At 53.5% G+C, this 53516-nt stretch overlaps 1 protein-coding gene across 1 annotated transcript; it reads left to right on the forward strand.

Annotated features, from left to right (window-relative positions):
* The first annotated feature begins 2258 nt into the window (after positions 1–2258).
* SH3BP5 (SH3 domain binding protein 5) lies at positions 2259–31632 on the forward strand. The gene is made up of 9 exons (XM_078881714.1): positions 2259–2864; positions 5487–5549; positions 8740–8868; positions 10672–10836; positions 19517–19647; positions 22153–22195; positions 23381–23603; positions 24282–24611; positions 26749–31632. Exons 1-9 carry the CDS (start codon positions 2679–2681, stop codon positions 27378–27380), a joined length of 1902 nt encoding a protein of 633 aa, XP_078737840.1. The 5' UTR covers positions 2259–2678; the 3' UTR covers positions 27381–31632.
* Positions 31633–53516: the final 21884 nt, after the last annotated feature.

A 53516-nucleotide genomic window follows, 5' to 3' on the forward strand; every position in this document is an offset into this window, starting at 1 on the left:
GCTGAGCGATGCCCGGGTGCGATCAAGGGATGGCTCCCTATTGGTCAACCACGTTATGTATGCCGATGATTTGGTAATAGCTGCTCATTCAGAAGAGGAGTTGGAGACGCTGCTGCTGAGACCGGAGCTTGCCACTAAGAGGTGGGGCCTTACCATCAGCCCCACCAAAACTAAGCACCTGCCTGGGTATTTTGTACTATCGGACACTCCACCCCCACAACTCCCAATCGGTGATGGGGCAGTAGTGGAGAGAGTGGAGAGTTTCCCATACCTGGGCAGTGTGCTCATGACCGGCTCCAGTTTAACAGCAGAGGTCTCACTCCGAATCAGTCGAGCAGCAATATCTTTTCATCGGTTGTGTAACGCTGTGTGGAACCTACCTGGTCTGTCGCTCCGCACGAAGCTTCAGGTCTTCTCGGCCCCAGTCATTCCCCCCCTTCTCTACGCTTGTGAAACGTGGACCCCCCTAATGGAGCATATTCGCCGGTTGGAAACATTTAGGCTGGCCTGCCTACGATCCATCCTGGGTTTAACCAGGCTAGATTGTGTGAGGAGCTCACAAATCCTTGAAAGATCTGGGCAAAGTCCCATCGGTGAGCTCCTCCGGCAGGCAAGGCTGCGTTGGCTGGGTCATGTAGCCCGCATGCCCAGCCACCGCATGCCTAAACAGCTTTTATTCGGCCGGATCGAGGGGGCTAAACGGGCGCGGCACGGGCTAGAGAAGAGATGGAGTGATGTGGTACAGGAGGACGTGGAGCTGAGTGGACTTGCCGATGACTGGTACCAGCGGTGTCAAGATCGGCCTCTGTGGAGGAGGCTCGTGAAGGACGCTACTGGGCAGTTGGAGGCAGTCACCCTCCAACAACAACGGAGGGCGGAGGAGCGACGCTCACAACAGCGAGCGGAGCGCCAGGTGGCTAAAGCACAGCAAGTTGGCACAGTAAGGGGCACAGGTGGTGCATCAGCCAGTCATCTCGGTCATCTCGGTCAGTCGACCCGTGGCACCTGGGTCTGCCCCGTGACCTCCTGCCAGCGGGCGTTCGACACTTCACGTGGCCTCAAGGTGCACATGGCCTGGCACAAGCGTCGTGGTGACGTCACCGCCACTTAGTGGCGAATGGCGGTTGTTGTGTTACTGTGTGTGTTACTGTGTGTGTGTTACTGTATGTTACTGTGTTACTGTATGTTACTGTGTTACTGTGTGTGTGTTACTTTGTGTGCGGTCCTGGGGAGCGGTAGTGTAGCGGTGAGCGCGCCGCGCTACGAACCCGGCGACGCGAGTTCAATTCCCACTCACGGCCAACGTCAGTGGCGATTATCTAGGTCAGTCCTGGGTCTCCCCTAGGTCGACTCAGACTCAAATGCGTACCTGGTGCCGTGTGTAAAAACATCGCCACTGGGGACACAAAGGCGGCCGGGCGTGGTTCTGGCCACCCCACCCCCTCGTGTACCGTTCCGGCCTTCGTAGGTACTCGCCAACAGCACTTGCCACAACAGCACTTGCCCCAACGCAGGCTACACGGGGGATCTTAGTCTTTGTGTGTGGACGTGATGGAGGCGGAGTTCGTTCGCTCGCTTTGTCTGAAAATTTCGCAGCCTCAGCGTTCGTGACCCCCCTTCTCCCCCTCCCCTACTGTCATCATCCCCACCACCCCTTCTCTCCCCCCCCCTCTTCTCTCACCATCTCACCCCTTTCACCCCCCCCCCCTCTTCTCTCACCATCCCCACCCCCTTCTCTCACCACCCCCCCCCCCTCTTCTCTCACCATCCCCCCCCTCTTCTCTCACCATCCCCCCCCTTCTCTCACCATCCCCCCCCCTCTTCTCTCACCCCCCCCCCCCTTATCTCACCCCCCCCTTCTTCTCTCACCATCCCCCCCCCCCTCTTCTTTCGCCATCCCCCCTCCTTCTCTCACAATCCCCACTCCCTTCTCTCACCCCCCCCCCTCTTCTCTCACCATCCCCCACCCTCTTCTCTCACCCCTCCCTCTTCTCTCACCATCCCCCCCCTCCCTTCTCTCACCCCCCCCCCCCCCCCCCTTATCTCACCATTTCCCCCTTCTCTCACCATCCCCCCCCCTCTTCTTTCACCATCCCCCCCCTTCTCTCACCATCCCCACTCCCTTCTCTCACCATCCCCACTCCCTTCTCTCACCATCCCCACCCTCTTCTCTCCCCCCCCCTCTTCTCTCACCATCCCCCCCCCTCTTCTCTCTCCATCCCCACCCCCCCTAGTGGCGACTTGGAACGAACCGATCAGAGTGGCGGTCGGCCCCACGACGATTGGCAACAGCGGGGTGGTAAGGTGGTAGTCGTAGTTGTGGTGTTGGTGGGTGGTGTAGTTGGTAGTGGTGTTGGTGGTGGGCCATCGTGAACAGCGTACGGGCTTGGGCTGTTGAGTGCGCGACGCGGACTGCCGCTGTCGCGACTGGGTCAGTCCCGGAGGGGGGGGAGACGGCGACCACTGCCGTGATGCGACCGACAATTCATTGCCTTCGCCGAGCCGTGCCGGGCAGCTGTTTACTCTGACAGCAGCTGCTGGGGCCATCCATCTATCGCGTAGTGAGTGGACGATCAGTCCGCCCTGTTGTTGGACGAGACGAGGAGGAGGAGAGAGAGAGGGAGGAGAGAGGGAGGAGACGGCGAGGTGCTGCCGTTGCTGCTGCCGCTGCTGCTGCCATGGCGGGCGTGGGAGACACTGCGGGCAGGGCTGCCCAGGCCCCCGGCGTGCCCTCGCCACGACCCCGCGACGAACCGGGGCCTCGGAGCTCGCAGGAGGAGGAGGAGCGGCTTGGGGATGGACAGCGCGACCCCAGCGGTGGCCACCGGGAGGAGGAGGACGAGGGCGTGGACCCGCGCGTGCAGGTGATCACAAAGACAAAGATACAACACCACCACCACCCGTGTAGCCTTGACAGATTGTCGGGGCAAGGGCTGTTCGCGAGCCGGTGAAAGCCGGTACGGCACACGAGAGGGATGGGTGGCCAGCACCACGCCCGGCCGCCTTTGTCTCCCCAGTGGCAATGTTTACACTCCGCACCAGGTACTCATTTGAGGCTGAGTCGACCTACAAATGTATGAACACACGCGTGCGATGCTGTGTAGACTAAGCATTTATGTCCGTCGGCCGTTCGGGTTTATCACCCAATATTTTACGCAAGCATGATGGATAAACAGGAAACTATGGACAGGTTTCCACTTCTCTGAGTCTCATCAACAAGCGCGTGGTTCGTTCAGTTCTACTTTGCTGCGTGGTGTTTCAGGACAGATGCCTCCCACAAACATCGCCCATTTGGTGGAAATTCCACATTCCCATGGCAGCGGGCTCATTCCTTCATTAGAACGGCCACTGTTGACTTATCCGCAAACCAATACTGTACAATACTTTTTCGACCTCAAAGCAGGTGATGGGCCGATTCTAGAACAAACCGGGTTTCTATACAGAGAGCATATGTATTGTACAGCAATCAGACGTGCACTATGCACATTCATTACCCATAGCATTGTGGACGCATAGTGAGTGAGCACTGTTGTGGTGTCCTTTTGCCCACTTCAGCAATTGTTTATTGCTGTGGTTGTCCCACCTGATGACGGACGCTTGTGTTGCGCCCGAAACGTCGTGATTTAATGTATTACATTTTATACCTACGTGACTTTACCGAAAGAACCAAAAAGTATGGGTCCCTGCAGTCACGAAAACTTCAAATCAAGATTGGTGTCTATAATTATAGAGTACAATGCGTACTGTTCCAACCCACATTTTAATTCGTGCAATGCACGTGTACGGGTGTCCGGAAACGAGCATACCAAAACGAGTGTTGGATAGTTGTATTGTTATTCATTTAATATGAATAAATGTTATGTACTTTTAAGTTTTAGTTCATTTAAAGTGTTATGCTATTAATTCGATATTCTAGAATTGTGGTTAAACTTTGACGTGGCCCATGATTCCCTAACGATCTTATTCGGCGTTCAAACTTCAGAAAACATTTTCCCAACATAGCTGTGGAAATCATCGACGATACGACCTTTGCGTTCCTCAAGGCCCCCTTGGTTTTCTCGTTGAGACTTTACTTTAAACAAAAACCCAGAAATGAAAATCTTACGGTGTTAAGTCGGGTGAACGGGCGGAATTGTCATGATATCAGGAAGTGGCGGTTCTCAAGTACCAATCAACATTCACAACAAGCTAAATCGTGTAAGTCGAATGCATATATTCACGTAAAATCCATGTTCGTATCTCGAATGACAATAAAACTGTTCGTTTTGGTACACTCGCCTTCTGACACCCTCTATTTACGCCCGAGACATTTTAACTTATTCCGTCAAACTGTAGCATCATAGCATCGGAGTAATTCCACAGAAATGTGTTGTTGCTATTCAATTGTGATCATACACAATTGAATTGTTGATCCACGCGGTGTTCGTGGTGTGTGTCCTCCAGCGAGTGATGGTGGGTGCATGTGGGGAGCGGTAGTGTGGGGGTTAGCACGCTGCACTACGAACTCGGCGACCCCGCTCACGGCCAACACCAGTGACGATTATCTGAGTCAGTCCTGGGGCCTTGCTCTAGGTAGACTCCGCTTAAAATGAGTACCTGGTGCGGTGTCTCAACATCGCCGATCGGGACACAAAGGCGGCCGGGCGTGGTGCTGGCCGCCCACCCCCTCGTGTGCCGTGCCGGCCTTCATATGCGCTAACATCACTTGCCCCAACAGTCTGGTAAGGCGACACGGGGGATCTTTGTCTTTGGTGGGTGTATGGTTTGGGTTCACTGCATCCGTTTCAAAAAAACATTTTTCTCGGTGTGGGTTACTTCCAATGGCACTGTACACAGAATGAGTAATAGTGACATTTTGTATTTAATGCGATGTATTTTACGTGTAACACGAGCAGTGTGCATGTGTGGTGTGTAGCAACAAGCAGATTCGCTCACGATCTATCTTTTCGCTTTTTAAAATCCTCTACTTTGCCGTTATGTTTACAGCCAAGCCAGTAAACAGGCGACGTCGAGCCAACGTCAGAACCATTGGGCCAATGTTGGCCGAACCTTGTCCCAACGTCTCCCCCGACTTTCCATGTCTATTGGGTGTATTAATAATCTACTCACTGATGTTTGCTCTGGAAACATTTGCTGTGGCGAGTAAATTAATGGCTTATGAAACAGCTATTTTAACACAAACCACAAAAACGACGATTAGAACAACAACACGAAGCCACTGTGAAGACAGTTCCACTTATTCAACACCTCCCAGAAGTTACTTACGCCTGCAAGGAGAGCGGTGGTGTAGTGGTTAGCGCACACCTCCGCTTAGCACGGTTGGCTATGTATGATGCGAAAGAAATTCAATGTACATACTGCCTGTGTGGCGTGAGGACTCGGTGTCCTGTATTATTGGATGCTGTGCCACGTTTCCGCAGCTGTATTTCACATACACGTATACTGACTGACTCGTGGGGCTTTTTGCCGTTCCCCGCTGCTCGCAGATCGAGTTGGAAAAACTGAACCAGTCGACTGACGCCATCAACCGCCTCGAAACGGAACTCGAGGTAACAACGGTTCCGCTGGGCTTGGTGACATCGTTTCGGGCCCCTGGCCAATCGCATCAGACCCCTCAAGGGAACTCATCTCTCCCGTCAGTGACAATGATTGTTGTAAAGTAGTTTCTTTATGAAACTGGCCCCTGGCAGGAGAGAGAAATAAATAAACTCAACACATTGAATCAATTACATTCTTGCTACGATGGTAAGTGATGTGTTCAGGGGCTAGTTGGCAATGTCGAGGTCTGATAGCCATGACGAGAGGGCTTCAGCAGCAGAGAGAGAGAGAGTTCCTGTCGTTTTGCTCTTCCTCATCCATTGAAGGAGTGCAGAGCACAGTGGGTTTACGATACGGTCCATAGTTTGGGTTGCAATGGCCTTCATCGCAGCTTCGGCTTGTCTGATATTGGCGCACATTCGTCAATATCTCACTGTGGCCTTAACATAAAAAAGTATAGAACAGGTGATGCTTTGGGCAATTGACCTTCTTCACAGCAAATGAAGAAGCCCAAGAGGTAGAGTCATGGCGGTTACAAGTTACAACCGAAACACTAACCTTGGACCAGCACTCCAGCAGATGAGGTTTTGGTCTCCCTGGAAATTACCCCTCTTGATTTTGACACTGAGTAAAAAGCATTTTTATGAGAGGTAAAAATACCACATCAACATGTAGTAATGATTAATTTCTACAAGCGCTGTATAATCCAGAATGCTAACTTGTGGTGTGTGCATTAACTCGAGCCTGACATTTGAACGGCAATCTTACTTTGAGCCACCGCACTGTAATTAACAGAACTTGTTAATCCCGTACACAAAAAAAAACTTGGGCCAGGTCTAGCAAACCCAAACAAGTTTTTCAAATTAAAATCTTTCAAAAATATGTTTTGTTAATTTAACAGAAACATATTTTTGCTTTCATCAAAAATATAACAACACGTAATTTTTGTTAAATTATTATTTTTTTACTCCAAAGGAAACGAAAGCCACCACTCACTGTAGTTGAGCGGTCACGCCGGAGCAGTCGTTGTGTGTCGACTTGCGGTGACGCTTTTCCTGCCATTAGGCCCTCCTGGCTCTGCAGGGTTTTTTTCCGGATAGGAAGTCCCCTTTGCTTCTTGGAAATTAATTGGTGATAACATCTCAAAAGAGCATTCTTGTCTTGCACGCCCCAGGGTTTCTCTGGGCAAACCAAAGACTCCACAAAATTGTAATTTGTTCAACTTCGCTTGCAGAATCCCCTTTAAATATCCCCGAGATCTAGGTTTTGTGCAAAAGAGCTCTCGATCACTGACAGCAAGGTTTTGTAGCATCGCGTCGATTCGTGTTAATATCTACAGTGAGGGGAAAAAGTATTTGATCCCCTGCTGATTTTGTACGTTTGCCCACTGACAAAGAAATGATCAGTCTATAATTTTAATGGTAGGTTTGTTTGAACAGTGAGAGACAGAATAACAACAACAAAATCCAGATAAACGCATGTCAAAAATGTTATAAATTGATTTGCATTTTAATGAGGGAAATAAGTATTTAACCCCTCTGCAAAACATGACTTAGTACTTGGTGGCAAAACCCTTGTTGGCAATCACAGAGGTCAGACGTTTCTTGTAGCTGGCCACCAGGTTTGCACACATCTCAGGAGGGATTTTGTCCCACTCCTCTTTGCAGATCTTCTCCAAGTCATTAAGGTTTCGAGGCTGACGTTTGGCAACTCGAACCTTCAGCTCCCTCCACAGATTTTCTATGGTATTAAGGTCTGGAGACTGGCTAGGCCACTCCAGGACCTTAATGTGCTTCTTCTTGAACCACTCCTTTGTTGCCTTGGCCGTGTGTTTTTGGCATGCTGGAATACCCATCCACGACCTATTTTCAATGCTCTGGCTGAGGGAAGGAGGTTCTCACCCAAGATTTGACGATACATGGCCCCGTCCATCGTCCCTTTGATGCGGTGAAGTTGTCCTGTCCCCTTAGCAGAAAAACACCCCCAAAGCATAATGTTTCCACCTCCATGTTTGACGGTGGTGTTCTTGGGGTCATAGGCAGCATTCCTCCTCCTCCAAACACGGCGAGTTGAGTTGATGCCAAAGAGCTCCATTTTGGTCTCATTTGACCACAACACTTTCACTCAGTTGTCCTCTGAATCATTCAAATGTTCATTGGCAAACTTCAGACGGGCATGTATATGTGCTTTCTTGAGCAGGGGGACCTTGCGGGCGCTGCAGGATTTCAGTCCTTCACGGCGTAGTGTGTTAGCAACTGTTTTCTTGGTGACTATGGTCCCAGCTGCCTTGAGATCATTGACAAGATCCTCCCGTGTAGTTCTGGGCTGATTCCTCACCATTCTCATGATCATTGCAACTCCACGAGGTGAGATCTTGCATGGAGCCCCAGGCCGAGGGAGATTGACAGTTCTTTTGTGTTTCTTCCATTTGCGAATAATCTCACCAACTGTTGTCACCTTCTCACCAAGCTGCTTGGCGATGGTCTTGTAGCCCATTCCAGCCTTGTGTAGGTCTACAATCTTGTCCCCGACATCCTTGGTGAGCTCTTTGGTCTTGGCCATGGTGGAGAGTTTGGAATCTGATTGATTGATTGCTTCTGTGAACAGGTGTCTTTTATACAGGTAACAAGCTGAGATTAGGAGCACTCCCTTTAAGAGTGTGCTCCTAATCTCAGCTCGTTACCTGTATAAAGGACACCTGGGAGCCAGAAATCTTTCTGATTGAGAAGGGGTCAAATACTTATTTCCCTCATTAAAATGCAAATCAATTTATAACATTTTTGACATGCGTTTTTCTGGATTTTGTTGTTGTTATTCTATCTCTCACTGTTCAAATAAACCTACCATTAAAATTATAGACTGATCATTTCTTTGTCAGTGGGCAAACGTACAAAATCAGCAGGGGATCAAATTCTTTTTTCCCTCACTGTATCCTCGGGCTCAATCTATCCTCAGGGGCGCCGCCGGTGGCGAGATGTTAATTCCCTCGCCTGGTATGGAGGAGGTAGTGGGTTCGATCCTGACCCTGATGCATTGCTGTATATTTCGAGTTTGCATATTCTCCCTTGAGGCCAGGTTCGTGTAACTTTATTGACACTGCTCGGGCACAGAGGGACAGGACGCAGAGACGCGCGTCCCAATGTGTGGAGTGCCGTGGAGCACGGCCACTCGCACGTGTATGCTGGGGCGTGGCTTTCACAGGAGGCTCGCAGCCGGTTCCGGGTGGTGTTGGCGGAGGCGACGGCCAAGCTGGACGAGTTTCTCAAGAAGCTCGGGAAGTCTGTGGAGGAGTCCAAGCCGTACTGGGAGGCGAGGCGAGCGGCGCGGCAGGTAGGAGCCGACCCGGCAACGTCTCCCCATCTCTGTACCATAACGACGCAGCCCGGCGATGGTGGTACGCTCCCTCGCTCTATTCCCGCTTCTTGCAGTGGTGTCACTATTCACTTCCGGCGGCCACCCTGGTTATTACTGTGGTTGTTTCATGACCATGATGATGCCCCGCGCTCTCTGCGTTCACCCCTGGTGGACGGTAAAGATCACCTCGCGTCGTTCGGCTCAGTCAGGCGTCAGGACTACATTTGTGAAATCCTAAATATATCCACAAATTGCTCAATTGGGATTCTACAATTCGCACCTCTGATTAGCACAGTTGGCTACGTATGGTGCGAAAGAAGTTCAACATACTTACAAATACCGCACCTCTGATTATCACGGTTGGCTATGTACAGTGCGAAAGAAGTTAAACTTACATACAAATACCGCACCTCTGATTATCACGGTTGGCTATGTACAGTGCGAAAGAAGTTAAACTTACTTACAAATACCGCACCTCTGATTATCACGGTTGGCTATGTACAGTGCGAAAGAACATCAACATACATCACCAAACATCGCCCCTCCCCCCAACACCACTGGCAGCAGACTCATACCTCAGGTCACTCTTGCAAATGAGACTTATCCTGGTCTCTTGAGTTCTCACCTTGTTAAACAAATCCAACTTTTGAACCTAACTGCATTTACTGTCTTTAATCGCAGGAGTAACTTTCGGCTGCAGTGGAATATTGAATCACTGGGTGGCAACCATTTCACGGATTGAATCACTGATTTTTCGAATGCGACTTTACACTTTCGCAGAGGGACTGCATTTTGGTTGAACTGAAAAATGGCAGCGGACACAAGGGGCCCAGCGCAGTCGTTTGTTGCTAATCTGTGTTCGGATTTCTTCTGACAAATTTCTGATCCGTGTTTATTTTTGGAGGTTAGGCCACTTGGCTGCACTCTAGTGTCAAATGTATTTACATTAAGCCCTCCACCACCCAATAAGATTGTCACATTCCGCACCTCCAGTTGGCACGGTTGGCTACCTACGGTGCTAAAGAAGTTAAACACACATACAAGGATATCATTATTATTATTTACACGTGTGTTGAGATTACATTCATGAACGATACAGCTTCTAGTGCTTCGAAATCAGAATCTTTATTGAGACTGGAGGAGAGGAATCTGATGAGCTATAAAGCTCTTGTTCACAGATGTCCAGTATAGGCACATTAGCAAGTTACAACAACAAAGAGTACCAACAACATGATAGGAGTGCAAAGTATAGAAAAGGTAAACAAGTCAAATTTTTATTTTACCAGGCAAGGATGAGCTATTATCTTATTTTTCAGAAGCCACCTGGCCATCACAAATGATAGCTCATCATCATCACGTGGACATTTATAACGGCCAAATGAACATCATCAGAAACGAGAGAGCATGAACAGGATGCTCGTCGCAGAGACGTGAGTTAGCACGTTCAAGATTACGTCGAGTGAGAAAAAGATCGACGGTGAGTGGGAGAGGGGGAACGTGGATTTTTCTCCGGGTTCTCAGGTTTTTCCCTCCACACTTAGAATCGACGTCACGCGTTGCGAGTATTTGGCTGCAATCTATTTCCACACAAGGGGGAAGGACAAACTAAAGACAGGAAGCAGTAAAGGCACTATTTGTGGTGACCAGCTTGCTTCTTTAAAGAGCATTATAGCTCAGTGAGCCTTACCTGGTAAAATAACAAGTTTAGTTTAGATCAAGTCTGATCGACGGACCGACTAACACCGGAATTTATTTCTCCGGGGGAAATCTCCTTTCAAGGCACAAGTTTCGGCGCAGAAGGCAACTCAGGATTTCCAGCGTGCGAGCGAGGTCCTGCGAGCGGCCAAGGAGACGATCGCGCTGGCAGAGGAGCGGCTGCTGGAGCAGGAAGATCGTCACTTCGACTCAGCCTGGCAGGAAATGCTGAACCACGCCACTCTCAAGGTAGCAGCGGGGGTGGAAAAGGAAACGGCGGAACAGATGCGGCGGAACAGATGTGTCAAATGTTTTGTTTTATCGTCAAGGGAACTATATTTTTTTACTATTGTTTTAATGTTACCAGGGTAAGGCCCCACTGAGCTACGTAGCTCTATTTCAGAAGTGATCTGGCCATTGCAGCTTATTATCACGTGGAAAGTTAGAGCAGCAGCCAAATACTGTAAGCGCACGCTAATTCTAAGTATGGGGGGAAAAACCGGAGGTCCTGGAGAAAAATCCACGCGACCTCGGGGACAGAGACACGCAAACCCCAAATATACAGGCGTAGGGGTCGAGATCGAACCCACAACCTCAACTAGATTCCTGGCTACGGTACTGCAAAAGGCCTCTCGCTCTGTAAATAAATAAAACACACGATTTCAGTTGACATTCCATACACGTACGTCCGTGACAATGGTCCCACTTGCACTTTTACGTGAGCGTAGGAAGTCGATTGGCAGGTCTCGTACCGTGGGGCAAAGTGCGGCTGCTGCAATCTCTCCAAGGTGTTTGGCTGGCGTTTAAGAGTAGGCCCCAATTACTTCGAGTGGGGGGGGCTCCAGAATGGCCTCGCTAGAGCTCCCTCTGGCGAAGGCCCGTCCGTCAGCAGCGGGCGTGAGCGAGAGGTTTTTGTGCAGGGCCGCGCCTTTAACCGGTGACCTCTTTTTTCATTTTTAGTTTTATTCGTTCGCACGGCCGTGTGTTATATGTGTAGGGGTGTTAGAGAGAGAGCCGTTATGCATGGCAGCTTATGGGAAACAAACACAGTGGGCGGGGCTACGTGAGTGCACGGGGGGGGTGCTCTCAACGACGTCCGCACCAGGCAGCCCGGGGCCCCACCCCTCAGCGGGGGTGGAGTATAAAGGGGGATGTGTCAGAGGGCTCGGGGCAGAATGTTAAAGCTAAACCAGTGAAGACCGAAGATCGTCTAGCTAGAGCCCTGGACTCCCCTGGGACGCCGCCCTTGTCAGGGCCGCGCAGGACCGAGCCAGCGGCGTGGTCCCGAGAACCAGAGCTAGTGCTCTGGGACTCCGGGTACCGTAGCCCGACTTACCAGTGTCGGGCCATACAGCCTCCCCTAGCCCGTTAGTGGAGGACTAGGAGGTAGGTCAGAGATAGCTAGCAGTGTATTCCCAGCTAGCCGGGTGAGGGGGCCGATACCCCCTCTAGTATTGTATGTCCACAGTTGTGACTACTTGTACGGAATAAATACGCGTGCCTCACCAACGGTGTCCAAGAGTCATCAACGGTACTTCATCTGGTGTCAGAACAACTACGAACATGGACACGCGCCTAAAGCTTGCAAAACGCCACGGTGCTTTGGGACGCATGACCTCGGGCTAGAACCCTCGTGTGTCGCAGCGGCCACGCTCGCACGCACGAGTGGTGTGCTCCATGGGCTGTCAGTGTCGAGGGATAAAAATGAGTTCAGGACAAATACAGTCAATATTTCTCGCGAGTCTTTTTTCTCCGATTATCCATCCATCAGCGGTCCTGTTTGCTTTATCAAAGATAAAAAGCGTGCATTTCTCATTTCATAGGCGAATGCAACTTCTGTTTTACGGAACTCAACGCTTCGTAGGCTGGCTCTGTTAAACGACCTTGCCAAAGGTGGGTGATATATTTATTTAATTGCTATGCACATTTTAATCCACTGTTTGAGCAAAACACATTTTTTGCATTCCCGACCCGCGTGGCCCCAAACACTGTTGCCGCTGTTTGAAACACGGAAGGGGGGTGCTTGTTTTTGGACTTGCACGCTCCCTGCTCGAATAAATATTTTGGCACCGACAAAAAAAAACACATTTGGCAAACATTACTCCGCTGGCAGGGCAGCTGGCGGCGGCTCTGTGGCAACGCAGTGGTTCGTGCTCTCTCTGCCTCACACAGCAAGAACTGCCTGGGTTCAATTAGGTAGTGTAGCGGTTAGCACGCTGCGCTACGAACACGTCGACCCCAGTTCGATTCCCGCTCACGGCCAACACCGATGACGGTTATCTGAACCGGTCCTGTGCCCCCCCTAGGTCGACTCAGCCTCAAATGAATACCTGGTGCGATGTGTAAACATCGCCACTGGGGAGACAAAGGTGGTCGGGCGTGGTGCTGTGTACCCACCCCCTCGTGTACCCACCCCCTCGTGTACCATGCAGGCCTTCGTAAGTGCTCACTAACAGCATTTGCCCCAACAGTCTGTTCAGGCTACAGGGGGGACTTTGTCTTTTTTAATGTGTTCTCCCTCCCCTGTTCTGCGTGGATTTCCTCTGGGCTGCCCCGGTTTCCTCCTACAGCAGTCGTAGTGGACTCGACTCGTAAGAGAAATGCACGAAAACAAAGGGTTCAGACTTGATTACAAATTAAATCAATTACGTCACTTGTACGGGCCAAACGTCCCAATGCAAAATAAATACTTTGAAGGTCGTGGGTTCGATGCCGATCCTGATGCCTATATATTTGGAGTTCGCATGTTCTACCCGTGGTTGCATGGATTTCTCTCCGGGACCTCCGGTTTTTACCATTACATTTTGAATCAACGTGCATTTAGAGCAGTTGTTCTTAACCTATACTGCAGCATTGCACCCCTTTGGTTCTCGATCATAAAAAACATATGTTAATAAATAAATAGGGTTTGATGAAACAAAGTATTTGTACTTACGCGCCCGTGCTTAACTTGTGTTTTCGATGATTTACCTTCGAAAAAATCCGGCCATGTGTCGCATCCCCAGAAAGGGCATCTCGCACCCCCAGGTTAAGAACCACTGGTTTAGAGTATTTGGCTGCTCTGAATTTCCACGTGATAAGCCACTTCGTTGAGGTATCATTCGTGATCACCAGGTCACTTCTGAAAAAAGAGCTATAGAACTCAGTGGGCCTTACCTGGTAAAATAAAAAAATAGTAGTTCGTATCGCCGCCCTCCCTCCTGCACAGACTTGACAGGACCCTCCCAAAAAGAGTCTCGGGTGAGAAGAGGGCGCTAGAGTGAGGCATTCCTGAGTAACCAAGCGTAAAATAACAAACAGTAATGACTTAATGCTGTCATGCAAGACGTACGATAGAATGTTACCATGTGCACGGCACGTGTGGAGAATGTCCCGGGATTTGGTCCTGCTTTGCCGTCTGCTGGGGTGACTCACCCTTGAATGAGAACGTCGTGTGGTCCGGTCAACGGCGATCGCCGGGGAGACCGCCGGCAAAGTGGAGATGGGGCCACGCCACTTTCCCGTGTGCCGCACCAACAACCTCAGTAGGCACTCGCCATACTAAACTTCAGGGTACAATTTAAAGTATTGCTGCTCACGTAGAATTGCCTTGAACCGGCCTCACACCATTTTGCATTCAAATGAACGATATACCAGCACACACCGTCGCGGCCTCTCTCCGATCCGCCGGTTTTACATCCACTCCGTGTGCCGGCAACTCGTCTCTGCACCTTGGGTGACTGAGCCTTTAGGTGCCCTGCGCCAAGACTATGGTGGAATGCCCTTTGGGTGCCCTGCACCAAGACTAGAAAGGAATGTCCTTTGGGTGCCCTGCACCAAGACTAGAGTGGAATGCCCTTTGGGTGCCCTGCGCCAAGACTGCGATGGAATGCCCTTTGGGTGCCCTGTGCCAAGACTAGACTGGAATGCCCTTTGGGTGCCCTGCACAAAGACTAGAGTGGAATGCCCTTTGGGTGCCCTGCACCAAGACTAGAGTGGAATGCCCTTTGGGTGCGCTGCACCAAGACTGCGATGGAATGCCCTTTGGGTGCCCTGCACCAAGACTGCGATGGAATGCTATCCCCACCAACGGTTAGGCAGGCGAGCTCAACTCACCTCGTGTCGGTCTTCTCTAAAGACTCACCTGTTTGGCCTGACCTACACGTCCCACAGTGGAATCTGGAGGACTTTGTCATATTTATATTTCCTAACTTCGTGCATGGGGCACTGAGGTGCCAGGTTATAACGGTGAACTCCTTGTCACGGTGGCTGCGGACGGGGGGGGGGGTTAGAGGGAGGACAGTTTGCGCTGGCAGGCATGAGTGCGAGTGGATGCCGTTTTCTCCGGCAGGATGTGTGCGGGACCGTGACGTCGGTGCTGGCGATGCCATTTGTGCTATTTGCTCAGAGGGAAGCGAGTGCCTTTCCTTTTGAAGCAGATTTAGGGTTTTTTGTTGTTTTAATGCTGCCAGTGTGAGTTCATGTGCTGCCAGTGTGGGTCCAGTCAAAATTATCCATTACTCGTCCCTGTACGATGGACTTTACTCAAGTGCGGTGACGGTTGGACGGACGGACAGGTGGATGTGTACTGTGTAAGGGGTGTGAGGCGTGCCGCGATGGCCCGGAGATGTTGACTATCTCACCTGCTATGCAGGAGGCCGTGGGTTCGATCCCGACCCTGACACCTGCCGACATGAGACCTGAACCACCGGCCCCAGCAGCTAGCGGGGGGACGCTCAACATTGTGAATAACTGCGAGCCTCAAGGGTTAACCCGTGAGACTTGACGAGTATGAAGGCCCAGCACGTGAGCATCATAATATTTTTTTGTTTGCTGTAAACGGTTAATAAGTCTCATCTGTTTTTTTATTTTATCAGTTAAAGACCTCCTGAAATATATAGCTCTTTTTAAGAAGTGACCTGGCCACAAATGATAGCTCAACAAAGTGGCTTATCACGTGGAAATTATATACTCTAGACAGCATGTTGATTATAATTTATATCAGCCAAAAACTCGAAAACGCACATTGATTCTAAATGTGGAGGGGAAAACCGGAAGACCCGGAGAAAAATCCACGTGATCACGGGGAGAGAGACATGCAAACTCCTATTCTATAGGTTGGAGTTGGGATTGAACCTACGGCCTCCTATATACTAGGCGAGGTAATTAACATCTCGCCACCGTGGCGAATATTCCAACGCGTATGATATTCCATCCAGTTTGCAGCACGAGCACTCATCTGTCAGTGAACTCTATTGGTGCAGTTGGGAAATTATCATAGTAGTGCTGAAGATATCTTTATAAAGCATGGAGCATGCAAGTTGAGAACCTTACGATCCCTAGAGTGGATTGCCAAAACCGGTTGCACGTGTCCTGTACATGGGATGAGCCTGGTGAGTGCGCCAGAGTGTAACGGATGCGTGCGTGCCTGTGCGGTGGTGCGGTGTGTGCTTGGTGCGGGGCTGATGCACTCCGGATGTCAGTGGCACGGTGCCATGTTGCATCTGTCCCGGTGGTCGGCTCAAGCTGGAGAGAGAGAGCGGAAAAATACGGCGAGAGCCGGGGGCCCCGCATGACCGAGCAACGGCAGCACCCCATTGCGCCAGCCGTACGCGAGAAACTAATCTAAAATGGATTATTGTTAAAATTATTTCCATACTGGAAAAAAGATCCCATCGATATAACTGCTCAACCCGAACTATTAATACGTTGATACTTGCATTGCCTTTGCAGTGTTCCCCTTTTGCCGTTCTCCGGCCTAACACTGGTGGTGAGACTATGCCATAAATGAAGGGATTGAACCTACGGCCTCCTATATAGTGTAGGCCAATCAGTTTCAAAGACAATGCATGTTTTGCCACAAGTATGTGTGATTAACGCAGATTTAATGTCTTGCAAACGGTATCTTATTTTGTTGTTTGAACATCTTAACTCGTTCTGTTTTATTGCCAAAAAGGGTTAAACCTGTTCTTATTTTTTCATCATCATTATTATTATTAATCAGGTGAAGCCCACTGATCTATTAGCCCTGTCTTAGAGGCAACCTGGCCACACGTGATGATATAGCTCATCATCAAAGTGGCTTATCATCATCACACGTGGGAATTCATATCAGCCAAATAATCTAAGCGCACGTTTCTAAATGTGGAGGGAAAAACCGGAGGAGACCCGCAGAAAAATACACGCGAGAAAGAACACGCAAACTCCAAATATATACACCATATCCAGGATCAGAACTCGCGATCTCCGGCGCATCAGGAGAGGGAGGGAAACATCTCCTCGGCGAGGTGGCGGCATGCGTGCGAGCGCCCTGAGGACCGTCTGCACCTCGGTACTTGGACCGAGACGTTGCAGAATGTCGTCGCCTTTTAATACATTGACGCGAGGATTAAACATGCCTTAGGAGCTCAGCGCCGATCAGATTTCAGCCGGGCTCTCTGCTGAGTGCGAAGTTCACGCCGACGTTCTCAACGTCGGGTTGCTGTTGTTCCCCCAGCGCTATTTTGAATGCTCACCCCGGTCTGCCACTTCCGGGGATCCGCGGCAAGAGAGAGCCCAGGTGGTGATGCTAGCAAGTGGAGTTCGGACTGCCGGGGGAGTCGAGCCGTTCGTTATCGGGTGCGGTTTCGGCTGCTCAAACCAGTTACGGTTCCAACATTTTGTTTTTAGTTTCGATGCTGGTTGAATGTTTTTGGTGTAAAAATAAACTGGTTTAGACCGGTTCAAATTTGCATATTTACGGAAATGTATCGAAATGAAGGCATTCCGCGTGACCAACGTTGCAGAGGTCGTCATCCCTTCGTGCAAGCGACATGTTTTTGCCCTAACCCAATTAATTTGTATTAATGGTGAATAAAACCGTCAAGACATTTGGAGCAGCAGCAACCTGATTGAAAATGAAACATGAGCCACAGCAGTGCGACTGTGGCCATGCCAGACTACGGACCGCACAGTAAACCCGCTGTGGTCAACACAGGAGGTGGAGGAACGACAAAACGACACAAACTCTCTCTGCTGAAGCCCTCCCGTCGTGGCCAGCAGCAGACCCATCGAGCTCCTGAACCATATTTCCCTGCGTAGAAGACAGACTTGCATGCCTCATGACTCATAGATATACAGAGACTTGTAGAGACCCACAGAGATACATTATAGACACGCCACAGGAGTGTGACTGTGGCCATGCAACCCAAGTTACGGACCGCACAGTAAACCCACTTTGGCCTGTGCTCCTTCAACGCAGGAGGAGGAGGAATGGCAAAACGACTCAAACTCTCTCTTTCTGCTGAAGCCCTCTCGTTGTGGCCAACAACAGCAGAAGACATCCACATTGGGGCCGTCTAGCTCCTGAGATAGACTTCCAGTTGCAAGAAGAATCGAGAGAGAGAGAGAGGGATAGAGGTCCATAGAGATGCGATGAAGACTGTTGCCACACAACCCAAACGGTGGACCAAGATAATAAACCACTCTGTCCTGAAGCCCTCTCGTCATAGCAGCAGCAGGACGTCAACATTGCAATCGAGCTCCTGAACGATATCCCTGCCACGGTCACGTACACAAGAATATAACGGCTCCTCTTCAGAGTGGAGTTTACAATGTCGCTGTCAATGTGTTAGGCAGTGCTCAACACCACAGCTGGTTCCGAGCCAGTATTAGCGACTGCGCGTTAGCACGGTTGGGGCTAACCCCACCGTTGCATGGCATCAGCTGCTGCCTTCGTGCCAAGTGGCCCCCTCCTTGCCAGGTGGCACTTAGCCCCTTCACACTGGCGCTGGCGCCCGCACTCTCTCTCCGGTTGATAGCTCCAACACGAGTGATTTTTCTCCGGCAACACTCTGCACTTGGCCAGTTGGCACGATTACGCGTTTTTTCCGAGTGCAGTTGGCATGTGGCACCAATTAGGGGGGGGAATCCATTTTAAGGTACAAAATGTTATTTCCATCGTGACTGAAGTCACGTGGCTCTCAGTACCACCCCGAGTCAGGTTTGAACTCGTGCTCACGGTAGACGATGTGGTTTGAGTGACCGCTGTTGCTCGTGGCGGTTGCAGTGGTTAACTGGGCCAGTAGGGGACCCGGGCTATGGTGGGCTGCGCCGGTGGGGGACCTGGGTTGTGGTTGGCTGCGCCGGTGGGGGACCTGGGTTGTGGTTGACTGGGCCAGTGAGGGACCCGGGCTGTGGTTGGCTGGGCCGGTGGGGGACATGGGCTGTGGTTGTTTGGGCCGGTGGGGGACCTGGGTGGTGGTTGACTGGGTCGGTGTGGGACCTGGGCTGTGGTTGACTGGGCCGATGGGGGACCCGGGTTGTGGTTGACTGGGTCCTTGTGGGACCTGGGTGGTGGTTGACTGGGCCGGTGGGGGACCTGGGCTGTGGTTGGCTGGGCCGGTGGGGGTATGCAGGAGGTCATGGGATTGAACCCATGAATTCCTGCATACCAGGCGAGGCAGTTAATATCTGCGCATGGTATGTTTAAATCCCTGGGATCGTGCTGTCCCGCCACTGCCTACTCACAGCGGCGTTCCAGCCCTCTCGCTGCTGCGGGAAGGGAAATGAGGGAGAATGTGACCGCAGCTGAGGTTGGACCATGCTGGCGCCCACCACGGATGGCACTCGTTGTCTCAGTGGGTCTCTTAACATGGTCTCGCAGTTTGTGCACCGGTGATGACGACGACGACGATCTTGGCAATTGTAACAATGGTGATAACATTGACGGCAAGCGAAGACAATAACAATGGTGGAGATGACAGTGATGACGATGGTGATCACGATGGTGATGCTGATGATGACAATGTTGATGACGACATTGATGATGATGATGATGGTGGTGGCGATGATGGTGGTGGTAACAATGGTGATGACAAAGATGATAAAGATGATAATGGCGATGATGATGGTCATGACGATGCTGATGCTGACGATGATGATGGTGGTGATGACGATGATGTGCCTGCAGGTGATGAAGGCCGAGCAAGACAAAGGCAGGAGCGAGCTGGTGCACAAGCAGACTGCGGAGCGCTACAGTGTGACCATGGTGCACATGAATCAGCTGGAGCGGAAGCTGAAGCGTACCATCAAAAAGTCCAGGTGGGCATGGTGGCCCCGCGGGAGCTCTACCAGGCCCGTGTCAAAGCCACTGAGCCGGCATTGCTGATGAGATCCTGGTTTTTTTTTTTTTCCCCTGCTACCTTGAGAGTGGCGTAGTTCATCATTTCCTGCCACCAGGCCGAGTTGAAGTCACAATCTTCCTCCTCCAGCAGCCGCTCCTCTGCCAGTGCGATTGTCTCCTTCGGCCGCTCGCAGAACCTCGCTCGCGTACCCAGAAATCTTGCCGAAACTTGGGCCTTGAATGAAGATTTCCCCGGAAGAATAAATTCCGGCGTTAGTCGGTCTATTGATCAGACTCGATCTAAACTAAACTAAATTTGTTATTTTACCAGGTAGGGCCCACTCAGCTCTATGGAAACAGATGGCGATTAGTGTCCACTTGGTGTACCGCCTTCTCCTGGCGAGCCAGGGCTACGGCACCTCCACGACGCCCACTGTGAAGGGAGTCTCGCATCATCTAATGTGTGCGGTGATCGACCAATCCATCGCTGCTGCCTCTGCAATGCTGGATCACAGGCAGCAGCATAGCCGCCACTACCACTCGCTGTACCCTTTTTCTTAGCCTTTGTTTGTTTTGATTATACTTGTATTTATTTGTTTAGATTTGTTTTCTTCAATAATTTTCCATACTGTGATTGCTGCCTTCGTCTTGTTATGCGGCTTGGGATGCAGTACTACGACTACTATTTTATTTTACCAGGTAAGGCCCACTCAGCTATATAGTTATTTTTCAGAAGCAACCTGGCAAAAAATGAAAAAATGGGAAAACCTATCCTTTCTAAACAGTTCGCCTTTAGAAGCAAACCCCCTTTTCCTGATGACGACCACTTGTGTTGCAATCGAAACGTCGTAGTTTTTTTGTTATTTTATTTGAACCTATCTACGTGACTTTACCGAAAGACCCAAAGAATATTAATTCCTGCTGTCACGAAAGTTTAAAGTTAAGATTTGCACCTCCGTTGTAGCGCTGCCGTACATTATTCTACAGAGGCAGAGGGGAAGGGGGGTATTTGGCTGACTTAATAAGCCTGACTGCTGATCAGACCCTAAAGGCCGAAAGCGGTAAAAGATTTGCACACCTTAAAACACTGTTGGGTCATTTTGATCCAGAAAGTCCAGAGGTTGTGACCCTTTTAGATCAATGATGAACGTTTCTATGAAATGTCGATCTACTTCGTTATCATAATTAAACTAGTTTAAACTAAACTATGTTTTATCTTACCAGGTAAGCAAATGATGGCTCAACGAAGTGGCGTATCGTGTGGAAATATATAGCAGCCAAATACTATAAACTCGTGTTTTGTAAATGTGGAGGGAAAAAAACGAGGGAACCGGAGAGAGATCCACGCGACCACAGGGAGAGAGACACGCACACTCCAAATATACAGCAGGCGTCAGGGTCGGGATCAAACCTACGACCTGCTGTATACAAGGCGAGGTCGTTAACATCTCCAAGCCACCGTGGCGTCCTTAACACTCCCCAACAACGTGGAAAATTCTAGCAGCCAAATACTTTAGACAACATAATGATTCTAAATATGGAGGGAAAATCTGGAGGACCCAGAGAGAGATTGATGCGATCACGGGTAGAAGGTGCAAACTCCAAATATACAACAGGTGTCAAGGTCAGCATCGAACCCACGACCTGTATACCAGGCGAGGTAGTTAACATCTCATAGCCACCGGATTTAAATTCCAGCTTCACAGCCAAGGGAGCCGGGTGGCACGGAGGTCGCAGCGCTGAGCTGGCGCCGCTGAGATCTTGGGGCCGAATCCAAGCAGCCTCCTGGTGATTAAACTGAGTTCTCAAGGGCAATAAGTGGATGGTCTCAGCCCGCATTGTACCAAAAAACTGTCTGCTTAAAATTGTTTCTCAGCTCAATTAGAAAAATACTTGCTTTGATGGTCACGTGATGAAAAGTAATCGGCTTCAGGACAATTGGCAAAGTGCTGCCCCCTCCTGGATGGATCGAGGCATCACTTAAAAGGCTCCCAGTGGTAGCTCTGTGGTAACCACTTCCACAGACTGCAGTTCCTCGACCGTAATGCACAATCCGGATAAAATTGTAGAAAAATACAAAATATATCTTTAAATCAATTACAGCTTGACTCCCAACTTTGAGGCAGATTCACAGATGCAAAAATTTCGTTGGTTTCTGTTATGTCACTAAGAATCTATTTCACACCTCTGATTAGCATGGTGGGCTACGTATGTTGCAACAGAAATTCAACATACATACATTTGGTGGTGAATGGTAGCACCTTTAGTGGCTGCAGGGACGATGCAAACCCATTAAACAAACGAGTTGAAACAAAATGAACGATCGCACGCACAAATTGATTTTGAGTTTAAGAATCGATGTTATCGAATGGCATGACATGTCCTTCCGGCCATAGAGAAATCCTCCAGGAGTGATATGAATGTTGGGACCCGACCCAGTTGCCATTTGTAATGTCCCTCGCTTTGTGTGTCTCATTGTGCAGACCGTACTACGAGCTGAAGGCCAAGTACTACCTCGAACTGGAGGTAGGTGTCACATTGTCACGGTGGCCAGGAGATGTTGACTACCTCGCCTGGTATGCAGGCAGTCGTGGGTTCGATGCCTATCCTGACGATGCTTGCTGCTGTATATTTGGAGTTTGCGTGTCTCTCTCACCGTGGTCGCGTGGAGTTTTCTCCGAGTCCCTCCGGCTTTTTCCTCCACATTTAAAATCAACATCACGCATTTAGAGTATTTTGCTGCTATAAATTTGCACGTGATGATAAGCCAATTCGTTGAGCTATCATTTGGAACAGCCAGGTCGCTTCTCACAAAGAGCTACATAGCTCCATGAGCCTTACACCTGGTAAAATTATTATTATTGTTGCCCCAGCCTCTTTACCCCAGTTGCACGATATCGGTTGTACATTGCACAAGTTGCTTGTGCAACAACCCATTACAAGTTGCAATGAGCAGAGTCGCACACGTGCAACTTTACGCTGCGGCACACGTGAGATGGCACGACGCGCTGTATGCACATTGCGTCAATTTCACGCTGTTGCAGGAAAATAATGGTTCTGTTTTAACGTTTGAGGTTTATACTTCGTCGAGTCTCATCAGAACCGGCTTCACGATCCAGCGCCAGTGGGGTACGATCACGCTGTGGCCAGGCACGACGTGGATTTCCCGCCGGTTGTCCTTTGGAGAGACCGTTTCCTGCCGTAATCAGCGTAGACATTTCTGCACGATCTCTACGGGTGTTTAATCCCTTTCCCATTCTGAGACATCTGCAAGTTGCAGGGTGTGTGTGTCCCATTCACTGCCGAATCTCGGAAGGCGCAAGCAGTTCAGCGTTAACTTTATTTGGAGAGGCGTAGTAGTGTCGTCGTTTTTAAATACAGTGTACACATGCCGCAGAGAACCATAACGACACGACCGCCGCCACTTTACGATGGCTGGCGCCAAACTTCGCCACGCGCCCTGCCACACGGCATAGTCATCGGAACGTAACCAGAAGAAAAACTTAAATAAAATAACTGTATCGTTACCGAGGCTCCTACAAGGCCATGCGGGAGGGCGTGTGGCATGTGTAAGTCATCGCAACGGAACCGAAAGAAAAAGAAACGGGGACGTATGCGGCACGTCACGCGCTACGTCACCAGAACGCGACAAAGGGGGTTTAACCCCGGCTATCATTAACGCCGGGGGGGTGGTTGGCGTGGTCACGGCAGCACCAGAAGCAGCGTGTGGAGGGCCTGCAGGAGGCCGTGGCCGCCACCAAGGGGCAGTACCGTGCGGCGCTCGACAGCCTCGAGCGAATCTCTGACGAGATCCACGCACGGCGCAAGGCGAGCGCCGTTGAGGAGCCCCGGGGTCGCGGGGTCGGCGCAGAGACCACCGGCGCCTTCAGCATGGAGCTGGGGTTCTTCTCCATGGACGGCGACAGCTTCTCCGGTAAACGCTTGCCCGCTCGTCGATTTAGTTTTACTTTTCCCCCTGATGTATGTTGAACTCCTTTCACACCGTACGTAGCCAACCGTGATAACCGGAGGTGCGGTGTATGTATGTTGAACTTTTTTCACACCATACGTAACCAACCGTGCTAATCGTAAGTGTGGTATATATATATGTTGAACTTATTTTGCACCGTACGTAGCCAACCGCGCTAACTGTAAGTGCGGGGGAAGGAAATAGACTAAACACAAAAAGCAGTTCTAAAGAAATGAGTTTTTAATCTAGATCATAATTTAAACGTGCACAGCTTCCAGTGCCTTCCTAATATCGCAAAAAAGAATGTTCCAGATGGCCACAGAAGCGTATCCGAAAGCGAAGCATGCGACGCAATGACCGTCTTTGTTCGATGATTAGCCAAAAGCCGACGCTGCTGCGAGAATGACTGGAGTTCGTGTGATGATGGTTTATGCTCCTTGACGAAATCAGCACTCTGCGGTGGCAGGGAGGGGGCGGAGGCGGGAAACCACGCCACACCAGTTAGCGCAATACGCCGATTGGTTCATTAGTCAGCTGATTAATTGAGTCAGTCATTGTTTTGTTAACCAGTTAGTTGACTGATTGGCTGACTGCTGTTGCGTTCTGCACTGCCGCCGCTGCCTGCCTGCCTGCCGACCGCAGTGGCGTCGGACACGTGCGAGTCGGACGCCTGCAGCCTCATGGCATCCAAGGACGACAACTATTTGGAGTCGTGCAGCCCATTCGCCGGTGGTGCTGCGCCGCCCGCTCCTCTGCCCACGCGCCCGCCCGCCCTGCAGCTCTCAGCTTCCCAACCCGGCTCCGGCTCCATGTCCGGGTCCAGCTCTGGCTCTGGATCCAGGTCCAGCTCCGGGTCGGGCGCTGACCCTGACAGCGGCTTCTTCAGCCCCGTGCAGGACGAGCGGCTGGGTCCTCGCAGTGACTGCAGCGGAGCGTCATCCCCCGAGTGCGAAGGCCTGCCGCCCTTAACAGGTGCGAGTGCGAGTTCGTGAATGTGTGTGTGTGGGTGAATGTGTGTGTGGGAGAGTGTGTGTGGGGGGGTTCAGAGAGTCGTGAAGCGCTGCAAGGATGGGTAGTGGTAGCGGGTTGATGAGGAGATGGAGTCTGCCACAATGGCCCGCGATCACAAATCGCTCTTTAACTCCATTAAAAAAGTAACATGCAGCGCCACACCAATTACCATCGTGCTTTCGGAGTCTCTGACCCTCTGCTCACGATAATTAAGGACCTTCATGATGGTGAGCGGGCCCGGGTAAAACGACGTGGCTGGGAGTCGGAGCCATTCCCTATTCACCTTGGGGTGCGACAGGGATGTCCTCTGGCTCCCACATTATTTAACATATATTTCGACCACGTAGTTAGTGAAGTCTTCAAAAGCTGTACTGGAGGAATTTCCATCTGGTACAGATACAATGGGAGGCTGATTGATGCCCGGGTGCGTCCAGGGATGGCTCCCTATTGCTTAACCATATTATGTATGCCGATGATCTGGTAATTGCTGCTCACTCAGAGTTGGAGGCGCTGCTGCTGAACCTGGAGCTTGCCACTAAGAGGTGGGCCTTCTCATTTGCCCCACCAAAACTAAGCACCTGCCTGGGTATTTTGTACCATCAGACACTCTACTCCCACAACTCCCAATTGGTGATATGGCAGTTGTGGAGAGAGTGGAAAGTTTCCCATACCTGGGAAGTGTGCTCATGACCGGCTCCGGTTTAACAGCAGAGGTCTCACTCCGAATCATTCGAGCGGCATTATCTTTTCATCGGTTGCGTAACGCTGTGTGGAAGCTACCTGGTCTGTCGCTCGAAGCTTCAGGTCTTCTCGGCGACGGTCATTCCCTCCCTTCTCTACGCTTGCGAAACGTGGACCCCCCTAATGGGACATCTTCGCCGGTTAGAAACATTTAGGCTGGCCTGCCTGTGATCCATCCTGGGTTTAACCATGCTAGATTGTTTGAGGAGCTCACAAATCCTTGAAAGATCCGGACAAGTTCCATCGTTGAGCTCCTACGGCAGGCAAGGCTGCGTTGGCTGGGTCATGTAGCCTGCATGCCCAGCCACCGAATGCCTAAACAGCTTTTGTTTGGCTGGATCGAGGGGGCTAAATAGGCGCGGCACGGGCTATAGAAGAGATGGAGTGATGTGGTACAGGAGAATGTGGAGCTGAGTGGACTTGCCGATGACTGGTACCAGCAGTGTCAAGATCAGCCTCTGTGGAGGAGGATCGTGAAGGACGCTACTGGGCAGTTGGAGGCAGTTGCCCTCCAACAACAACGGAGGGCGGAGGAGCGACGCTCACAACAACGAGCGGAGTGCCGGGTGGCTAAGGCACAGCAAGTTGGCACAGTAGGGGGCACAGGTGGTGCATCAGCCACTCATTTCAGCAGTCGGCCCGTGGCACCTGGATCTGCCCCGTGACCTCCTGCCAGCGAGCGTTCGACACTTCACGTGGCCTTACCGTGCACATAGCCTGGCACAAGCGTCCTGGTGACGTCACCGCCACTTAGTGTGGAATGGCGGTTGTTGTTGTGTGGGGGTGCTGTGGGGAGTGGTAGTGTAGTGGTTAGCGCGCTGCGTTACAAACCCGACGACCCAAGTTCGATTCCCGCTCACGGTCAACACAAGTGACGATGATCTGAAGCGGTCCTGGGCTTTCCTAGGTCGACTTAGCCTCAGATGAATACCTGGTACTGTGTGTAAACATCGCTGGTCAGGAGGCGGCTAGGAAAGGGTGCTGGCCACCCATCCCCTCGTGTGCCGTGCCAGCCTTAGGTGCTCTCTCACATCACTTGCCCTAAACAGCCTGTTAGAGGCTGTACGGGGGATCTTTGTCTTTGTACAGGTGGATTTACGGCATTGCCTATGTTTTATGTTGGCATTCACCGTGTGTGTACCTTGCTACGGCCAAATGAAACGAATTGTCCCGTAATAAATTCCAACATTGTTCAACGCTTATGTAAAACTGGAAAAAGACAAGGTTAAGCATGGATGATTATGATGATGCCGATAATTATGAAAATTATGTTGGTGATGACAATGATGATGTTGGTGATGATGATGACGGCGATGACACTGATGACGATGACAATGCCGATATCCTTTTTGGTCAGGTGCGGATTCGTCCCTCCCACCGAGCGAGGCAGAGGCCGAACCCGCAGAGAAAAGTCGAGCGGCGGAGACGGGAAGGGAGGGGTTCTGCGTTGACAACGTGACGCCCAGAGGAGAGGAGGAGGAGGAGGATGGCAGCGACGCAGCGGCAAGCGGGGCATCGGGGACGCACACCGCCATCGCCGCCGGCGGTGTCGGGGGTGGGGAGAGAGAGCGAGAGATGCGAGCAGCGGAGAGGAGAGAGCAGGAGGAGGAAGAGGAGGACGGCGCAGACAGCGGAGAGGCCACGGCGAAGGAGAGTGGCGATGGGCAGGGGGCAGAGGGCGAAGGGCGGAGCGTCCCCGGTACCGATGGCGGCGCAGCCATGCACGAAGCGTCTCCCGAGGAAGAGCCGGCGGCTGCGTGGGCAGTCAGAGCGGAGGATTTGAGCGTCGGTGGAGTCAGGCTTGAGCGGGAGGATGAGGAGGTGGAGGACGAGGGGGTGGAGGTCGAGAAGGTGGAGGTCGAGGAGGTGGAGGAGGACGAGGAGGTGGACCTGCAGGGCGATATTGGAGACCGTGGCGGGGAAGGTGTGGCTGGCACGGGCTCGACAGCAGGCGCCCTGGCAGCGAGCGTGAGGGACGTGGCACTCTAAACAAACCCCACGCGGCGCGTGTTGGCCCCTGATGGCCGCTCGACAAGGAAGCAAAAACGTCCATTTGTACGGAGCCGTAGGTTTCGAGGAGGGTCGGGGGGGGTTGACGTCGTGACACTTTTTTAATTGTCCCGACCAGCGACTCGTCGAGTGAGGTGTGAACGCAGCGATTCGCTGTTGCGTTTTAGAAACGAGAACTATGTTGTTTGCCGACTTCATGCCGATGGGGATGTTCCTTTGTTGCCACTTTCTCTTAATAGTTTGCATCGTTATCTCGCGATAATGTGGAGTTCATGCACAGTGCTCTTCAATTGCGTTCAAAGACGTTCGCGCTATCAATTATGCCATCATCGTCGTCATCAGTGGTGTATTAATGACTTTGAAGCAAAAATTGTGGCCATTTGTTCGTGCGTAGTTTTAATTAGATGGCTTTTGAAACCAAAACTTTTGTAGTCGATGCGATCCAGACACTAACAAGAAAAATATATTTTTCGTTATGGCACTTCTCATTACTTTTTAGAAAAGCACACGATCGTCCCGCACCTCTGATTAGCACGGTTGGCTACATATGGTGCGAAAGACGTTCAACATACACACATACACAGGAGTTTATAAACAACTGCAATTTCGAATTCTTTGATTGGTGGCTTCACTGCACAAACTTGGCTGCGATGATTTGCCCCTCACGATCAAATGAACCGTTTGCAATTCTAGAATGGAATTTTTTTTTTCTTAAACCCCATCGCCTAGTTCCTGCATTGCAGCGTCTTTTATATGACCTACTGGATGGCGGTAGGACAATGCATTGAATATACTCAATGCATTAGAGGCAAAGACGCCGAGATGTTTTCAGTTCTATGAAAAGAAATAGGATGCAGCGATACCCCGATGTATGTCTCTCCCCCTTGACGTTGTTTTGCAAATGTGTCGTCGCGTTATTATTAACACCGTTACCGGATTAGTGTCGCCTCAACCTCCACATGCTCTTAACGTCGCTGACAGCATCGTCGCCACATCCTTTCTCGTTATTTGTTGCCTCTCAGCCTTCGCCTCCACCACGACCCACTCGTACTACCCTTGAAAATCGCTTCCATTGACATCGTTTCGATATTCGTCGTCGCGCCTTTCAGGAACGCATCCCCCCCCCCCCCCCCCCGAACGGAGAGTAACGTCACAAAGAGGTGGCCGGGTGGCTCAGAGGTCAGAGAATCGCTAAGCTGGCACCGCTGAGATCCTGGCTTGAAATCCAGGCAAGCGCTTGTGATTAAACCAACATCTCAAGTGTAGTGTAGTTGATGGTCTCGGACCAGTCGCCACAAAAAAGCCCATATTAAATTTGGTTCCGGGCACAATTTCCCTAATTTCCAGCTCTTGAGAATGAAAGCCATTGGGTTGACTGTCGTGGGTTCATCCTCATACTCATATGGCAGAGTGAGTGGGAAATGCCCTCTCCTGTGTGTGGACCAGTGCCACTTGAAGAAGAGATCTTGGAGGTAGTTCTGTGGTGTCCACTTCCGTGGGCCGATCTCTAACAAGAATGGTTGTAGCTATGTATGTTGAACTTCTTTCGCACCACCGTACGTAGCCAACTGTGATAAACACAAAAGGCAGTTCTAAAGAAATGGTCGCACTGTCCTGCGAGATTTACAAATCCATTGTTAGTCTCATTACTGGACAACAATTTGGGGAAATGCAAAAAATATAGATACAAATCCCGTGGATTGAGGTCACGGGCCCAGTTCTATTCGTAGCAACATATTTCACATTCTCATGCTACAAGAACCACACTTACATCACCATGTAAGTGATCCCAATGTGGTCTGGGAAATATAAGGCCACCAAATGTAATTTTTGGTGCCGTGTGCATGCAGTAACAGCACCATCCAAGTGTTGAAAGTAACTTTTGAATAGATGTTTTATTTTAAGGTCATAGGTAGCTTTATTTGCTAATGCCAATGATTTACCCAGGAAAATCTCAAAAGAGTGACGAGACTATTTCAGGGTTGTCCTGAGTTGGGATGTTTGGCCCGATTCCGTCACCATGATGAGTGGCACGCGGGATGGAGACGGTGAGCCCGGATAAAACCCTCACATGCGAGAGGTGATGGAACGTGATCAAATCACCCTCTGGCCAACACCTTTGCAGCCGAGCACATCTGAACACATGGCAAGCACTGGTGGTCACCCATCCGAGTACTGGACATTTGAGACAAAGAGCTTTGTAGCTTATCAGATTATTACAGTCTATATTTCTTTTTAGCAGGTAAGGCCCACTGAGCTATGTAGCTCTTTTTCAGAAGTGACCTGGCCATCACAAATGACAGCTGAAGCAAGTGGATTATCACGTGGAAATGTATAGCCACCAAATACTCTAAACAGCCACAGGGAGAGAGACACGCAAATTCCATATATACAACAGGCGTCAGGGTTGGAATCAAACCCACGACCTGTATAGGAAGTGAGGTAGTTAACATCTCGCCACCGTGGCACCCCTTCGGATCAATATCAAGATTTTGATAACCAGGCCTATCTTGGCTCGGCTTCAGAAATCGTGCATGTTTTTACGGTAATTTATCCATTTGCGTAGAAATGTAGTGACAGTATATGAGTGTGGGGTATAAACGGTGGAAGTGCTGCGACGGAATCGTTGCCCCATAACAAGTGCGTATGGGACGATGAGGCACAATGTGCTGCTTCTCAGAGAAGTCCACACCGCTCTGTACTTGGATGTTCATTGATTCATGACCACCCAACGTGCTGCCGCGTTTTTGCCGTGAATATTTGTCACGGTGAAATGTCTCTCTGTTAAAGAGTGGCACGTCTCTACGGGAACTTATTTGGCTTCGGCGAACGTTGCATGTGCGAGTGATGTGATCGTCTGAATTGAAGTTGTTTGTAGCCCTTTGCAACTCATCAGACTTTATGAGGCTTTGTCCTGGCAGCTAAACTGACTCAACATTGCTCAGGCTAGCTGGCTTTGGCAGGGGTGCAAAGTGATGGGCTATTATGGTTGAGTATTCGTGCACTAACCAGAATTAATGTCGGTATTTGTTCTGTGTTTATGGCTGTGGTTCGGCATGTAGTATTTGGACTTTAACCGAACACGCGGTTTTTGTTCTATTTTCCTTAAAGTAATACGGAGCGTTCAGCGGTGGACAAAAAATTGCCATTGACTACGATAATGCCATCGTGTCAAGTTGCACAAGGTGACTGAGGATGACGCAGTGCATGTGAATAACTAATGCTTGTAGCATTGACGAATGATGAACAGGAATTATTTTAGCAATAAAGCATCTCGAACGGCGGTTTTAAATCTGGTTAAAATGACAGTATTACATATCGGTGTCTTGGCCTTGCATAATTTTATTGCCGAGCATTTTCCGAGACGCCTTGTGTTCGGAGAGTCGTTCAAGGTTGCTCCGAGCCAGCGGCAGGTGTGAACGTGACAGGTTATCTTCGCTATGGCAATGGCATTTTACATTCCGCGCTTGTCGTGTGGTAATGTATACATGGTATAGACTATCGCGACGGGTCAGTAACGTATATTGGGAGCGTTATCGACGAGCCTTTGAACTGAAATCCGAGCGCAAGTCGGGTCCCTTTTGCCCTGTCTTGGTACAATCGTTGCACGCAAATCTGGAGGTATTTTCTGTCGTGACTATAAAAGAAAAAAACTGTTTTGCGATTACCCAGCGGCAATGGTTTAGCGTTGGTGACCGTCACCCTTGAGTTGTCTTTGAGAGCGGTCCACCCAAGCACGCACACCTATCAGTGTTTGTTTTATAGATGTGAACCAGCGGTGTGTTTTTTTTATTTTACAAAACGTGGAGTGGGTTTTTTTAAAGCGGCGGATTGGTGTCGCGCAGGTTTTTTTTAAACGGCTGCGGTGACCGACGGTTCTCAGCACATGCGCCTCTGCGGCAGCCGCAAGTAGTCCACGCGTTGTCCGCGTGTTATCCGTGCGTTATCCGCACGCATCGCCCATCGCGTGTGGTGGACATCGCAATCCCAGCATGACGGTGGAAGAAGTTTCAATAAACTTGTACCATCTCTAGAATCCCATTGGGTTTTTCTATCATTATTTTTTCATTGTTTCCAGGCGGTGATTGTAAAGCCGGGTGGCAGTGGCGGTGGCTACCGCTGCTGTACTTGGCTGCCCTGTAACCCAGCACTGCGCAGCTAGTCGCGGGGGGTTGGTGGATCACCGCACACACAGATGTTGCAAGACTCCCTTCACCGTGGGCATCGAGGTGCCTCACCCTGGCTGGGCAGCAGTAGGCAGCAGAACAAGAGGACTAATCGGCATCTATAATAAAGTTTTTTTTGGGTTAGATCGCATAAAAATTAATTTGTCATTAGGCCCACCACCCCACACGACCGTTTCATGTTTGTGACTTTAACAAAACATGGCAATTCGTTTACATGTACTTGAATTGTAAATGTTGTAGATTTACTCTCCAACACACCAGTTAGTGCTGAACTAGTAAGTGGAATATTTTGTTAACATGACAAACCTTACGTATTGCCTGTGTCGGGTGGTGGCGGGTGCAAAGCCATATATATTTACGCGATCTAACCCAAAAAAACGCGAGTAGTGTGCGGTGCCGGCTCCCTGTGAGGGAGCGAGAGCGAACTTCAGCCAGCCAGGGTTATCCTGGGGCATGATACTCTGGCTGACCTGTTGTCACGTGACCGGACGATACTGGAGGGGGGCCACCGGTGGACGGGGGTGAGGTGCGGTCACGTGGTCCCGGAGAGCTCTCGGGAACATTCGAGAAGGGGCCCGAGGAGCCTGGAAGGTGGGCGGGGCTAAGGGCGAGCCAGCCCCATCCCGGGAGCATATAACGAGAGCTCCGTGAGGAGCTCGGGGTTCTTCAAGTGTTGGTGTTCGAAGATCCACGTCGGGGAGAAGAATCCTCTAGCCACTCGGTCCGGGACCCAGATTGTGGTCCGGACCGGGATAGCGAACTGTGCCTAGTTCTGCCGTAGCGTGGTTAGATGGGCATGAGCGTAGGTTGTGTTATGTTACGTATTGTATGTGAATAAACAGTGTTGCTCCCAAGATAACGTCTGTGACTCAGTTGGACTCACTACAACTGGTGTCGGAAGTGGCCAACTTGCTTGACTATAGTTAGCGGTAGACGGAAGATGTCTACACGTCACAGAGTTCGTGTGCGAGTGTCAGACGACAACGACGAGCTGATTCCGCCCACGGCCGCCGAGGACGGAGCGGAGATGCTGCCCGCAGAGTAGGGTGCAGCCGGGGCGCGAGACGCCTTGCCTTCAGTTGAGGAGCTCGTCAGGGATGCGCATGGCCGTCTCGCTGACCTCCAAGCGTCATCCTCCATCCTCATCAAGATGCGGTCCTTCCCCTCGACGGCGAATGAAGGGGCGGCAGAGCTGTCCGGGTGAGGCGACTTGGCAGCCATTTCACAAAGGGCGGGAACGCCATCGCCGCTGCCCGCGCTCGCGGGCACCATTTTGCCGCCGGCGGGGAGCGTGGAGCCCGCCAAACTTGAAGCGGGGACGTCCTCGTCATTCGACGTCCAGTCGCTCCGCCGACGGCTGCCCTTCATTAAATCATTTGTTGCCACCAGCGGAGATTGGATGGCGTTTAAGAGAAGATTCCTCACGAATGCCGAAGTGGTGGGGTGGTCGGAGGCGGACGCGCTGAAGGCACTTCCCGCCACCCTCGATGACGATGCTTTAGCGGCGTTCCTCGCCATCCCACCGTCCGAGAGGTCGACCCTCACGCAGGCGTTTGACCAGATGGCCGCCATAAGTTCGCAGTGAGGCGGAGAGGTGATGCTGAATCGGCCCTCGCGTACAGGAGTGCGCTTTTGGCACTGGCGAAGGCCGCGTATCCGCTCATGGGTCACGATGGCCATGACGCACTGGTGCTTGAGAAGATGTTGGAGCCCGCCAAGGAACTTCGCACTGTGCTTCCCGCCAACAGCGGGGACGTGTCTTCGCTCAAGATCGCCAGATGTATCCAGCCGCAGCAGACCCTGCAGCATGGCAGGGTGTTGGTGGCGTGCTCCGCGTCTTCCGCGGAGCCCGAGGGTCACACGGTCGAAGAGGCTGTGCCCGCGTGGTCGCTGCATCAGCGGGGCGGCGATCGACGGGGTGACGGTGATCGGTGGCGGGACGACTGGTGGTGGGTGAGTTCTGCTTCGTCCATTCCAGCGACGAACGGGTCACCTGCTACAACTGCGGCCTGCCGGGGTATGTCCAGTCGGGCTGCCGGGTTCCTCAACGGCAGGCCTTGGGACGTCTGCCTTCCTACGACTACATCCCCCCTAAGGCGTGTCACGGTGCACCTCACACTTGGCCCCGAAGTTTTCTTCATTCATTGAGCAGGTCCGGTGTGCGTCGGGGTCGCGCGCGTGTTCGGGGGGAGTCGGGTCGTGTTCGCGACGCGTGGCCGCTCCGACACGCAGTGGTCGGAGCTGGCAGGTCGCGTGGTGGCGGCAACCACAGGGTCGTCGGCCGTGCTCGGGTTTGTTGAGGGGGTTGAAGTGCGCATGCTTGTGGATACTAGTGCATCTTCGACCATTATATCCGAGTTGATTTATAACATTTTGCCACGCCGGTGTCGCGTTTTGGAGCCGGTAGATGCTCCGTGTGTCGCCGCTAATGGCGGGTCGTTGGGGATAATAGGCCGGATCTCTGTTGTGTTACGCATCGCCGATGTCCAATTATCGGGCCACGTGTTGGTTTCCACGACCCTGGCTGTCCCGTACCTACTGGGGACTGACTTTCTCGGCAAGATGCCCCTGAAAATTCGCAGCGATCAGGGATGTTTGGAGTTGCCATCGGGACGGCGTATGGCTTTTCTTCCATCCCCGACTCGCATTAATGTTGCTAATGCTATGGTACAGGCACTTGCATGCAGCACGGTGCGGATCCCCCCCGGCGCGCAAATGCTCATGCCTCTTCGTTTGCGAAAACCGCTCGATGCGCGTGCCGTGAGTGACGGCATTGTGCTTGGTCCTTCGAATAAAATCAGTCGAGCGATGTCGCTGGTTGCGGCACAGACGCTGGTCTCCCAGGACCAGCCGCCGTTTATACAGGTCCTTAACACCGGGTCTGACACCACGATTATTCAAGAGGGTTCTGTGATCGCTCACGCGTTCCCGGCATGCCGAAACTACATGTTGTGGGAAACGTCTGGGTCGGCGTTCGATCTCACGGACCTCCAGTGGTCAATGAGGCATGGATCGACAAACTATGTTCGAAATGCGGTGATTTGTCCGCGGGCCAAACGCAGACGCTAAGGGCACTCCTGCGGGAATTTTCCGACATTTTTAGTAAGTCGAAATTCGATATCGATCGGACATCTCTATTGAGCCACCATATTGACACTGGTAATGCTGCCTAAATTCGCCAGAATCCTGACTGCCTGAGTCCGGCTGAGAAGGACCATGTTCGTGTGGCGGTTAATGAAATGTTGGCCGCGGATATTATTTTTGCCGTCCACCAGTCCATGGGGGGCTCCGATTTTCCTTGTTAAGAAACACGACGGCAGTCTGCGGTTTTGCGTCAATTTCAGGTATTTTTCGACCCTCGATCTTTTGTCTGCGTTTTGGCAATTGCCGCTTGACGAGGCCTCGAGACCCAAGATGGCTTTTCGGACGCCCCAAGGGCTGTTCGAGTTCAACCGACTTCTGATGGGGCTCCATTCTGCACTTTTCAGAGGCTGATGAAATTGGTTTTGGCGGGCCTCCAGTGTGATTCGTGCCTGATATATTTAGATGATGTCATCGTTTTCGGCCGCACGTTTGATGAGCATTTGGATCGCCTGCGGGCTCTTTTTGTTAAGATGCGCACTGCCGACTTGAAGCTCAAGCCCCAAAAATGTAATCTCCTCCAAAAATCTGTCCGTTACTTGGGCCACATAGTCAGCGAATCGGGCATTGCGACGGACCCCGAGAAAACTGCTTGTGTTCGGACGTGGCCGACACCCACCTCGGCTACCGAGGTGCGCAGTTTTTCTGGCTTTGCCTCTTATTATTTCCAGTTTGTTGCGGGGTTCGCGTCCATTGCTAAACCTCGCCCTGACGGCCAAGGGCCAGAAATTTCATTGGGGGGAGGCTGAGGAGGCTGCGTTCCGCTCCATTCGTGATGGTCTTGTTAACACTCCTCCCCTACGTTATCCCGACTTTTTGCTGCCGTTTATCTTGGTAACAGATGCCAGTAATACCGGCATTGGTGCCGTGTTATCTCAGATCATTAATGGCGTGGAGCACGTGGTTGCGTATGGCAGCAGGGTGCTGTCTTTGGCGGACCACGCGGCGCTCCAGTATGCGTTGCGTGTGGACCAGCCCTTAGGCCAATTGTTGCGTTGGCTTGAAATCCTGCAGCATTTTTCGTTCAATGTCACATATCATAAGGGTACTCACCATTCGAACGTCGATGCCCTCTCGCAATTGTCAGCGCATGGGGAGTGCGCATGTTTTTCCAGTTCGGGTCGCTGTCGGCCATGCGGCTCGACCTCCCCCTCCCCTCTCGTTGCGTCTGCCATGAACGCCGTTGAGGGGACGGGCGACGTCCCCGTCGCGCGTGATGCTACCTTGGGTCTTGATTATGAGGTATGGGGACGTCAACAGGCGGAGGATTTGTCCCTCCTTAAGCTGCGCCGGCGTGTCAGGGTTACCGCCGATGGTGAGACACCACGGGATGTGAACTCGTTTGTGCTGCGGGGAGGATTGCTCATGTATTGGGATGGAGGATTGCGCTGTTATGCTATTGTTGTCCCTACTGCCCTGCGGGGCAAGGTTGTGTGGGCTGTCCACAAACGGCTGTTGCACCTCAGAGTGCAGAAGACGCTGGCCGCGCTCAAATTGGATTTTTATTGGCCGGCCATGGCCTCTGACGTTGAGGATCTACTTAAAGGCTGCGTGGAATGTGCCTGGCGCAAGCCGCCCGCGAGATCCTGTTGTCCTCCGCTGCAATTCAACCAGGTGTCACGGGTGAATGAAATTGTTGCCCTCGATATTCTCGGGCCGTTTCCCATTTCGGCGTGCGGAAACAAATATTTATTTGTGGGCGTCAAGTATTTCTCGTGCTGGCCTATGGCTTGGCCGATCCCAAATCAGTCGGCTGTTGCTATCACCGACGCGTTCCTGAATGGCTATGTCCTGGATAAGGGGCTCCTGAGCACCTTTTGACGGACCAAGGTAAAACATTTTCTTCCACTCTGCGGCGTGAGATTTGCGACCTGCTGGGTACAAAGAAAGTACGCACGTCCCCGTACCACCGGCAAACTGATGGCATGGTCGAGCGCTTACACCGGACTCTGACCACCATGTTGAGTCACTTGGCCAGCGAGTCGCAGGTCGATTGGGATTTGCATATGCCTGCGGTTCTTGCCGCTTACAGGATGACCCCGCGCATGTCCACCAGCTCCTCTCCCTTCTTTTTGATGTATGGTACAGAGTATGACCCTCCCATTGATGTACAGTTGCAGGCCGCGCCAGCCCCGAAGGTATCCAACATTTCTGACTCGATTCGATTCACAATGGGCAAACTTTTTGAGGTGCAGGAATCCGCCAGCGTTAACTCCCGGGCCAGGCAGCTGGCCAACGAGCGGCTCAAGGGTGGCCGCGTTTCCCTGCACGATCGGTCGCCGGGTGACAGGGCCTGGTTGCATTGTCTGCAGGTGCCAGTGGGCATGTCATCTAAATTGCTGCAACCTTGGAGAGGGCCGATTGATGTCGTTCGAGTCGTGAGGCCCCAGTGTGACCAGGTTCGGTTTGGTAAGCGGAGCTGGCTTGAGCACCCCTCTCACCTGAAACCATTCATCACGCCGTGCGAGTTTGTTTCATCTCTATATCGAAGGCACCGAGTGTCGGGTGTGCCCGATGAGCTGGGGCGTGTGTCTGCCGATGCGGGTCCTCAGGAGATTGTTTCTGTTCCGCCCCCAGGGCGCTACGCGACTGATGCCTTGCACGCGGCCGCTCGTGTCGGCCGTGCGTGCTCGGAAGGCCAAGGACCCGACGACCCGGCCTACTGCTCTGCGAGAGTAGCCGGCTTCGTTGGGTCGATTTCTTGCTCCCCCCGGCCCTCCCAAGGCGGTCGAGCCCAACCCGTCTGGAGGACCGGTGTCATGGACTCGTTCAAAGACTCCATTTGCATGATCCCGCACATTGCACACTCCCACACCATCATGGGCTGTCGCGCTCACGTGAGTAATGGGCTGTATTTGGCTGATCCTGCTCACCATCGAGCTCATGACCGTTGATACATGTTGAGGGTGAGAAATGTTGATTGTGGGGATTCCGTACGCCGTGGTTGTCGGGCTGACCGGTTGTTTTTTTGGTCTTGTTGTCATGTGTATATATTGTACAGTTGGATTGGATTATTTATTGTTGCCTTGTTATGTTGTTGGAGCACATGTGATGCCGCCGCCACGAAGCCGTTCGGCAGGCGTCCCATCCCCGACCTCGCCACCACCAAGCAACGGAGCCAACCCCTCGTCCCCCTCACCTCACCTCACATGAACACACCCGCACGCATTCCCACCCCCCCCCCCCCCATAGAGCTGGAAGGGGAGGACACCTGATCGACCAGTTTTTATCCGAGAAACCCTTATCGGGATTAACTCTCACGGTTTCCGGCGATCAGGGAATTGGATGACCTCCCCCGACGCTACGTTGCACCGCGGCGCTGCGACCGGCCTTAATATGGTGTGGCCGCGGCGAAGGGCATTCGGCCACCACGGTTGAAACGCATCCCCCACACACACCCCACCCCCCCACGCGTCGACGAGGCCAGCAGCGGAAGGACGGGACAGCATGAGTAGCAGGACCGCAGGGGCTCTTGCGCATAGTCACGGAAGGTTGGGATAGTTGCGCTTGAGCGCGCAGGCACAATTGTTGGGGTGGATAAATGATTGAGCTGAAGGTATGAATAGATCGGGAGAGGGGAGGTGCGCGGGGAGCCCGTGCACAGATTCCCACGGCGAGCCTTTGTGACGGACGCCGCCGCATGAACTGCAATAATGGGGAGGCCTGCGTGAGAAAGGGATTGATTGGAATTTGCGCCACGCAGGTCGCTCATTGATTAGCATGTTAAAGGCGCCCGGAACCGCCGTGCGCGTGCAAGCTGGCGCGAGCCCATTGTTAGGGAAGGGCTGAGGGACGCCATCCCGCTCGGAGCCGCATCCCTTTGATGTAGGGAGGATAAAAAGGGGGCACAAACGAGAAATCGCTCTCTTTTCTCCAGGCCAGAGGACCAGCCGCAGCTCCAGCCAGCGACCCGGACGTCCGTGCGATGCATCGAGGTGCGCTGTTAGCACAGGGAGCAGCGAACCACCGTGGGCACCAAACAGTGAGTGGGGAGGTGAAGTAGGGTATCATAAGCCGATAAATAGGGAATAGGTCCAGGGGAAGTAGGATAGGCCAGCCTCGTCGGCTCATACTGACTTAGCATCAATTCGCGAGTAGCAGATAATAAATCATTAATAGCGAAGCGTGGTCTCGCGTGATCTTGTTGAGCAGTGTGTCGCGTGGGGAGCTGCGTGTGTGTGCGTGCGTCCACCCCGTGTGCGATACAGGTGCGCGATCATAACGCGAGTAGTCAGGGGTGAGTGTAGTGCTGCGGCTCGCCTCGGGGGAGCGCTGCGCGGAGCGGCGCGAGAGTGGGTGTCGCGTGTGTTCACTCCGTGTGTGATACAGGTGCGCGATCATAACGTGAGTTGAGTTGGAGTGCGCGGAGCGGCGTGTGTGTGTGTGGGCGTGCGTACGTTCGCTCCGTGTGGGTTGCAGGCGCGCGATTAGGAAAGGGAGGTATCGTAGTAGGGAGAAGCAGAATACTACTCGGTAATTAACCATGCCTATTACGCGGACCCGCGGTGGAGGGGAATCCTCGAGCGACAGCTCCCACACCATGGGTGAGGAACTCAGCAGCGGTTCGCATAGCAGCGGGGGGGCAAGTGACGATGTTAGCCCGGCTGTTAGCATTGTCGAGGGAGGGATCTCGGGGGCCAGCGACCCCCACACACACTTATTTGTTGTTATGTTAGATTACGTCGGTTGCTTGCTTTGGGGGGAGTTAGCAGCCGGGACGGCTGGAAGCTACGTAGGGGGGGGGGTGATATAGAGACTATACTTGTCACTGTGTGGTGCCGGGACTTGCGAAGTCATGGCCGGTTATGTTGTCATTGCGGGCAGCCCGGGTTGCGGGCTGCAGTACCAACACTAGCGGTGGTTGGATGGGCGCTGGTTAGCGCGGAGGCACCACGAGCAGTGTGCGGTGCCGGCTCCCAGTGAGGGAGCGAGAGCAAGCGTCAGTCAGCCAGGATTACCCTGGGGCTGACCTGTTGTCACGTGACTGGACGATACTGGAGGGGGGCCACCGGTGGACAGTGGCTGAGGTGCGGTCACGTGGTCCCGAAGAGCTCTCGGGACCATTCGAGAAGGAGCTTGAGAAGCCTGGAAGGTGGGCGGGGCTAAGGGCGGAGCCAGCCCCAGCCCAGGGGCATATAATGAGAGCTCCGTGAGGAGCTCGGGGTTCTTCAAGTGTTGGTGTTCGAAGATCCACGTTGGGGAGAAGAAGCCTCTAGCCACGAGGTCCGGAAAGGAGCTTGTGGTTCGGACCGGGATAGCGAACCATGTCTAGTTCTGTCGTAGCGTGGCTAGATGAACATTCGAGACCCAAGTGTAGGTTGTGTTATGTTATGTATTGTATGTGAATAAATAGTGTTGCTCCCAAGATAACGTCTGAGACTCAGTTGGACTCACTACACGTGTGCTCCACCGGCAGCGTCTCGATTGTTACGGGGCAACGATGCCGTCACTGTCGCAGCACTTCCACCGTTTATACCCACACTCATATATTGCCACTACATTTATAGGCAAATGGATAAATTACCATTAAAATACACACGATTTCGGAAGCCGAGCCAACATAGGCCTGGTTATGAAATCTTTTATCGCCTGTTGTATATTTGGAATGTGGCCGTGTGGATTTTTCTCCGGGTCCTCCGGTTTATCCCTCCACATTTAGAATCAACGTCACGCGTTTTGAGGGTATTTGGCTACTATAAATGTCCACGTGATAAGCCCACTTCGTTGAGGTATCGTTCGTGATAGCCGGGTCGCTTCTGAAAAACAGCTCCATGGCTCTGTGGACCTTTCCTGGAAGAATTAAACATAGTGTAGGGGTGTTACGGAGGGGCTGTATACATAGGATCACACGGGAAACAAACACAGTGGGCGGGGCTTCGTGAGTGCACGGGGAGGTGCTCTCAACGACGTCCGCACAGGGCAGCCTGGGGGGGCTGGCCCCACCCCTCAGCGAGGGGTTTTGGTATAAAAGTGGATGAGCCGGAGAGCTCGGGGTAGAATGTTAAAGCTAAACCAGTGAAGACCGAAGATCGTCTAGCTAGAGCCCTGGACTCCCCTGGGTCGCCGCCCTTGTCAGGGCCGCGCAGGACCGAGCCAGCGGCGTGGTCCCGAGAACCAGAGCTAGTGCTCTGGGACTCCGGGTACCGTAGCCCGACTTACCAGTGTCGGGCCAGACAGCCTCCCCTAGCCCGTTAGTGGAGGACTAGGAGGTAGGTCAGAGATAGCTAGCAGTGTATTCCCAGCTAGCGGGTGAGGGGGCCGATACCCCCTCCAGTGTTGTATGTCCGCGGTTGTGACAACTGTTGCGGAATAAATACGTGTGCCTCAACCCCGGCGTCCACGAGTCCTCAACGATATTACATCTGGTGACAGAAGTGAACGACCACGAACATGGACACGCGCCGGACAGCTCGAGCCGGGGTACCGGAGGCGGAGGACACCGCTGAAATTGTGGAGCCCGAGACGGCTGAAGAAGGCATCGAGCAGCCGGGCCCGGACGCATCCTTACCGCAGCATCGGGATGAAGGGGAGCCGTCAACAGACGGACTGAGGCTGTCTCACGCCAGACTGGCGGAGCTGCTGTACGCTGCTGCCGCCACGCTCGAACACATCACACGGCTGGGGGCTGGTGGACCGCCACGGGGCGAGGACAGCTGACGACCGGTGCGCCTTCCCGCCATTTCAACGGAGCACAACTTTGAATCTCCCGCCATCGCCGCAGCAGCTGCTGAGGGCGTGGCCGGCCTGAACCTCGGGTCCGACATCGGCCTCACAGGTGCTGCCGCGTCATCATCAGCGGACAGAGCGTCACCACTGGTGCAACCGGCGATGCCATCCGTCGTTCGCGCCGAAGCCCAGCCGAGTAACGGGGACAGCGGAGTGCGAGCTTCCACGGCGGCCGCTGCGCTGCACCAACGCCTACCTCCACTCAAAGAGTTTGTGGGTGAGGAGGGCGACTGGGGCGGCTTCCAGCGGCGCTTCCTCGCGCACCAGGAAATGGCGCAGTGGTCGGATGCCGAGGCCCTCTGCGCGCTACCGGCGCTCCTCGACAGCGACGCCCTCGCCGCTCTTACATCGGCGCCGAAGGACAAACGCTCCACGCTACAGATGGCGCTGCAGTTGCTGGCTGGGGTCTATGGACCATCGTCGGAATGCAGGCAGCTCTTTTATGATCGCCAGTGGGGTGCAAAGGAGTCGCCCCTAGCGTACCGTACGAGTCTCCTGGCGCTGGCGAAGACGGCCTTCCCACGAATGGACGACGAAGGCGTGGACGCTATGGTAACGGAAAAGATCCTCCTGCTGGCGGACGACCTGGACATTGCCGTCGTTGCACAGGAGGACACAGAAATGGGTTCCCTCCAGGCTGCGCGGCTCCTCCACGCCAACCTGCTGTCGCAGCGACGGAAGGCCTGCAGGGCAGCGGCCGGGCGTACGGTGGCTGCAGCCACCCTCCCGGCGGAGGAAGTTTGCGCCATCGACCATCGACTGCAGCAGAGGGTGGGAGTACGGGCGGGCCGGGATGGAGCGAGCCGCTCTGACCATCCGTCATCGCCGCCTGCGCTCCCGCGCTGTTACAACTGCGGCATCCGGGGCCATGTCGCCTCGGGGTGCCGCTCTCCTCGGCAGCGCAAGACGACGCCTCGACAGGACGCCGGCCCTCCTCCCAAGCTCCATCAACATAACCCGGCGAGTCGCGGCACCCTTCATGTTTGGCCCACGCACACACCCGTCACACACTCGCACACCGCAACGAACGGGGGGCCGACATTGCGCACCATCGCGCCAACACGCACCACTATGGGGACTCAGATCGAACCCAGGCAGTGGTCCGTGTTGGCCCATCGCGTTGTGGCTGCATCGTCGGGGTCGTCAGCCGTGGTGGGGCACATTGACGGGGTTGAGGTGCGCATCCTGGTCGATACAGGAGCATCGGCGACCATCATTTCGGAACTAATTTACAATATTCTCCCTGTCCAGAGCCGTCCTTTACTGCCGGTTAACGTCCCATTTTATGCTGCTAACGGGGGCTCACTTGGCATCATTGGACAGATTCGAGCACAAATTTGTATCGGTGATATCAAATTGTCCGGCCCGATTTTTGTTTCCTCCTCGCTGGCGGTTCCGTGCCTGCTGGGGACGGACTTCTTGGGCAAAATGCCGATTCGTATTTTAATAGACCAGGGCTGCATTGAGCTCCCGTCGGGACGACGCATGGCGTTTCTGCCGTCCCCTACTGCGGCTCGGACGGCGTTCGCGACGGTACCGGCGTTCGTCGTTAAAACGGTTCGCGTACCGCCGGGGGCACAAATGTTGGTGCCTCTCAAACTTCATCGGCCCTTCGCTAAAGGCGTTGGGGACCAGGGAATTCTGCTGGGGCCATCTAGGGCCGATGTTAGCGGACCTCATTTGATTCCGGCCCAGACCATCGTAAAAGGGGACGGGGACCCTTTCATCGTGGTCCTCAATGTGGGGTCGCAGACAGTGGTGGTTCCTCAAGGGACCGTGCTTGCTCACGCAACGCCGGTGCCCTGTGAGGAACCTGTCGCGAATCACGTAGGCACTGTCCCTCTGCCGCATCCACATTCGGACACCGATGAAGGGTGGCTCGAGGCGCTTTGTGCGGGATCGACGGACCTGTCGGATTTAGAGCGTCAAAAGCTTAAGACACTGCTGCGTGAATTTTCCGACGTTTTCAGTCAGAACAAATTCGATTTGGGCTGTACCCATCTGCTGCGTCACCATATTGATACAGGTGACAGCGCGCCAATACGCCAAAATCCTTTTCGGTTAAGTCCCGCCGAAAAGGACCATGTCAAATCGGCTGTTGATGACATGTTGGCCGCCGACATCATTTCTCCCTCTACCAGCCCGTGGGGAGCGCCGATCGTCCTGGTTAAGAAACAGGATGGCTTGTTGCGGTTTTGCGTCGATTTTCGCCGCCTCAACAAAATTTCTGTTGCCGACGCATACCCGCTCCCACGGATTGACGAATCGCTGGACGCTTTGGCGGGAGCGCAATTCTTCTCCACATTGGATTTGCTTTCGGGATTCTGGCAGCTTCCTCTGGACGATGATTCTAAGCCTAAAACTGCATTCCGTACACCGCACGGTCTCTTCCAATTCAACCGGTTGCCGATGGGACTCCACTCGGCGCCGGCGACTTTCCAGCGATTGATGGAATTGGTTTTGGCTGGATTGCAATGGGACTCGTGCTTAATTTATTTGGATGACGTTATCGTCTTTAGCAGAACATTTGACGAGCATCTTCAGAGGTTGCGGGCGGTTTTCCTCAAAATGCGGGCTGCTAATTTGAAATTTAAACCCCAAAAATGTCATCTGTTACGCGAATCTGTGCGTTATTTGCGACACATCGTTGGACGCTCGGGTATTGCTACCGATCCCGCCAAAACGCAGTGCGTCAGCTCCTGACCGACTCCCACCTCTGTGGGGAGGTCAGGAGTTTCATTGGATTCGCGTCGTATTACCGACGCTTTGTCGCGGATTTTGCGACAATTGCAAAGCCCCTACACGCTTTGACGTCAAAGGGGGTCCGCTTTCATTGGGGACAGGAGGAGGAGGCTGCTTTCCACTCCCTTCGGGACGCTCTGGTTAAAGCTCCTCCCTTGGTTTACCCCGATTTTTCTAAACCCTTTGTGCTCGACACCGATGCGAGCAACACAGGTATTGGGGGCGTGCTTTCCCAGGTGGTTGACGGCGTGGAACGGGTGGTCGCGTACGGTAGTCGGGTGTTGTCTCCAGCGGAGCAAAGATATTGTGTCACCCGTCGGGAACTGTTGGCAATTGTCTATTTTATCCAACAGTACCGCCCATATCTGTACGGTCAGCGTTTCACCGTCCGTACAGATCATGCGGCACTACAGTACGCCCTGCGAGTTCAACAACCATCTGGATAATTGTCTCGATGGTTGGAGGTTCTCCAGGACTTTGATTTTGAAACCATGTACCATAAGGGCGTCCGCCACACCAATGCGGACGCTCTGTCGCGCATGCCAACCACCCCCGAATGCGCATGCCTCCTGGGGTCGGGTCGTTGCAGGCATCCGGGTGAAATATCTGTTCCGGTCTTGGCGGCCGCAAACGACGCAGCGTCAATGACGAATTCGATCGCACAACAGGGATCAGATTCCCTGTTGGGGTTGCCTGTCACTGAATGGGGGCGCCTACAGATGAAGGATACCTCCCTCCTCGCGTTGCGTCGTCGCGTCGGGGATGCTGGGCGGGGTAGGGGTGATGCCGACGCATGGGAAATGGTCACGGGTCTGCTGATGCATTGGGACGGGAAATCCCATCGACACCGGCTGGTGGTCCCTTCTGGGTTACGGGGTAAGGTGGTGTGGGCCGCTCATGAGCGCCTCCTCCACCTGGGGACCCAAAAGACCCTCGCCTTGCTCCAGCTTGATTTTTTTTGGCCGGGCATGACAAGGGATGTCGCAGATCTGTTGGGGTCATGCCCTCGGTGTGCGCAACGGAAACCACCAGCACGGGAGTCTAACCCGCCTTTGCAGTCTATCAGAGTCTCCAGAGTCAACGAACTTGTCGCGCCCATTCCCCGCCACCCCCAGGGGCAATAGATATTTGTTGACCGGGGTGGAGTACTTTACGCGCTGGCCTATGGCCTGGCCCCTGGCCAACCAGTCGGCAGCAGCCATCGTGGAGGCCTTTGTCCAGGGATACGTCCTGGACAAAGGTGCTCCCGAGCGGCTGCTGACCGACCAGGGCAACAATTTTTCCGGCAAACTGCTCCAACAAGTCTGTGAGCTCCTGGGCACGAAAAAAATTCGTACCTCTCCCTATCACCCGCAAACTGACGGGATGGTCGAGCGTCTGCACCGAACCATCACGTCCATATTGTCACAGCAGGTTTCGGACTCACAGACCGATTGGGACCTGCAAATTCAAGGGGTCCTGGCAGCATACAGATTGGCCCCCCATGCGGCAACGGGATTTTCCCCCTTCTTCCTCATGTATGGCCGCGAACCTGACCCACCTGTTCGGGCCCAGCTGCAGATCCCCGCGCCGCAGGGTAAAACTAAATTGGCCGACCATGTTAAATTTAATCTTGCGAAATTAACAGAGGCACGGGATGCTGCCATGCAAAATTCCGACCTACGTCAGAAAGCTAATGAGCGGCTCAGACTGGGTCGCGCACACGTGCTACAGTGGAAGCCGGGGGACAAGGCATGGCTGCACTGTCCCCAGGTACCACTCGCGACCTCCTCTAAACTGGTGCGGCCGTGGCGGGGCCCTGTCGAGGTGGTTGAGGTTTTGCGGCCTCAGTGCGTACGCATCAAATGGGGGAGGCGCCGGTGGTTTGTGCACCCCTCCAGATTGAAACCCTTCGTTGCGGTGCGAAGTCCCACTCCACACACGCGTGGCCAAACATGTGGGGGGTCGACCGACTCAAAGGGTCCGTCTCCGCCGCTCTCGCCTGACGTGTTGCCGGCTGTCCCGCCCCCAGGTGCACCAGGAATGACGGGCTCACGCCCGACAACCCCTACGGGGGATGCCGAGGGTCTCGCGACATCGAGAGGAGACTCACTTGGAAATGGACAGTTGCCACCCGACGGCCCGCCATCCGGGGTTGCCCCGTGTGACGGGCCTGCTGCAAGGACGCGCGCAAGAATGCGCAGACTCTTGTGATGCACAAAAATAATTTATTTTTTATTTTTCACATGTTATGTTTTCTGTGTGCGGCGTCGGTGGTGTGTTCCTGGCACATTGGATTGTACGAATGTTGTGTTCACGGTGTGTTGTGTGTGTGCTAGGGTTCCCTGCAAATTGTATATACGTTGGTTTTACGGATTTCGTGTTTATTCGGGGGTGGGGTGCGTCGGGTTATTTTCCCTTCTTGCTTTTCTGGTTCTTGTTGTTGTTCTCGTTCGCGTTATTGTTGAAAAAATTGTGAGGCACACGCGGGGTCGAGGGGTAAATAAACTTGTATTGTCGTTTGTTGCAGCCGGGACGGCTGCGAGCTGTACAGGGGGGGGTGATGTAGGGGTGTTACGGAGGGGCTGTATACATAGGATCACACGGGTAACAAACACAGTGGGCGGGGCTTCGTGAGTGCACGGGGAGGTGCTCTCAACGACGTCCGCACAGGGCAGCCTGGGGGGGCTGGCCCCACCCCTCAGCGAGGGGTTTTGGTATAAAAGGGGATGAGCCGGAGAGCTCGGGGTAGAATGTTAAAGCTAAACCAGTGAAGACCGAAGATCGTCTAGCTAGAGCCCTGGACTCCCCTGGGTCGCCGCCCTTGTCAGGGCCGCGCAAGACCGAGCCAGCGGCGTGGTCCCGAGAACCAGAGCTAGTGCTCTGGGACTCCGGGTACCGTAGCCCGACTTACCAGTGTCGGGCCAGACAGCCTCTCCTAGCCCGTTAGTGGAGGACTAGGAGGTAGGTCAGAGATAGCTAGCAGTGTATTCCCAGCTAGCGGGTGAGGGGGCCGATACCCCCTCCAGTGTTGTATGTCCGCGGTTGTGACAACTGTTGCGGAATAAATACGTGTGCCTCAACCCCGGCGTCCACGAGTCCTCAACGATATTACATCTGGTGACAGAAGTGAACGACCACGAACATGGACACGCGCCGGACAGCTCGAGCCGGGGTACCGGAGGCGGAGGACACCGCTGAAATTGTGGAGCCCGAGACGGCTGAAGAAGGCATCGAGCAGCCGGGCCCGGACGCATCCTTACCGCAGCATCGGGATGAAGGGGAGCCGTCAACAGACGGACTGAGGCTATCTCACGCCAGACTGGCGGAGCTGCTGTACGCTGCTGCCGCCACGCTCGAACACATCACACGGCTGGGGGCTGGTGGACCGCCACGGGGCGAGGACAGCTGACGACCGGTGCGCCTTCCCGCCATTTCAACGGAGCACAACTTTGAATCTCCCGCCATCGCCGCAGCAGCTGCTGAGGGCGTGGCCGGCCTGAACCTCGGGTCCGACATCGGCCTCACAGGTGCTGCCGCGTCATCATCAGCGGACAGAGCGTCACCACTGGTGCAACCGGCGATGCCATCCGTCGTTCGCGCCGAAGCCCAGCCGAGTAACGGGGACAGCGGAGTGCGAGCTTCCACGGCGGCCGCTGCGCTGCACCAACGCCTACCTCCACTCAAAGAGTTTGTGGGTGAGGAGGGCGACTGGGGCGGCTTCCAGCGGCGCTTCCTCGCGCACCAGGAAATGGCGCAGTGGTCGGATGCCGAGGCCCTCTGCGCGCTACCGGCGCTCCTCGACAGCGACGCCCTCGCCGCTCTTACATCGGCGCCGAAGGACAAACGCTCCACGCTACAGATGGCGCTGCAGTTGCTGGCTGGGGTCTATGGACCATCGTCGGAATGCAGGCAGCTCTTTTATGATCGCCAGTGGGGTGCAAAGGAGTCGCCCCTAGCGTACCGTACGAGTCTCCTGGCGCTGGCGAAGACGGCCTTCCCACGAATGGACGACGAAGGCGTGGACGCTATGGTAACGGAAAAGATCCTCCTGCTGGCGGACGACCTGGACATTGCCGTCGTTGCACAGGAGGACACAGAAATGGGTTCCCTCCAGGCTGCGCGGCTCCTCCACGCCAACCTGCTGTCGCAGCGACGGAAGGCCTGCAGGGCAGCGGCCGGGCGTACGGTGGCTGCAGCCACCCTCCCGGCGGAGGAAGTTTGCGCCATCGACCATCGACTGCAGCAGAGGGTGGGAGTACGGGCGGGCCGGGATGGAGCGAGCCGCTCTGACCATCCGTCATCGCCGCCTGCGCTCCCGCGCTGTTACAACTGCGGCATCCGGGGCCATGTCGCCTCGGGGTGCCGCTCTCCTCGGCAGCGCAAGACGACGCCTCGACAGGACGCCGGCCCTCCTCCCAAGCTCCATCAACATAACCCGGCGAGTCGCGGCACCCTTCATGTTTGGCCCACGCACACACCCGTCACACACTCGCACACCGCAACGAACGGGGGGCCGACATTGCGCACCATCGCGCCAACACGCACCACTATGGGGACTCAGATCGAACCCAGGCAGTGGTCCGTGTTGGCCCATCGCGTTGTGGCTGCATCGTCGGGGTCGTCAGCCGTGGTGGGGCACATTGACGGGGTTGAGGTGCGCATCCTGGTCGATACAGGAGCATCGGCGACCATCATTTCGGAACTAATTTACAATATTCTCCCTGTCCAGAGCCGTCCTTTACTGCCGGTTAACGTCCCATTTTATGCTGCTAACGGGGGCTCACTTGGCATCATTGGACAGATTCGAGCACAAATTTGTATCGGTGATATCAAATTGTCCGGCCCGATTTTTGTTTCCTCCTCGCTGGCGGTTCCGTGCCTGCTGGGGACGGACTTCTTGGGCAAAATGCCGATTCGTATTTTAATAGACCAGGGCTGCATTGAGCTCCCGTCGGGACGACGCATGGCGTTTCTGCCGTCCCCTACTGCGGCTCGGACGGCGTTCGCGACGGTACCGGCGTTCGTCGTTAAAACGGTTCGCGTACCGCCGGGGGCACAAATGTTGGTGCCTCTCAAACTTCATCGGCCCTTCGCTAAAGGCGTTGGGGACCAGGGAATTCTGCTGGGGCCATCTAGGGCCGAGGTTAGCGGACCTCATTTGATTCCGGCCCAGACCATCATAAAAGGGGACGGGGACCCTTTCATCGTGGTCCTCAATGTGGGGTCGCAGACAGTGGTGGTTCCTCAAGGGACCGTGCTTGCTCACGCAACGCCGGTGCCCTGTGAGGAACCTGTCGCGAATCACGTAGGCACTGTCCCTCTGCCGCATCCACATTCGGACACCGATGAAGGGTGGCTCGAGGCGCTTTGTGCGGGATCGACGGACCTGTCGGATTTAGAGCGTCAAAAGCTTAAGACACTGCTGCGTGAATTTTCCGACGTTTTCAGTCAGAACAAATTCGATTTGGGCTGTACCCATCTGCTGCGTCACCATATTGATACAGGTGACAGTGCGCCAATACGCCAAAATCCTTTTCGGTTAAGTCCCGCCGAAAAGGACCATGTCAAATCGGCTGTTGATGACATGTTGGCCGCCGACATCATTTCTCCCTCTACCAGCCCGTGGGGAGCGCCGATCGTCCTGGTTAAGAAACAGGATGGCTTGTTGCGGTTTTGCGTCGATTTTCGCCGCCTCAACAAAATTTCTGTTGCCGACGCATACCCGCTCCCACGGATTGACGAATCGCTGGACGCTTTGGCGGGAGCGCAATTCTTCTCCACATTGGATTTGCTTTCGGGATTCTGGCAGCTTCCTCTGGACGATGATTCTAAGCCTAAAACTGCATTCCGTACACCGCACGGTCTCTTCCAATTCAACCGGTTGCCGATGGGACTCCACTCGGCGCCGGCGACTTTCCAGCGATTGATGGAATTGGTTTTGGCTGGATTGCAATGGGACTCGTGCTTAATTTATTTGGATGACGTTATCGTCTTTAGCAGAACATTTGACGAGCATCTTCAGAGGTTGCGGGCGGTTTTCCTCAAAATGCGGGCTGCTAATTTGAAATTTAAACCCCAAAAATGTCATCTGTTACGCGAATCTGTGCGTTATTTGCGACACATCGTTGGACGCTCGGGTATTGCTACCGATCCCGCCAAAACGCAGTGCGTCAGCTCCTGACCGACTCCCACCTCTGTGGGGGAGGTCAGGAGTTTCATTGGATTCGCGTCGTATTACCGACGCTTTGTCGCGGATTTTGCGACAATTGCAAAGCCCCTACACGCTTTGACGTCAAAGGGGGTCCGCTTTCATTGGGGACAGGAGGAGGAGGCTGCTTTCCACTCCCTTCGGGACGCTCTGGTTAAAGCTCCTCCCTTGGTTTACCCCGATTTTTCTAAACCCTTTGTGCTCGACACCGATGCGAGCAACACAGGTATTGGGGGCGTGCTTTCCCAGGTGGTTGACGGCGTGGAACGGGTGGTCGCGTACGGTAGTCGGGTGTTGTCTCCAGCGGAGCAAAGATATTGTGTCACCCGTCGGGAACTGTTGGCAATTGTCTATTTTATCCAACAGTACCGCCCATATCTGTACGGTCAGCGTTTCACCGTCCGTACAGATCATGCGGCACTACAGTACGCCCTGCGAGTTCAACAACCATCTGGATAATTGTCTCGATGGTTGGAGGTTCTCCAGGACTTTGATTTTGAAACCATGTACCATAAGGGCGTCCGCCACACCAATGCGGACGCTCTGTCGCGCATGCCAACCACCCCCGAATGCGCATGCCTCCTGGGGTCGGGTCGTTGCAGGCATCCGGGTGAAATATCTGTTCCGGTCTTGGCGGCCGCAAACGACGCAGCGTCAATGACGAATTCGATCGCACAACAGGGATCAGATTCCCTGTTGGGGTTGCCTGTCACTGAATGGGGGCGCCTACAGATGAAGGATACCTCCCTCCTCGCGTTGCGTCGTCGCGTCGGGGATGCTGGGCGGGGTAGGGGTGATGCCGACGCATGGGAAATGGTCACGGGTCTGCTGATGCATTGGGACGGGAAATCCCATCGACACCGGCTGGTGGTCCCTTCTGGGTTACGGGGTAAGGTGGTGTGGGCCGCTCATGAGCGCCTCCTCCACCTGGGGACCCAAAAGACCCTCGCCTTGCTCCAGCTTGATTTTTTTTGGCCGGGCATGACAAGGGATGTCGCAGATCTGTTGGGGTCATGCCCTCGGTGTGCGCAACGGAAACCACCAGCACGGGAGTCTAACCCGCCTTTGCAGTCTATCAGAGTCTCCAGAGTCAACGAACTTGTCGCGCCCATTCCCCGCCACCCCCAGGGGCAATAGATATTTGTTGACCGGGGTGGAGTACTTTACGCGCTGGCCTATGGCCTGGCCCCTGGCCAACCAGTCGGCAGCAGCCATCGTGGAGGCCTTTGTCCAGGGATACGTCCTGGACAAAGGTGCTCCCGAGCGGCTGCTGACCGACCAGGGCAACAATTTTTCCGGCAAACTGCTCCAACAAGTCTGTGAGCTCCTGGGCACGAAAAAAATTCGTACCTCTCCCTATCACCCGCAAACTGACGGGATGGTCGAGCGTCTGCACCGAACCATCACGTCCATATTGTCACAGCAGGTTTCGGACTCACAGACCGATTGGGACCTGCAAATTCAAGGGGTCCTGGCAGCATACAGATTGGCCCCCCATGCGGCAACGGGATTTTCCCCCTTCTTCCTCATGTATGGCCGCGAACCTGACCCACCTGTTCGGGCCCAGCTGCAGATCCCCGCGCCGCAGGGTAAAACTAAATTGGCCGACCATGTTAAATTTAATCTTGCGAAATTAACAGAGGCACGGGATGCTGCCATGCAAAATTCCGACCTACGTCAGAAAGCTAATGAGCGGCTCAGACTGGGTCGCGCACACGTGCTACAGTGGAAGCCGGGGGACAAGGCATGGCTGCACTGTCCCCAGGTACCACTCGCGACCTCCTCTAAACTGGTGCGGCCGTGGCGGGGCCCTGTCGAGGTGGTTGAGGTTTTGCGGCCTCAGTGCGTACGCATCAAATGGGGGAGGCGCCGGTGGTTTGTGCACCCCTCCAGATTGAAACCCTTCGTTGCGGTGCGAAGTCCCACTCCACACACGCGTGGCCAAACATGTGGGGGGTCGACCGACTCAAAGGGTCCGTCTCCGCCGCTCTCGCCTGACGTGTTGCCGGCTGTCCCGCCCCCAGGTGCACCAGGAATGACGGGCTCACGCCCGACAACCCCTACGGGGGATGCCGAGGGTCTCGCGACATCGAGAGGAGACTCACTTGGAAATGGACAGTTGCCACCCGACGGCCCGCCATCCGGGGTTGCCCCGTGTGACGGGCCTGCTGCAAGGACGCGCGCAAGAATGCGCAGACTCTTGTGATGCACAAAAATAATTTATTTTTTATTTTTCACATGTTATGTTTTCTGTGTGCGGCGTCGGTGGTGTGTTCCTGGCACATTGGATTGTACGAATGTTGTGTTCACGGTGTGTTGTGTGTGTGCTAGGGTTCCCTGCAAATTGTATATACGTTGGTTTTACGGATTTCGTGTTTATTCGGGGGTGGGGTGCGTCGGGTTATTTTCCCTTCTTGCTTTTCTGGTTCTTGTTGTTGTTCTCGTTCGCGTTATTGTTGAAAAAATTGTGAGGCACACGCGGGGTCGAGGGGTAAATAAACTTGTATTGTCGTTTGTTGCAGCCGGGACGGCTGCGAGCTGTACAGGGGGGGGTGATGTAGGGGTGTTACGGAGGGGCTGTATACATAGGATCACACGGGTAACAAACACAGTGGGCGGGGCTTCGTGAGTGCACGGGGAGGTGCTCTCAACGACGTCCGCACAGGGCAGCCTGGGGGGGCTGGCCCCACCCCTCAGCGAGGGGTTTTGGTATAAAAGGGGATGAGCCGGAGAGCTCGGGGTAGAATGTTAAAGCTAAACCAGTGAAGACCGAAGATCGTCTAGCTAGAGCCCTGGACTCCCCTGGGTCGCCGCCCTTGTCAGGGCCGCGCAAGACCGAGCCAGCGGCGTGGTCCCGAGAACCAGAGCTAGTGCTCTGGGACTCCGGGTACCGTAGCCCGACTTACCAGTGTCGGGCCAGACAGCCTCTCCTAGCCCGTTAGTAGAGGACTAGGAGGTAGGTCAGAGATAGCTAGCAGTGTATTCCCAGCTAGCGGGTGAGGGGGCCGATACCCCCTCCGGTGTTGTATGTCCGCGGTTGTGACAACTGTTGCGGAATAAATACGTGTGCCTCAACCCCGGCGTCCACGAGTCCTCAACGATATTACAATAGTTTAGTTTTGCCTGTAT

This window comes from Lampetra fluviatilis, chromosome 62 (genome assembly GCF_964198595.1).
Source record: "Lampetra fluviatilis chromosome 62, kcLamFluv1.1, whole genome shotgun sequence".
In the NCBI taxonomy this organism is placed as follows: Eukaryota; Metazoa; Chordata; class Hyperoartia; order Petromyzontiformes; family Petromyzontidae; genus Lampetra; species Lampetra fluviatilis.

Excerpts from the sequence above, each read along its gene's own strand:
- SH3BP5 (XM_078881714.1), top strand. The coding sequence starts at position 2,679 with ATGGCGGGCGTGGGAGACACTGCGGGCAGGGCTGCCCAGGCCCCCGGC. Across the intron at positions 5,550-8,739 it reads GCCTCGAAACGGAACTCGAG|GAGGCTCGCAGCCGGTTCCG; the intron begins GTAACAACGGTT and ends TGGCTTTCACAG. Across the intron at positions 19,648-22,152 it reads CGTACCATCAAAAAGTCCAG|ACCGTACTACGAGCTGAAGG; the intron begins GTGGGCATGGTG and ends CTCATTGTGCAG.